Source organism: Gorilla gorilla, chromosome 6 (genome assembly GCF_029281585.2).
Source record: "Gorilla gorilla gorilla isolate KB3781 chromosome 6, NHGRI_mGorGor1-v2.1_pri, whole genome shotgun sequence".
In the NCBI taxonomy this organism is placed as follows: Eukaryota; Metazoa; Chordata; class Mammalia; order Primates; family Hominidae; genus Gorilla; species Gorilla gorilla.
In genome coordinates this window covers 4,626,197-4,698,285 of record NC_073230.2, presented here as the reverse complement: position 1 = coordinate 4,698,285, position 72,089 = coordinate 4,626,197, and positions in this window count along the sequence as shown.

Genomic DNA, 72,089 nt, shown 5'->3' with positions numbered 1-72,089 from the left:
ATAGCGGTGTAGATATTTTCATGTTTATACAGATAGCGGTGTAGATATTTCCATGTTCATCCAGATGGCTGTGTAGACATATCCATGTTCATACAGATGGCGGTGAAGATAATTCCATGTTCATACAGATAGCGGTGTAGATATTTCCATGTTCATACAGATAGTGGTGTAGATATTTCCATGTTAACACAGATAGAGGGGCTGATATTTCCATGTTCATACAGATAGCGGTGCTGATATTTCCATGTTTATACAGGTAGCGGTGTAGATATTTCCATGTTCATCCAGTTGGCTGTGTAGATATATCCATGTTCATACAGATAGCGGTGTAGATATTTCCATGTTCATACAGATAGTGCTGTAGATATTTCCATGTTCATACAGATAGCGGTGCAGCTATTTCCATGTTCATACAGATAGCGGTGTAGATATTTCCATGTTCGTACAGATAGCGGTGTAGATATTTCCATGTTCATACAGATAGCGGTGTAGTTATTTCCATGTGTAAAGAGATAGCTGTGTAGATATTTCCATGTATATGCAGATAGCTGTGAAGATATTTCCATTTCCATGATGATTGTGGTTTAGATATTTCTATGTTCAAACAGATTGCGGTGTAGATATTTCCATGTTCATACAGATAGCGGTGTAGATATTTCCATGTTTATACAGATAGCGGTGAAGTTGTATGCATGTTTACACAGATAGCGGTGTAGATATTTCCATGTTCATACAGATAGCGGTGTAGATATTTCCATGTTCATACAGATAGTTGTGTAGATATTTCCATGTTCACACAGATAGAGGGGCTGATATTTCCATGTTCATACAGATAGCGGTGCTGATATTTCCATGTTTATACAGGTAGCGGTGTATATATTTCCATGTTTATACAGATAGCGGTGTAGATATTTCCATGTTTATACAGATAGCGGTGTAGATATCTCCATCTAAATACAGATGGCAGTGTAGATATTTATAGGTTAATACAGATGGCCGTGCAGATATTTCCATGTTCATACAGATGGCGGTGTAGATATTTCCATGTTCATACAGATAGCGGTGTAGTTATTTCCATGTGCAAAGAGATAGCTGTGTAGATATTTCCATGTATATGCAGATAGCTGGGTAGATATTTCCATTTTCTTGCAGATAGCGGTTTAGATATTTCCATGTTCAAACAGATAGCGGTGTAGATATTTCCATGTTCATACAGATAGCGGTGCTGATATTTCCATGTTTATACAGATAGCGGTGAAGATGTATGCATGTTTACACAGATAGCGGTGTAGATATTTCCATGTTTATACAGATAGTGGTGTAGATATTTCCATGTTTATACAGATAGCGGTGTAGATTTCTCCATCTTAACACAGATGGCGGTGTAGATATTTATATGTTCATACAGATGGCCGTGCAGATATTTCCATGTTCATACAGATGGCGGTGTAGATATTTCCATGTTCATACAGATAGCGGTGTAGTTATTTCCTTGTGTAAAGAGATAGCTGTGTAGATATTTCCATGTATATGCAGATAGCAGTGAAGATATTTCCATTTTCATGCAGATTGCGGTTAAGATATTTCCATGTTCAAACAGATAGCGGTGTAGATATTTCCATGTTTATACAGAGAGCGGTGAAGATGTCTGCATCTTTACCCAGATAGCGGTGTAGATATTTCCATGTTCATACAGATAGCGGTGTAGATATTTCCATGTTCATCCAGATGGCTGTGTAGATATATCCATGTTCATACAGATAGCGGTGTAGCTATTTCCATGTTCATACAGATAGCGGTGTAGATATTTCCATGTTCAAACAGAAAGCGGTGTAGATATTTCCATGTTCATACAGATAGCGGTGCTTATATTTCCATGTTTATACAGGTAGCGGTGTAGATATTTCCATGATTATACAGATAGCGATGTAGATATTTCCATGTTTATACAGATAGCGGTGTAGGTATTTCCATGTTCATACAGATGGCTGTGTAGATATATCCATGTTCATACAGATGGCGGTGAAGTTATTTCCATGTTCATACTGATAGCGGTGTAGATATTTCCATGTTCATACAGATAGTGGTGTAGATATTTCCATGTTCATACAGATAGCAGTGTAGATATTTCCATGTTCATACAGAGAGTGGTGTAGATATTTCCATCTTCATACAGATAGAGGGGCTGATATTTCCATGTTCATACAGATAGCGGTGCTGATATTTCCATGTTTATACAGGTAGCGGTGTAGATATTTCCATGTTTATACAGATAGCGGTGTAGATATTTCCATGCTTATACAGATAGCGGTGTAGATATCTCCATCTTAATACAGATGGCAGTGTATATATTTATATGTTCATACAGATGGCCGTGCAGATATTTCCATGTTCATACAGATGGCGATGTAGATATTTCCATGTTCGTACAGATAGCGGTGTAGATATTTCCATGTTCATACAGATGGCTGTGTAGATATATCCATGTTCATACAGATGGCGGTGAAGTTATTTCCATGTTCATACAGATAGCGGTGTAGATATTTCCATGTTCATACAGATAGCGGTGTGGTTATTTCCATGTTCATACAGATAGTGGTGTAGATATTTCCATGTTTATACAGATAGCGGTGTGGATATTTCCATGTTTATTCAGGTAGCGGTGTAGATATTTCCAGGTTTATACAGATAGCGGTGTAGATATCTCCATCTTAATACAGATGGCGGTGTAGATATTTGTATATTCATACAGATGGCCGTGCAGATATTTCCATGTTCATACAGATAGCGGTGTAGATATTTCCATGTTCATACAGATAGCGGTGTAGTTATTTCCATGTGCAAAGAAATAGCTGTGTAGATATTTCCATGTATATGCAGATAGCTGTGTAGATATTTCCATTTTCATGCAGATAGCGGTTTAGATATTTCCATGTTCAAACAGATAGCGGTGTAGATATTTCCATGTTCATACAGATAGCGGTGTAGATATTTCCATGTTTATACAGATAGCGGTGAATATGTATGCATGTTTACACAGATAGCGGTGTAGATATTTCCATGTTCATACAGATAGCGGTGTAGATATTTCCATGTTCATCCAGATGGCTGTGTAGATATATCCATGTTCATACAGATAGCGGTGTAGATATTTCCATGTTCATACAGATAGTGGTGTAGATATTTCCATGTTCATACAGATAGCGGTGTAGATATTTCCATGTTCATACAGATAGCGGTGCTGATACTTCCATGTTTATACAGATATCGGTGTAGATTTCTCCATCTTAATACAGATGGCGGTGTAGATATTTACATGTTCATACAGATGGCCGTGCAGATATTTCCATGTTCATACAGATGGCGGTGTAGATATTTCCATGTTCATACAGATAGCGGTGTAGTTATTTCCATGTGTAAAGAGATAGCTGTGTAGATATTTCCATGTATATGCAGATACATGGGTAGATATTTCCATTTTCTTGCAGATAGCGGTTTAGATATTTCCATGTTCAAACAGATAGCGGTGTAGATATTTCCATGTTCATACAGATAGCGGTGCTGATATTTCCATGTTTATACAGATAGCGGTGAAGATGTATGCATGTTTAAACAGATAGCGGTGTAGATATTTCCATGTTCATCCAGTTGGCTGTGTAGATATATCCATGTTCATACAGATAGCGGTGTAGGTATTTCCATGTCCATACAGATAGTGCTGTAGATATTTCCATGTTCATACAGATAGCGGTGTAGCTATTTCCATGTTCATACAGATAGCGGTGTAGATATTTCCATGTTCGTACAGATAGCGGTGTAGATATTTCCATGTTCATACAGATAGCGGTGCTGATATTTCCATGTTTATACAGGTAGCGGTGCAGATATTTCCATGTTTATACAGATAGCGGTGTAGTTATTTCCATGTTTATACAGATAGCGGTGTAGGTATTTCCAGGTTTATACAGATGGCGGTGTAGATATTTGCATGTTCATACAGATGGCGTTATAGCTATTTCCATATTCATGGAGATAGCGGTGTAGATATTTCCATGTTAATCCAGATGGCTGTGTAGGGATATCCATGTTCATACAGATGGCGGTGAAGATATTTCCATGTTCATACAGATAGCGGTGTAGATATTTCCATGTTCATACAGATAGTGGTGTAGATATTTCCATGTTCATACAGATAGCTTTGTAGATATATCCATGTTTATACAGATAGTGGCGAAGATGTATGCATGTTTACACTGATAGCGGTGTAGATATTTCCATGTTTATACAGATAGCGGTGTAGATATTTCCATGTTCATCCAGATGGCTGTGTAGATATATCCATGTTCAAACAGATAGCGGTGTAGATATTTCCATGTTCATACAGATAGCGGTGTAGATATTTCCATGTTTATACAGATAGCGGTGAAGATGAATGCATGTTTCACAGATAGCGGTGTAGATATTTCCATGTTCATACAGATAGCGGTGTAGATATTTCCATGTTCATACAGATAGTGCTGTAGATATTTCCATGTTCATACAGATAGCGGTGTAGCTATTTCCATGTTCATACAGATAGCGGTGTAGATATTTCCATGTTTATACAGATAGCGGTGAATATGTATGCATGTTTACACAGATAGCGGTGTAGATATTTCCATGTTCATACAGATAGCGGTGTAGATATTTCCATGTTCATCCAGATGGCTGTGTAGATATATCCATGTTCATACAGATAGCGGTGTAGATATTTCCATGTTCATACAGATAGTGGTGTAGATATTTCCATGTTCATACAGATAGCGGTGTAGATATTTCCATGTTCATACAGATAGCGGTGCTGATACTTCCATGTTTATACAGATATCGGTGTAGATTTCTCCATCTTAATACAGATGGCGGTGTAGATATTTACATGTTCATACAGATGGCCGTGCAGATATTTCCATGTTCATACAGATGGCGGTGTAGATATTTCCATGTTCATACAGATAGCGGTGTAGTTATTTCCATGTGTAAAGAGATAGCTGTGTAGATATTTCCATGTATATGCAGATACATGGGTAGATATTTCCATTTTCTTGCAGATAGCGGTTTAGATATTTCCATGTTCAAACAGATAGCGGTGTAGATATTTCCATGTTCATACAGATAGCGGTGCTGATATTTCCATGTTTATACAGATAGCGGTGAAGATGTATGCATGTTTAAACAGATAGCGGTGTAGATATTTCCATGTTCATCCAGTTGGCTGTGTAGATATATCCATGTTCATACAGATAGCGGTGTAGGTATTTCCATGTCCATACAGATAGTGCTGTAGATATTTCCATGTTCATACAGATAGCGGTGTAGCTATTTCCATGTTCATACAGATAGCGGTGTAGATATTTCCATGTTCGTACAGATAGCGGTGTAGATATTTCCATGTTCATACAGATAGCGGTGCTGATATTTCCATGTTTATACAGGTAGCGGTGCAGATATTTCCATGTTTATACAGATAGCGGTGTAGTTATTTCCATGTTTATACAGATAGCGGTGTAGGTATTTCCAGGTTTATACAGATGGCGGTGTAGATATTTGCATGTTCATACAGATGGCGTTATAGCTATTTCCATATTCATGGAGATAGCGGTGTAGATATTTCCATGTTAATCCAGATGGCTGTGTAGGGATATCCATGTTCATACAGATGGCGGTGAAGATATTTCCATGTTCATACAGATAGCGGTGTAGATATTTCCATGTTCATACAGATAGTGGTGTAGATATTTCCATGTTCATACAGATAGCTTTGTAGATATATCCATGTTTATACAGATAGTGGCGAAGATGTATGCATGTTTACACTGATAGCGGTGTAGATATTTCCATGTTTATACAGATAGCGGTGTAGATATTTCCATGTTCATCCAGATGGCTGTGTAGATATATCCATGTTCAAACAGATAGCGGTGTAGATATTTCCATGTTCATACAGATAGCGGTGTAGATATTTCCATGTTTATACAGATAGCGGTGAAGATGAATGCATGTTTCACAGATAGCGGTGTAGATATTTCCATGTTCATACAGATAGCGGTGTAGATATTTCCATGTTCATACAGATAGTGCTGTAGATATTTCCATGTTCATACAGATAGCGGTGTAGCTATTTCCATGTTCATACAGATAGCGGTGTAGATATTTCCATGTTCGTACACATAGCGGTGTAGATATTTCCATGTTCATACAGATAGCGGTGTAGTTATTTCCATGTGTGAAGAGATAGCTGTGTAGATATTTCCATGTATATGCAGATAGCTGTGAAGATATTTCCATTTCCATGATGATTGTGGTTTAGATATTTCCATGTTCAAACAGATAGCGGTGTAGATATTTCCATGTTCATACAGATAGCGGTGTAGATATTTCCATGTTTATACAGATAGCGGTGAAGTTGTATGCATGTTTACACAGATAGCGGTGTAGATATTTCCATGTTCATACAGATAGCGGTGTAGATATTTCCATGTTCATCCAGTTGGCTGTGTAGATATATCCATGTTCACACAGATAGCGGTGTAGATATTTCCATGTTCATACAGATAGTGCTGTAGATATTTCCATGTTCATACAGATAGCGGTGTAGCTGTTTCCATGTTCATACAGATAGCGGTGCAGATATTTCCATGTTCGTACAGATAGCGGTGTAGATATTTCCATGTTCAAACAGATAGCGGTGTAGATATTTCCATGTTCATACAGATAGCGGTGCTTATATTTCCATGTTTATACAGGTAGCGGTGTAGATATTTCCATGTTTATACAGATAGCGGTGTAGATATTTCCATGTTTATACAGATAGCGGTGTAGATATTTCCATGTTCATCCAGATGGCTGTGTAGATATATCCATGTTCATACAGATGGCGGTGAAGATATTTCCATGTTCTTACAGATAGCGGTGTAGATATTTCCATGTTCATACAGATAGTGATGTAGATATTTCCATGTTCATACAGATAGCGGTGTAGCTATTTCCATGTTCATACAGATAGCGGTGTAGATATTTCCATGTTCATCCAGATGGCTGTGTAGACATATCCATGTTCATACAGATGGCGGTGAAGATAATTCCATGTTCATAAAGATAGCGGTGTAGATATTTCCATGTTCATACAGAAAGTGGTGTAGATATTTCCATGTTCATACAGATAGAGGGGCTGATATTTCCATGTTCATACAGATAGCGGTGCTGATATTTCCATGTTTATACAGGTAGCGGTGTAGATATTTCCATGTTTATACAGATAGCGGTGTAGATATTTCCACGTTTATACAGATAGCGGTGTAGATATCTCCATCTAAATACAGATGGCAGTATGGATATTTATATGTTCATACAGATGGCCGTACAGATATTTCCATGTACATACAGATGGCGGTGTAGATATTTCCATGTTCATGCAGATCGCGGTGTAGTTATTTCCATGTGCAAAGAGATAGCTGTGTAGATATTTCCATGTAAATGCAGATAGCTGGGTAGATATTTCCATTTTCATGCAGATAGCGGTTTAGATATTTCCATGTTCAAACAGATAGCGGTGTAGATATTTCCATGTTCATACAGATAGCGGTGTAGATATTTCCATGTTTATACAGATAGCGGTGTAGATATTTCCATGTTTATACAGATAGCGGTGTAGATTTCTCCATCTTAATACAGATGGCGTTGTAGATATTTATATGTTCATACAGATGGCCGTGCAGATATTTCCATGTTCATACAGATGGCGGTGTAGATATTTCCATGTTCATACAGATAGCGGTGTAGTTATTTCCATGTGTAAAGAGATAGCTGTGTAGATATTTCCATGTATATGCAGATAGCAGTGAAGATATTTCCATTTTCATGCAGATTGCGGTTAAGATATTTCCATGTTCAAACAGATAGCGGTGTAGATATTTCCATGTTCATACAGATAGCGGTGTAGATATTTCCATGTTTATACAGATAGCGGTGAAGATGTATGCATGTTTACACAGATAGCGGTGTAGACATTTCCATGTTCATACAGATAGCGGTGTAGATATTTCCATGTTCATCCAGTTGGCTGTGTAGATATATCCATGTTCATACAGATAGCGGTGTAGATATTTCCATGTTCATACAGATAGTGCTGTAGATATTTCCATGCTCATACAGATAGCGGTGTAGCTATTTCCATGTTCATACAGATAGCGGTGTAGATATTTCCATGTTCGTACAGATAGCGGTGTAGATATTTCCATGTTCATACAGATAGCGGTGCTGATATTTCCATGTTTATACAGGTAGCGGTGCAGATATTTCCATGTTTATACAGATAGCGGTGTAGATATTTCCATGTTTATACAGATAGCGGTGTAGATATTTCCAGGTTTATACAGAGAGCGGTGTAGATATCTCCATCTTAATACAGATGGCGGTGTAGTTATTTATATGTTCACACAGATTGCGGTGCAGATATTTCCATGTTCATACAGATGGCGGTGTAGATATTTGCATGTTCATACAGACGGCGGTATAGCAATTTACATATTCATGGAGATAGCGGTGTAGATATTTCCATGTTAATCCAGATGGCTGTGTAGAGATATCCATGTTCATACAGATGGCGGTGAAGATATTTCCATGTTCATCCAGATAGCGGTGTAGATATTTCCATGTTCATACAGATAGTGGTGTAGATATTTCCATGTTCATACAGATAGCTTTGTAGATATATCCATGTTTATACAGATAGTGGCGAAGATGTATGCATGTTTACACTGATAGCGGTGTAGATATTTCCATGTTCATACAGATAGCGGTGTAGATATTTCCATGTTCATCCAGATGGCTGTGAAGATATATCCATGTTCAAACAGATAGCCGTGTAGATATTTCCATGTTCATACAGATAGCGGTGTAGATATTTCCATGTTTATACAGATAGCGGTGAAGATGTATGCATGTTTCACAGATAGCGGTGTAGATATTTCCATGTTCATACAGATAGCGGTGTAGATATTTCCATGTTCATCCAGTTGGCTGTGTAGATATATCCATGTTCATACAGATAGCGGTGTAGATATTTCCATGTTCATACAGATAGTGCTGTAGATATTTCCATGTTCATACAGATAGCGGTGTAGCTATTTCCATGTTCATACAGATAGCGGTGTAGATATTTCCATGTTCGTACAGATAGCGGTGTAGATATTTCCATGTTCATACAGATAGCGGTGTAGTTATTTCCATGTGTAAAGAGATAGCTGTGTAGATATTTCCATGTATATGCATATAGCTGTGAAGGTATTTCCATTTCCATGATGATTGTGGTTTAGATATTTCCATGTTCAAACAGATAGCGGTGTAGATATTTCCATGTTCATACAGATAGCGGTGTAGATATTTCCATGTTTATACAGATAGCGGTGAAGTTGTATGCATGTTTACACAGATAGCGGTGTAGATATTTCCATGTTCATACAGATAGCGGTGTAGATATTTCCATGTTCATCCAGATGGCTGTGTAGATATATCCATGTTCATACAGATAGCGGTGTAGATATTTCCATGTTCATACAGATAGCGCTGTAGATATTTCCATGTTCATACAGATAGCGGTGTAGCTATTTCCATGTTCATACAGATAGCGGTGTAGATATTTCCATGTTCAAACAGATAGCGGTGTAGATATTTCCATGTTCATACAGATAGCGGTGCTTATATTTCCATGTTTATACAGGTAGCGGTGTAGATATTTCCATGTTTATACAGATAGCGGTGTAGATATTTCCATGTTTATACAGATAGCGGTGTAGATATTTCCATGTTCATCCAGATGGCTGTGTAGACATATCCATGTTCATACAGATGGCTGTGAAGATAATTCCATGTTCATACAGATAGCGGTGTAGATATTTCCATGTTCATACAGATAGTGGTGTAGATATTTCCATGTTCACACAGATAGAGGGGCTGATATTTCCATGTTCATACAGATAGCGGTGCTGATATTTCCATGTTTATACAGGTAGCGGTGTAGATATTTCCATGTTCATCCAGTTGGCCGTGTAGATATATCCATGTTCATACAGATAGCGGTGTAGATATTTCCATGTTCATACAGATAGTGCTGTAGATATTTCCATGTTCATACAGATAGGGGTGCAGCTATTTCCATGTTCATACAGATAGCGGTGTAGATGTTTCCATGTTCGTACAGATAGCGGTGTAGATATTTCCATGTTCATACAGATAGCGGTGTAGTTATTTCCATGTGTAAAGAGATATCTGTGTAGATATTTCCATGTATATGCAGATAGCTGTGAAGATATTTCCATTTCCATGATGATTGTGGTTTAGATATTTCCATGTTCAAACAGATAGCGGTGTAGATATTTCCATGTTCATACAGATAGCGGTGTAGATATTTCCATGTTTATACAGATAGCGGTGAAGTTGTATGCATGTTTACACAGATAGCGGTGTAGATATTTCCATGTTCATACAGATAGCGGTGTAGATATTTCCATGTTCATACAGATAGTTGTGTAGATATTTCCATGTTCACACAGATAGAGGGGCTGATATTTCCATGTTCATACACATAGCGGTGCTGATATTTCCATGTTTATACAGGTAGCGGTGTATATATTTCCATGTTTATACAGATAGCGGTGTAGATATTTCCATGTTTATACAGATAGCGGTGTAGATATCTCCATCTAAATACAGATGGCAGTGTAGATATTTATATGTTCATACAGATGGCCGTGCAGATATTTCCATGTTCATACAGATGGCGGTGTAGATATTTCCATGTTCATACAGATAGCGGTGTAGTTATTTCCATGTGCAAAGAGATAGCTGTGTAGATATTTCCATGTATATGCAGATAGCTGGGTAGATATTTCCATTTTCTTGCAGATAGCGGTTTAGATATTTCAATGTTCAAACAGATAGCGATGTAGATATTTCCATGTTCATACAGATTGCGGTGCTGATATTTCCATGTTTATACAGACAGCGGTGAAGATGTATGCATGTTTACACAGATAGCGGTGTAGATATTTCCATGTTTATACAGATAGCGGTGTAGATATTTCCATGTTTATACAGATAGCGGTGTAGATTTCTCCATCTTAATACAGATGGCGGTGTAGATATTTATATGTTCATACACATGGCCGTGCAGATATTTCCATGTTCATACAGATGGCGGTGTAGATATTTCCATGTTCATACAGATAGCGGTGTAGTTATTTCCATGTGTAAAGAGATAGCTGTGTAGATATTTCCATGTATATGCAGATAGCAGTGAAGATATTTCCATTTTCATGCAGATTGCGGTTAAGATATTTCCATGTTCAAACAGATAGCGGTGTAGGTATTTCCATGTTCATACAGATAGCGGTGTAGATATTTCCATGTTTATACAGATAGCGGTGAAGATGTATGCATATTTACACAGATAGCGGTGTAGATATTTCCATGTTCATACAGATAGCGGTGTAGATATTTCCATGTTCATCCAGTTGGCTGTGTAGATATATCCATGTTCATACAGATAGCGGTGTAGATATTTCCATGTTCATACAGATAGTGCTGTAGATATTTCCATGTTCATACAGATAGCGGTGTAGCTATTTCCATGTTCATACAGATATCGGTGTAGATATTTCCATGTTCGTACAGATAGCGGTGTAGATATTTCCATGTTCATACAGATAGCGGTGCTGATATTTCCAGGTTTATACAGGTAGCGGTGCAGATATTTCCATGTTTATACAGATAGCGGTGTAGATATTTCCATGTTTATACAGATAGCGGTGTAGATATTTCCAGGTTTATACAGAGAGCGGTGTATATATCTCCATCTTAATACAGATGGCCGTGTAGATATTTATATGTTCATACAGATTGCGGTGCAGATATTTCCATGTTCATACAGATGGCGGTGTAGATATTTGCATGTTCATACAGATGGCGGTATAGCTATTTCCATATTCATGGAGATAGCGGTGTAGATATTTCCATGTTAATCCAGATGGCTGTGTAGAGATATCCATGTTCATACAGATGGCGGTGAAGATATTTCCATGTTCATACAGATAGCGGTGTAGATATTTCCATGTTCATACAGATAGTGGTGTAGAGATTTCCATGTTCATACAGATAGCTTTGTAGATATATCCATGTTTATACAGATAGTGGCGAAGATGTATGCATGTTTACACTGATAGCGGTGTAGATATTTCCATGTTTATATAGATAGCGGTGTAGATATTTCCATGTTCATCCAGATGGCTGTGTAGATATATCCATGTTCATACAGATAGCGGTGTAGATATTTCCATGTTCATACAGATAGTGCTGTAGCTATTTCCATGTTCATACAGATAGCGGTGCAGCTATTTCCATGTTCATACAGATAGCGGTGTAGATATTTCCATGTTCGTACAGATAGCGGTGTAGATATTTCCATGTTCATACAGATAGCGGTGCTGATATTTCCATGTTTATACACATAGCGGTGTAGATATTTCCTTGTTTATACAGATAGCGGTGTAGATATTTCCATGTTTATACAGATAGCGGTGTAGATATTTCCAAGTTTATACAGATAGCGGTGTAGATATCTCCATCTTAATACAGATGGCGGTGTAGATATTTCCATGTTCATACAGATGGCGGTGTAGATATTTCCATGTTTATAGAGATAGTGGTGTAGTTATTTCCATGTGTAAAGAGATAGCTTTGTAGGTATTTCCATGTATATGCAGATAGCTGTGTAGATATTTCCATTTTCATGCATATAGCGGTGTAGATATTTCCATGTTCATCCAGATGGCTGTGTAGATATATCCATGTTCATCCAGATGGCGGTGAAGATATTTCCATGTTCATACAGATAGCGGTGTAGATATTTCCATGTTCATACAGATAGTGGTGTAGATATTTCCATGTTCATACAGATAGAGGGGCTGGTATTTCCCTGTTCATACAGATAGCTGTGCTGATATTTCCATGTTTATACAGGTAGCGGTGTAGATATTTCCAAGTTTGTACAGATAGCGGTGTAGACATTTCCATGTTTATACTGATAGCGGTGTAGATATTTCCATGTTTATACAGATAGCGGTGTAGATATCTCTATCTTAATACAGATGGCAGTTTAGATATTTATATGTTCATACAGATGGCCGTGCAGATATTTCCATGTTCATACAGATGGCGGTGTAGATATTTCCATGTTCATCCATATGTCTTTGTAGATATATCCATGTTCATACAGATGGCGGAGAAGATATTTCCATGTTCATACATATAGCGGTGTAGATATTTCCATGTTCATACAGATAGCGGTGTAGATATTTCCATGTTCATACAGATAGTGGTGTAGATATTTCCATGTTCATACAGGTGGCGGTGTAGATATTTCCATGTTCATACAGATAGCGGTGTAGTTATTTCCATGTGTAAAGAGATAGCTGTGTAGATATTTCCAGTATATGCAGATAGCTGTGAAGATATTTCATTTTTCATGCAGATTTTGGTTTAGACATTTCCATGTTCAAACAGATAGCGTTGTAGATATTTCCATGTTCATACAGATAGCGGTGTAGATATTTCCATGTTTATACAGAGAGCGGTGAAGATGTCTGCATCTTTACCCAGATAGCGGTGTAGATATTTCCATTTTCATACAGATAGCGGTGTAGATATTTCCATGTTCATCCAGATGGCTGTGTAGACATATCCATGTTCATACAGATGGCGGTGAAGATATTTCCATGTTCATACAGATAGCGGTGTAGATATTTCCATGTTCATACATATAGCGGTGTAGATATTTCCATGATCATACAGATCGCTGTGTAGATATATCCATGTTCATACTTTTGGCGGTGAAGTTATTTCCATGTTCATACAGATAGCGGTGTGGATATTTCCATGTTCATACAGATAGCGGTGTAGTTATTGCCATTGGTAAAGAGATAGCTGTGTAGATATTTCCATGTATATGCAGATAGCTCTGTAGATATTTCCATTTTCATGCAGATAGCGGTTTAGATATTTCCAAGTTCAAACAGAGGTGTAGATATTTCCATGTTCATACAGATAGCGGTGTAGATATTTCCATGTTTATACAGATAGCGGTGAAGATGTATGCATATCTACACAGATAGCGGTGTAGATATTTCCATGTTCATACAGATAGCGGTGTAGATATTTCCATGTCCATCCAGATGGCTGTGTAGATATATCCATGTTCATACAGATTGCGGTGTAGTTATTTCCATGTTCATACAGATAGTGGTGTAGATATTTCCATGTTCAGATAGCGGTGTAGCTATTTCCATGTTCATACACACAGCGGTGTATATATTTCCATGTTCGTAAAGATAGCGGTGTAGATATTTCCATGTTCATACAGAAAGCTGTGCTATTTCCATGTTTATACAGGTAGCGGTGTAGATATTTCCATGTTTATACAGATAGCGGGGTAGATATTTCCATGTTTATACAGATAGCGGTGTAGATATTTCCAGGTTTATACAGATAGCGGTGCAGATATCTCCTTCTTAATACAGATGGCGGTGTAGATATTTATATGTTCATACAGACGGTGGTGCAGATATTTCCATGTTCATACAGATGGCGGTGTAGATATTTCCATATTTTTAGAGATAGCGGTGTAGATATTTCCATGTGTAAAGAGATAGCTGTGTTGATATTTCCATGTATATACAGATTTCTGTGTAGGTATTTACATTTTCATGCAGACAGTGGTGTAGATATTTCCATGTTCAAACAGATAGCGGTGGAGATATTTCCATGTTCATACATATAGCGGTGTAGATATTTCCATGTTCATACAGATAGCGTTGTAGATATTTCAATGTTCATACAGATAGCGGTGTAGATATTTCCATGTTCATACAGATAGCGGTGCTGATATTTCCATGTTTATACAGGTAGTGGTGTAGATATTTCCATGTTTATACAGATAGTGGTGTAGATATTTCCATGTTTATACAGATAGCGGTGTAGATATTTCCATGTTTATAGAGATAGCGGTGTAGATATCTCCATATTAATACAGATGGCGGTGTAGATATTTATATGTTCATACAGATGGCGGTGCAGATATTTCCATGTTCATACAGATAGCGGAGTAGCTATTTCCATGTTCATACAGATAGCGGTGTAGATATTTCCATGTTCCTCCAGATGGCTGTGTAGACATATCCATGTTCACACAGATGGCTGTGAAGATAATTCCATGTTCATACATCTAGCGGTGTAGATATTTCCATGTTCATACAGATAGCGGTGTAGATATTTCCATGTTCATACAGATAGAGGGGCTGATATTTCCATGTTCATACAGATAGCGGTGCTGATATTTCCATGTTTATACAGGTAGCGGTGTAGATATTATCATGTTTATACAGATAGCGGTGTAGATATTTCCATGTTTATACAGATAGCGGTGTAGATATTTCCATGTTTATACAGATAGCGGTGTAGATATCTCCATCTTAATACAGATGGCGGTGTAGATATTTATATGTTCATACAGATGTCTGTGCAGATATTTCCATGTTCATACAGATGGCGGTGTAGTTATTTCCATGTGTAAAGAGATAGCTGTGCAGATATTTCCATGTATATGCAGATAGATGTGTAGATATTTCCATTTTCATGCAGATAGCGGTGTAGATATTTCCATGTTCATACAGATCGCGGTGTAGATATTTCCATGTTCATCTAGATGGCTGAGTAGACTTATCCATGTTCATACAGATGGCGGTGAAGGTATTTCCATATTCATACAGATAGCGGTGTAGATATTTCCATGTTCAAACCGATAGCGGTGTAGATACTTCCATGTTCATACAGATAGACGTGTAGATATTTCCATGTTCATACAGATAGCGGTGTAGATATTTCCATGTTCATACAGATAGCGGTGTAGATATTTTCATGTTCATACAGATAGCGGTGCTGATATTTCCATGTTTATACAGGCAGCGGTGAAGATATTTACATGTTTATACAGATAGCGGTTTAGATATCTCCTTAATACATATGGCGGTGTTGATATTTATATGTTCATACAGATGGCGGTGCAGATACTTCCATGTTCATACAGATGGCGGTGTAGATATTTCCATGTTTATAGATATAGCGGTGTAGTTATTTCCATGTGTAAAGAGATAGCTGTGTAGATATTTCCATGTATATGCAGATAGCTGTGTAGATATTTACATGTTCATATAGATGGCTGTGTAGACATACCCATGTTCATACAGATGGCTGTGTAGATATTTCCATGTATATGCAGATAGCTTTGTAGATATTTCCACTTTCATGCAGATAGCGGTGTAGATATTTACATGTTCAAACAGATAGCGGTGTAGATATTTCCATGTTCATCCAGATGGCTGTGTAGATATATCCATGTTCATAGAGATAGAGGTGTTGATATTTCCATGTTCATACAGGTAGTGGTGTAGATATTTCCATGTTCATTCAGATAGCGGTGTAGCTATTTCCATGTTCATACAGATAGTGGTGTAGATATTTCCATGTTCATAGAGATAGCGGTGTAGGAATTTCCATGTTCATACAGATAGCGGTGCTGATATTTAAATGTTTATACAGGTAGCGGTGTAGATATTTCCATGTTTATACAGATAGCCGTGTAGATATTTCCATGTTTATACAGATAGCGGTGTAGATATTTCCAAGTTTATACAGATAGCGGTGTAGATATCTCCATCTTAATATAGATGGCGGTGTAGATATTTCCATGTTCATACAGATGGTGGCGTATATATTTCCATGTTTATAGAGATAGCGCTGTAGTTATTTCCATGTGTAAAGATATAGCTTTGTAGATATTTCCATGTATAAGCAGATCGCTGTGTAGGTATTTCCATTTTCATGCAGATAGCGGTGTAGATATTTCCATGTTCAAACAGATAGCGGTGTAGATATTTCCATGTTCATGCAGATAGCAGTGTAGATATTTCCATGTTTTTACAGATAGCGGTGAAGATGTATGCATGTTTACACAGATAGCGGTGTAGATATTTCCATGTTCATACAGATAGCGGTGTAGATATTCCCATGTTCATCCAGATGGCTGTGTAGATATATCCATGTTCATACAGATGGCGGTGAAGATATTTCCATGTTCATACAGATAGCGGTGTAGTTATTTCCATTTGTAAAGAGACAGCTGTGTAGATATTTCCATGTATATGCAGATAGCTGTGTAGATATTTCCATTTTCATGCAGATAGCGGTTTAGATATTTCCATATTCAAACAGATAGTGGTGTAGATATTTCCATGTTCATAGAGATACCGGTGTAGATATTTCCATGTTCATACAGATAGAGGGGCTATTTCCATGTTCTTACAGATAGCGGTGGTGATATTTCCATGTTTATACAGGTAGCGGTGTAGATATTTCCATGTTTATACAGATAGCAGTGTAGATATTTCCATGTTTATACAGATAGCGGTGTAGATATTTCCATGTTTTTACAGATAGCGGTGTAGATATCTCCATCTTAATACAGATGGCGGAGTAGATATTTATATGTTCATACAGATGGCGGTGCAGATATTTCCATGTTCATACAGATGGCGGTGTAGATATTTCCATGTTCATACAGATAGCGGTGTAGTTATTTCCATGTGTAAAGAGATAGCTGTGTAGATATTTCCATGTATTTGCAGATAGCTGTGTAGAGATTTCCATTTTCATGCTGATAGCGGTTTAGATATTTAAATGTTCAAACAGATAGCGGTGTAGATATTTCCATATTCATACAGATAGCGGTGTAGATATTTCCATGCTTATACAGATTGCGAAGATGTATGCATATTTACACAGATAGCGGTGTAGATATTTCCATGTTCATGCAGATAGCGGTGTAGATATTTCCATGTTCATCCAGATGGCTGTGTAGATATATCCATGTTCATACAGATGGCGTTGAAGATATTTCCATGTTCATACAGATAGAGTGGCTGATATTTCCATGTTCATACAGATAGCGGTGCTGAGATTTCCATGTTTATACAGGTAGAGGTGTAGATATTTCCATGTTTATACAGGTAGCGGTGTAGATATTTCCATGTTTATACAGATAGCGGTGTAGATATTTCCATGTTTATACATATAGCGGTGTAGATATTTCCAAGTTTATACAGATAGCGGTGTAGATATCTCCATCTTAATACAGATGGCGGTGTACATATTTATATGCTCATACAGATGGCGGTGCAGATATTTCCATGTTCATACAGAGGGTGGAGTAGATATTTCCATGTTTATATAGATAGCGCTGTAGTTATTTCCATGTGTAAAGGTATAGCTGTGTAGATATTTCCATGTATATGCAGATCGCTTTGTAGATATTTCCATTTTCATGCAGATAGCGGTGTAGATAATTCCATGTTCAAACAGATAGCGGTGTAGATATTTCCATATTCATGCAGATAGCAGTGCAGATATTTCCATGTTTATACAGATAGCGGTGAAGATGTATGCATGTTTACACAGATAGCGGAGTAGATATTTCCAAGTTCATACAGATAGCGGTGTAGATATTCCCATGTTCATCCAGATGGCTGTGTAGATATATCCATGTTCATACAGATGGCGGTGAACATATTTCCATGTTCATACAGATAGCGGTGTAGTTATTTCCATTTGTGAAGAGATAGCTGTGTAGATATTTCCATGTATATGCAGATAGCTGTGTAGATATTTCCATTTTCATGCAGAGAGCGGTTTAGATATTTCCATGTTCTAACAGATAGCGGTGGAGATATTTCCATGTTCATAGAGATACCGGTGTAGATATTTCTATGTTCATAAAGATAGAGGGGTTATTTCCATGTTCTTACAAATAGCGGTGCTGATATTTCCATGTTTATACAGGTAGCGGTGTAGATATTTCCATGTTTAAACAGATAGCAGTGTAGATATTTCCATGTTTATACAGATAGCGGTGTAGATATTTCCATGTTTTTACAGATAGCGGTGTAGATATGTCCATCTTAATACAGATGGCGGAGTAGATATTTATATGTTCATACAGATGGCGGTGCAGATATTTCCATGTTCATACAGGTGGCGGTGTACATATTTCCATGTTCATACAGATAGCGGTGTAGTTATTTCCATGTGTAAAGAGATAGCTGTGTAGATATTTCCATCTATATGCAGATAGCTGTGTAGAGATTTCCATTTTCATGCTGATAGCGGTTTAGATATTTAAATGTTCAAACAGATAGCGGTGTAGATATTTCCATGTTCATACAGATAGCGGTGTAGATATTTCCATGCTTATACAGATTGCGGTGAAGATGTATGCATATTTACACAGATAGCGGTGTAGATATTTACATGTTCATACAGATAGCGGTGTAGATATTTCCATGTTTATACAGATTGCGGTGAAGGTGTATGCATATTTACACAGATAGCGGTGTAGATATTTCCATGTTCATACAGATAGCGTTGTAGATATTCCCATGTTCATCCAGATGGCTGTGTGGATATATCCATGTTCATACAGATAGCGGTGTAGATATTTCCATGTTCATACAGGTAGTGGTGTAAATATTTCCATGTTCATACAGATAGCCGTGTAGCTATTTCCATGTTCATACAGATAGCGGTGTAGATATTTCCATCTTCATAGAGATGGCGCTGTAGATGTTTCCATGTTCATACAGATAACGGTGCTGATATTTCCATGTTTATACAGGTAGCGGTGTAGATATTTCCCTGTTTATACAGATAGCGGTGTAGATATTTCCATGTTTATACATATAGCGGTGTAGATATTTCCAAGTTTATGCAGATAGCGGTGTAGATATCTCCATATTAATATAGATGGGGGTGTAGATATTTATATCTTCATACAGATGGCGGTGCAGATATTTCCATGTTCATACAGATGGCGGTGTAGATATTTGCATGTTTATAGAGATAGCGCTGTAGTTATTTCCATGTGTAAAGAGATAGCTTTGTAGATATTTCCATGTATATGCAGATCGCTGTGTAGATATTTCCATTTTCATGCACATAGCGGTGTAGATATTTCCAAATTCAGATAGCGGTGTAGATATTTCCATGTTCATGCAGATAGCAGTGTAGATATTTCCATGTTTATACAGATAGCTGTGAAGATGTATGCATGTTTACACAGATAGCGGTGTTGATATTTCCATGTTCATAGAGATAGCGGTGTAGATATCTCCATCTTAATACAGATGGCGGTGTAGATATTTATATGTTCATACAGATGGCGGTGCAGATATTTCCATGTTCATACAGATGGCGGTGTAGATATTTCCATGTTCATACAGATAGCGGTGTAGTTATTTCCATGTGTAAAGAGATAGCTGTGTAGATATTTCCATGTATATGCAGATTGCAGTGTAGATATTTCCATTTTCAAGCAGATAGCGGTGTAGATATTTCCATGTTCAAACAGATAGCGGTGTAGATATTTCCATGTTCATCAAGATAGCTGTGTAGATATATCCATGTTCATACAGATAGCGGTGTAGATATTTCCATGTTCATTCAGATAGCGGTGTAGATATTTCCATGTTCATACAGATAGCGGTGTAGATATTTCCATGTTCCTACAGATAGCGGTGTAGGTATTTCCATGTTCATACAGATAGCGGTGCTGATATTTCCATGTTTATACAGGCAGCGGTGTAGATATTTCCATGTTTATACAGATAGCGGTGTAGATATCTCCATCTTAATACAGATGGGGGTGTAGATATTTATATGTTCATACAGATGGCGTTGCGGATATTTCCATGTTCATACAGATGGCAGTGTAGATATTTCCATGTTTATAGATATAGCGGTGTAGTTATTTCCATGTGTAAAGAGATGGCTGTGTAGATATTTCCATGTATATGCAGATAGCTTTGTAGATATTTCCATTTTCATGCAGATAGCGGTGTAGATATTTACATGTTCAAACAGATAGCGGTGTAGAAATTTCCATGTTCATTCAGATAGCTTTGTAGATATTTCCATTTTCATGCAGATAGTGGTGTATATATTTCCATCTTCAAACATATAGCGGTGTATATATTTCCATGTTCATACAGATAGCGGTGTAGATATTTCCAAGTTTATACAGACAGCGGTGAAGATGTATGAATATTTCAACAGATTGCGTTGTGGAGATTTCCATGTTCATCCAGAGGGCTGTGTAGATATATCCATGTTCATACAGATAGCGGTGTAGATGTTTCCATGTTCATACAGATAGCGGTGTAGTTATTTCCATGTGCAAAGAGATAGCTGTGTAGATATTTACATGTATATGCAGATAGCTGTGTAGGTATTTCCATTTTCATGCAGATTGCTGTTTAGATATTTGCATGTTTATACAGATAGCGTTGTAGATATTTCCATGTTTATACAGATAGCGGTGTAGATATTTCCATGTTTATGCAGATAGCGGTGTAGATATCTCCATCTTAATACAGATGGCAGTGTAGATATTTATATGTTCATACAGATGGCGGTGCAGATATTTCCATGTTCATACAGATGGCGGTGTAGATATTTCCATGTTCATACAGATAGCGGTGTAGTTATTTCCATGTGTAAAGAGATAGCTGTGTAGATATTTCCATGTATATGCAGATAGCAGTGTAGATATTTCCATTTTCATCCAGATAGCGGTGTAGATATTTCCGTGTTCATACAGATAGCGGTGTAGATATTTCCATGTTCATACAGATAGCGGTGTAGATATTTCCATGTTTATACAGACTGCGGTGAAGATGTATGCATGTTTACACAGATAGCGGTGGAGATATTTCCATGTTCATCCAGTTGGCTGTGTAGATATGTCCATGTTCATACAGATAGCTGTGTAGATATATCCATGTTCATACAGATAGCGGTGTAGATATTTCCATGTTCATCCAGATGGCTGTGTAGATATATCCATGTTCATAAAGATAGCGGTGTAGATATTTCCATGTTCATACAGATAGCGGTGTAGATATTTCCATGTTCATACAGATAGCGGTGAAGATATTTCCATGTTCATGCAGATAGCGGTGCTGATATTTCCAAGTTTATACAGGTAGCGGTGTACATATTTCCATGTTTGTACAGATAGCGGTGTAGATATTTCCATGTTTATGCAGATAGTGGTGTAGATATTTCCATGTTTTTTCAGATAGCGGTGTAGATATCTCCATCTTAATACAGATGGCGGTGTAGATATTTACATGTTCATACAGATGGCGGTGCAGATATTTCCATGTTCATACAGATGGCGGTGTAGATATTTCCATGTTCATACAGATAGCGGTGTAGTTATTTCCATGTGTAAAGAGATAGCTGTGTAGATATTTCCATGTATATGCAGATAGCAGTGTAGATATTTCCATTTTCATCCACATAGCGGTGTAGATATTTCCGTGTTCATACAGATAGCGGTGTAGATATTTCCATGTCCATACAGATAGCGGTGTAGATATTTCCATGTTTATACAGACTGCGGTGAAGATGTATGCATGTTTACACAGATAGCGGTGGAGATATTTCCATGTTCATCCAGTTGGCTGTGTAGATATGTCCATGTTCATACAGATAGCTGTGTAGATATATCCATGTTCATACAGATAGCGGTGTAGATATTTCCATGTTCATCCAGATGGCTGTGTAGATATATCCATGTTCATAAAGATAGCGGTGTAGATATTTCCATGTTCATACAGATAGCGGTGTAGATATTTCCATGTTCATACAGATAGCGGTGTAGATATTTCCATGTTCATACAGATAGCGGTGCTGATATTTCCAAGTTTATACAGGTAGCGGTGTAGATATTTCCATGTTTGTACAGATAGCGGTGTAGATATTTCCATGTTTATGCAGATAGTGGTGTAGATATTTCCATGTTTTTTCAGATAGCGGTGTAGATATCTCCATCTTAATACAGATGGCGGTGTAGATATTTACATGTTCATACAGATGGCGGTGCAGATATTTCCATGTTCATACAGATGGCGCTGTAGATATTTCCATGTTCATACAGTTAGCGGTGTAGTTATTTCCATGAGTAAAGAGATAGCTGTGTAGATATTTCCATGTATATGCAGATAGCTGTGTAGATATTTCCATTTTCATGCAGATAGCGGTGTATATATTTCCATGTTCAAACAGATAGCGGTGCAGATATTTCCATGTTCATAGAGATAGCGGTGTAGATATTTCCATGTTTATACAGATCGCGGAGAAGATGTATGCATGTTTACACAGATAGCGGTGTGGATATTTCCAAGTTCATCCAGAGGGCTGTGTAGATATATCCATGTTCATACAGATAGCGGTGTAGATATTTCCATGTTCATACAGATAGCGGTGTAGATATTTCCATGTTCATCCAGATGGCTGTGTAGATATATCCATGTTCATACAGATGGCGGTGAAGAAATTTCCATGTTCATACAGATAGCGGTGTAGCTATTTCCATGTTCATACAGATAGCGGTTTATGTATTTCCATGTTCATACAGATAGCGGTGTAGATATTTCCATGTTCATACAGATAGCGGTGTAGATATTTCCATGTTCATCCAGATGGCTGTGTAGATATATCCATGTTCATACAGAGGGCGGTGTAGATATTTCCATGTTCATAGAGATAGCGGTGTAGATATTTCCATGTTCATACGGATAGAGGGGCTGATATTTCCATTTTCATACAGATAGCTGTGCTGATATTTCCGTGTTTGTACAGGTAGTGGTGTAGATATTTCCATGTTTATACAGGTAGCAGTGTATATATTTCCATGTTTATACAGATAGCGGTGTGGATATTTCCATGTTTATACAGATAGCGGTGTGGATATTTCCATGTTTATACTGATAGCGGTGTAGATATCTCCATCTTAATACAGATGGCGGTGTAGATATTTATATGTTCATTCAGATGGCGGTGCAGATATTTCCATGTTCATACAGATGGCGGTGTAGATATTTCCATGTTCATACAGATAGCAGTGTAGTTATTTCCATGTGTAAAGAGATAGCTGTGTAGATATTTCCATGTATATGCAGATAGCTGTGTAGATATTTCTATTTTCATGCTGATAGTGGTTTAGATATTTCCATGTTCAAACAGATAGCGGTGTAGATATTTCCATGTTCATACAGATAGCGTTGTAGATATTTCCATGCTTATACAGATTGCAGTGAAGATGTATGCATGTTTACACAGATAGCGGTGTAGATATTTCCATGTTCATGCAGATAGCGGTGTAGATATTTCCATGTTCATCCAGATGGCTGTGTAGACATATCCAAGTTCATACAGATAGCGGTGTAGATATTTCCATGTTCATACAGATAGAGGTGTAGATATTTCCATGTTCATACAGATAGCGGTGTAGCTATTTCCATGTTCATGCAGATAGCGGTGTAGATATTTCCATGTTCATAGAGATAGCGGTGTAGATATTTCCATGTTCATACAGATAGCGGTGCTGATATTTCCATGTTTATACAGGTAGCGGTGTAGATATTTCCATGTTTATACAGATAGCGGTGTAGATATTTCCAGGTTTATAGAGATAGCGGTGTAGATATTTCCAAGTTTATACAGATAGCGGTGAAGATATCTCCATCTTAATACAGATGGCGGTGTAGATATTTATATGTTCATACAGATGGCAGTGCAGATATTTCCATGTTCATTCAGATGGCGGTGTAGATATTTCCATGTTTATAGAGATAGCGGTGTAGTTATTTCCATGTGTAAAGAGATAGGTTTGTAGATATTTCCATGTATATGCAGATAGCTGTGTAGATATTTCTATTTTCATGCAGATAGCGGTTTAGATATTTCCATGTTCAAACAGATAGCGGTGTAGATATTTCCATGTTCATACAGATAGCGGTGTAGATATTTCCATGTTCATACAGATAGCGGTGTAGATATTTCCATGTTCATACAGATAGCGGCATAGATATTTCCATGTTCATACAGTTAGCGGTGTAGGTATTTTCATGTTCATACAGATGGCGGTGTAGATATTTCCATGTTCATACAGATAGTGGTGTAGATATTTCCATGTTCATCCAGATGGCTGTGTAGATATATCCATGTTCATACAGATGGCGGTGAAGAAATTTCCATGTGCATACAGATAGCGGTGTAGCTATTTCCATGTTCATACAGATAGCGGTGTATGTATTTCCATGTTCATACAGATATCGGTGTAGATATTTCCATGTTCATACATATAGCGGTGTAGGTATTTCCATGTTCATCCAGATGGCTGTGTAGATATATCCATGTTCATACAGATAGAGGGGTTGATAGTTCCATGTTCATACAGATAGCGGTGCTGATATTTCCATGTTTATAAAGGTAGTGGTGAAGATATTTCCATGTTTATACAGGTAGCAGTGTAGATATTTCCGTGTTTATACAGATAGCGGTGTGGATATTTCCATGTTTATACAGATAGCGGTGTAGATATCTCCATCTTAATACAGATGGCGGTGTAGATATTTATATGTTCTTTCAGATGGCGGTGCAGATATTTCCATGTTCATACAGATGGCGGTGTAGATATTTCCATGTTAATACAGATAGCGGTGTAGTTATTTCCATGTGTAAAGAGATAGCGGTGTAGATATTTCCATGTATATGCAGATAGCTGTGTACATATTTCTATTTTAATGCTGATAGCGGTTTAGATATTTCCATGTTCAAACAGATAGCGGTGTAGATATTTCCATGTTCATACAGATAGAAGTGTAGATATTTCCATGTTCGTACAGATAGTGGTGTAGCTATTTCCATGTTCATGCAGATAGCGGTGTAGATATTTCCATGTTCTTACAGATAGCGGTGCTGATATTTCCATATTTATACAGGTAGCGGTGTAGATATTTCCATGTTTATACAGATAGCGGTGTAGATATTTCCAGGTTTATAAAGATAGCGGTGTAGAAATTTCCAAGTTTATACAGATAGCGGTGAAGATATCTCCATCTTAATACAGATGGCGGTGTAGATATTTATATGTTCATACAGATGGCAGTGCAGATATTTCCATGTTCATACAGATGGCGGTGTAGATATTTCCATGTTTATAGAGATAGCGGTGTAGTAATTTCCATGTGTAAAGAGATAGGTTTGTAGATATTTCCATGTATATGCAGATAGCTGTGTAGATATTTCTATTTTCATGCAGATAGCGGTTTAGATATTTCCATGTTCAAACAGATAGCGGTGTAGATATTTCCATGTTCATACAGATAGCGGTGTAGATATTTCCATGTTTATACAGATAGCGGTGAAACGTATGCAAGTTTACACAGATAGCGGTGTAGATATTTCCATGTTCATACAGATCGCGGTGTAGATATTTCCATGTTCATCCAGATGGCTGTGTAGACATATCCATGTTCATTCAGATGGCGGTGAAGATATTTCCATGTTCATACAGATAGCGGTGTAGATATTTCCATGTTCATACAGATAGCGGTGTAGATATTTCCATGTTCATACAGATGGCTGTGTAGATATATCCATGTTCATACAGATGGCGGTGAATATATTTCCATGTTCATACAGATAGCGGTGTAGATATTTCCATGTTCATACAGGTAGCGGTGCAGATATTTCCATGTTCATACAGATAGCGGTGCTGATATTTCCATGTTTATACAGATAGCGTTGTAGATATTTCCATGTTTATACAGATAGCGGTGTAGATATCTCCTTCTTAATACAGATGGCGGTGTACATATTTATATGTTCATACAGATGGCTGTGAAGATATTTCCATGTTCATACAGATGGCGGTGTAGATATTTCCATGTTTATAGAGATAGCGGTGTAGTTATTTCCATGTGTAAAGAGATAGCTGTGTAGATATTTCCATGTATATGCAGATAGCTGTGTAGATATTTCCATTTTCATGCAGACAGCGGTGTAGATATTTCCATGTTCAAACAGATAGCGGTGTAGATATTTCCATGTTCATACAGATTGCGGTGTATATATGTCAATGTTCATACAGATAGCGGTGTAGATATTTCCATGTTAATACAGATTGCGGTGTAGATATTTCCATATTCATACAGATAGCGGTGCTGATATTTCCAAGTTTATACAGGTAGCGGTGTAGATATTTCCATGTTTATACAGATAGCGGTGTAGATATTTCCATGTTTATACAGATAGCGGTGTAGATATCTCCTTCTTAATACAGATGGCGGGGTACATATTTATATGTTCATACAGATGGCGGAGTAGATATTTCTATGTACATGCAGATGGCGGTGCAGATATTTCCATGTTCATACAGATAGCGGTGTAGTTATTTCCATGTGTAAAGAGATAGCTGTGTAGATATTTCCATGTATATGCAGATAGCTGTGTAGATATTTCCATTTTCATGCAGATAGCGGTTTAGATATTTCCATGTTCAAACAGATATCGGTGTAGATATTTCCATGTTCATACAGATAGCGGTGTAGATATTTCCATGTTTATACAGGTAGCGCTGAAGATGTATGCATGTTTACACAGTTAGCGGTGTAGATATATCCATGTTCATCCAGATGGCTGTGTAGATATATCCATGTTCATACAGATAGCGGTGTAGTTATTTCCATATTCATACAGATAGTGGTGTAGATATTTCCATGTTCATTCAGATAGCGGTGTAGCTATTTCCATGTTCATACAGATAGCGGTGTAGATATTTCCATGTTCGTACAGATAGCGGTGTACATATTTCCATGTTCATACAGATAGCTGTGCTGATATTTCCATGTTTATACAGATAGCGGTGTAGCTATTTCCATGTTCATACAGATAGCGGTGTAGATATTTCCATGTTCATCCAGATGGCTGTGTAGACATATCCGTGTTCATACAGATGGCAGTGAAGATAATTCCATGTTTATACATCTAGCGGTGTAGATATTTCCATGTTCATACAGATAGCGGTGTAGGTATTTCCATGTTCATACAGATAGAGGGGCTGATATTTCCATGTTCATACAGATAGCGGTGCTGATATTTCCATGTTTATACAGGTAGCGGTGTAGATATTTCCATGTTTATACAGATAGCGGTGTAGTTATTTCCATGTTTATACAGATAGCGGTGTAGATATTTCCATGTTTATACTGATAGCGGTGTAGATATCTCCATCTTAATAGAGATGGCCGTGTAGATATGTATATGTTCATCCAGATGGCTGTGTTGATATATCCATGTTCATACAGATGTCGGTGTAGATATTTCCATGTTCATACAGATAGCGGTGTAGTTATTTCCATGTGTAAAGAGATAGCTGTGTAGATATTTCCATGTATATGCAGATAGCTCTGTAGATATTTCCATTTTCATGCAGATAGCGGTGTAGATATTTCCATGTTCAAACAGATAGCGGTGTAGACATTTCGATGTTCATTCAGATAGCGGTGAAGATATTTCCATGTTTATACAGATTGCGGTGAAGATGTATGCATATTTACACAGATAGCGGTGTAGATATTTCCATGTTCATACAGATAGCGGTGTAGATATTTCCATGTTCATCCAGATGGCTGTGTAGATATATCCATGTTCATACAGATAGCGGTGTAGTTATTTCCATGTTCATACAGGTAGTGGTGTAGATCTTTCCATGTTCATACAGATAGCGGTGTAGCTATTTCCATGTTCATACAGATAGCGGTGTAGATATTTCCATGTTCATAGAGATAGCGGTGCAGATATTTCCGTGTTCATACAGATAGCGGTGCTGATATTTCCATGTTTATACAGGTAGCGGTGTAGATATTTCCATGTTTATACAGATAGCGGTGTAGATATTTCCATATGTATACAGATAGCGGTGTAGATATTTCCATGTTTATACATAAAGCGGTGTAGATATCTCCATCTTAGTATAGATTGGGGTGTAGATATTTATATCTTCATACAGATGTTGGTGCAGATATTTCCATGTTCATACAGATGGCAGTGTAGATATTTGCATGTATATAGAGATAGCGCTGTAGTTATTTCCATGTGTAAAGAGATAGCTTTGTAGATATTTCCATGTATATGCAGATCGCTGTGTAGATATTTCCATTTTCATGCAGATACCGGTGTAGATATTTCCATGTTCAGATAGCGGTGTAGATATTTCCATGTTCATGCAGATAGCAGTGTAGATATTTCCATGTTTATACAGATAGCGGTGAAGATGTATGCATGTTTATACAGATAGCGGTGTAGATAATTCCATGTTCATCCAGATGGCTGTGTTGATATATCCATGTTCATACAGATGGCGGTGAAGATATTTCCATGTTCATACAGATAGCGGTGTAGTTATTTCCGTGTGTAAAGAGATAGCTGTGTAGATATTTCCATGTATATGCAGATAGCTGTGTAGATATTTCCATTTTCATGCAGATAGCGTTTTAGATATTTCCATGTTCAAACAGATAGCGGTGTAGATATTTCCATGTTCATAGAGAGCGCGGTGTAGATATTTCCATGTTCATACAGATAGCGGTGTAGATATTTCCATGTTTATACAGATAGTGGTGAAGATGTACGCATGTTTACACAGATAGCGGTGTAGACAATTCCATGTTCATTCAGATAGCGGAGTAGATATTTCCATGTTCATCCAGATGGCTGTGTAGACAAATCCATGTTCATATAGATGGCGGTGAAGTTATTTCCATATTCATACAGATAGTGGTGTAGATATTTCCATGTTCATCCAGATGGCTGTGTAGTTAAATCCATGTTCATAGAGATAGCGGTGTAGATATTTCCATGTTCATACAGATAGCGGTGTAGATATTTCCTTGTTCATACAGATAACGGTGTAGATATTTCCATGTTCATACAGATAGCGGTGTAGATATTTCCATGTTCATACAGGTAGCAGTGTAGATATTTCCATGTTCATACAGATAGCGGTGCTGATATTTCCATGTTTATACAGGCCGCGGTGTAGATATTTCCATGTTTATACAGATAGCGGTGTAGATATCTCTTTCTTAATACAGATGGCGGTGTAGATATTTATATGTTCATACAGATGGCGGTGCAGATATTTCCATGTTCATACAGATGGTGGTGTAGATATTTCCATGTTTATAGATATAGCGGTGTAGTTATTTCCATGTGTAAAGAGATAGCTGTGTATATATTTCCATGTATATGCAGATAGCTTTGTAGATATTTCCATTTTCATGCAGTTAGCGGTGTAGATATTTACATGTTCAAACAGATAGCGGTGTAGGTATTTCCATGTTCATTCAGATAGCTTTGTAGATATTTCCATGTTCATACAGATAGCGGTGTAGATATTTCCATGTTCATACAGATAGCGGTGTAGATATTTCCATGTTCATACAGATAGCGGTGCTGATATTTCCATGTTTATACAGGTAGCGGTGTAGATATTTCCATGTTTATACAGACTGCGGTGAAGATGTATGCATGTTTACACAGATAGCGGTGTAGATATTTCCATGTTCATCCAGTTGGCTGTGTAGATATGTCCATGTTCATACAGATTGCTGTGTAGATATTTCCATGTGCATACAGATAGCGGTGTAGATATTTCATGTTCATCCAGATGGCTGTGTAGATATATCCATGTTCATACAGATAGCGGTGTAGATATTTCCATGTTCATACAGATAGCGGTGTAGATATTTCCATGTTCATACAGGCAGCGGTGTAGATATTTCCATGTTCATACAGATAGCGGTGCTGATATTTCCATGTTTATACAGGCAGCGGTGTAGATATTTCCATGTTCATACAGATAGCGGTGTAGATATCTCCATCTTAATACAGATGGCGGTGTAGATATTTATATGTTCATACAGATGGCGTTGCGGATATTTCCATGTTCATACAGATGGCAGTGTAGATATTTCCATGTTTATAGATATAGCGGTGTAGTTATTTCCATGTATAAAGAGATGGCTGTGTAGATATTTCCATGTATATGCAGATAGCTTTTTAGATATTTCCATTTTCATGCAGATAGCGGTGTAGATATTTCCATGTTCAAACAGATAGCGGTGTAGAAATTTCCATGTTCATTCAGATAGCTTTGTAGATATTTCCATGTTCATACAGATAGCGGAGTAGATATTTCCATGTTCATACAGATAGCGGTGTAGATATTTCCATGTTCATACAGATAGCGGTGCTGATATTTCCAAGTTTATACAGGTAGCGGTGTAGATATTTCCATGTTTATACAGATAGCGGTGTAGATATTTCCATGTTTATAAAGATAGTGGTGTAGATATTTCCATGTTTTTTCAGATAGCGGTGTAGATATCTCCATCTTAATACAGATGGCGGTGTAGATATTTACATGTTCATACCGATGGCGGTGCAGATATTTCCATGTTCATACAGATGGCGGTGTAGATATTTCCATGTTCATACAGTTAGCGGTGTAGTTATTTCCATGAGTAAAGAGATAGCTGTGTAGATATTAACATGTATATGCAGATAGCTGTGTAGATATTTCCATTTTCATGCAGATAGCGGTTTAGATATTTCCATGTTCAAACAGATATCGGTGTAGATATTTCCATGTTCATACAGATAGCGGTGTAGATATTTCCATGTTTATACAGGTAGCGCTGAAGATGTATGCATGTTTACACAGTTAGCGGTGTAGATATATCCATGTTCATCCAGATGGCTGTGTAGATATATCCATGTTCATACAGATAGCGGTGTAGTTATTTCCATATTCATACAGATAGTGGTGTAGATATTTCCATGTTCATACAGATAGCGGTGTAGCTATTTCCATGTTCATACAGATAGCGGTGTAGATATTTCCATGTTCGTACAGATAGCGGTGTAGATATTTCCATGTTCATACAGATAGCTGTGCTGATATTTCCATGTTTATACAGATAGCGGTGTAGCTATTTCCATGTTCATACAGATAGCGGTGTAGATATTTCCATGTTCATCCAGATGGCTGTGTAGACATATCCGAGTTCATACAGATGGCAGTGAAGATAATTCCATGTTTATACATCTAGCGGTGTAGATATTTCCATGTTCATACAGATAGCGGTGTAGGTATATCCATCTTCATACAGATAGAGGGGCTGATATTTCCATGTTCATACAGATAGCGGTGCTGATATTTCCATGTTTATACAGGTAGCGGTGTAGATATTTCCATGTTTATACAGATAGCGGTGTAGTTATTTCCATGTTTATACAGATAGCGGTGTAGATATTTCCATGTTTATACTGATAGCGGTGTAGATATCTCCATCTTAATAGAGATGGCCGTGTAGATATGTATATGTTCATACAGATGGCGGTGCAGATATTTCCATGTTCATACAGATGGCGGTGTAGATATTTCCATGTTCATACAGATAGCGGTGTAGTTATTTCCATGTGTAAAGAGATAGCTGTGTAGATATTTCCATGTATATGCAGATAGCTCTGTAGATATTTCCATTTTCATGCAGATAGCGGTGTAGATATTTCCATGTTCAAACAGATAGCGGTGTAGACATTTCGATGTTCATTCAGATAGCGGTGAAGATATTTCCATGTTTATACAGATTGCGGTGAAGATGTATGCATATTTACACAGATAGCGGTGTAGATATTTCCATGTTCATACAGATAGCGGTGTAGATATTTCCATGTTCATCCAGATGGCTGTGTAGGTATATCCATGTTCATACAGATAGCGGTGTAGTTATTTCCATGTTCATACAGGTAGTGGTGTAGATATTTCCATGTTCATACAGATAGCGGTGTAGCTATTTCCATGTTCATACAGATAGCGGTGTAGATATTTCCATGTTCATAGAGATAGCGGTGCAGATATTTCCGTGTTCATACAGATAGCGGTGCTGATATTTCCATGTTTATACAGGTAGCGGTGTAGATATTTCCATGTTTATACAGATAGCGGTGTAGATATTTCCATATGTATACAGATAGCGGTGTAGATATTTCCATGTTTATACATAAAGCGGTGTAGATATCTCCATCTTAGAATAGATTGGGGTGTAGATATTTATATCTTCATACAGATGTTGGTGCAGATATTTCCATGTTCATACAGATTGCAGTGTAGATATTTGCATGTATATAGAGATAGCGCTGTAGTTATTTCCATGTGTAAAGAGATAGCTTTGTAGATATTTCCATGTATATGCAGATCGCTGTGTAGATATTTCCATTTTCATGCAGATACCGGTGTAGATATTTCCATGTTCAGATAGCGGTGTAGATATTTCCATGTTCATGCAGATAGCAGTGTAGATATTTCCATGTTTATACAGATAGCGGTGAAGATGTATGCATGTTTATACAGATAGCGGTGTAGATAATTCCATGTTCATCCAGATGGCTGTGTTGATATATCCATGTTCATACAGATGGCGGTGAAGATATTTCCATGTTCATACAGATAGCGGTGTAGTTATTTCCGTGTGTAAAGAGATAGCTGTGTAGATATTTCCATGTATATGCAGATAGCTGTGTAGATATTTCCATTTTCATGCAGATAGCGTTTTAGATATTTCCATGTTCAAACAGATAGCGGTGTAGATATTTCCATGTTCATAGAGAGCGCGGTGTAGATATTTCCATGTTCATACAGATAGCGGTGTAGATATTTCCATGTTTATACAGATAGTGGTGAAGATGTACGCATGTTTACACAGATAGCGGTGTAGATAATTCCATGTTCATTCAGATAGCGGTGTAGATATTTCCATGTTCATCCAGATGGCTGTGTAGACAAATCCATGTTCATACAGATGGCGGTGAAGTTATTTCCATATTCATACAGATAGTGGTGTAGATATTTCCATGTTCATCCAGATGGCTGTGTAGTTATATCCATGTTCATAGAGATAGCGGTGTAGATATTTCCATGTTCATACAGATAGCGGTGTAGATATTTCCATGTTCATACAGATAACGGTGTAGATATTTCCATGTTCATACAGATAGCGGTGTAGATATTTCCATGTTCATACAGGTAGCAGTGTAGATATTTCCATGTTCATACAGATAACGGTGTAGATATTTCCATGTTTATACAGATAGCGGTGTAGATATCTCCTTCTTAATACAGATGGCGGTGTAGATATTTATATGTTCATACAGATGGCGGTGCAGATATTTCCATGTTCATACAGATGGTGGTGTAGATATTTCCATGTTTATAGATATAGCGGTGTAGTTATTTCCATGTGTAAAGAGATAGCTGTGTATATATTTCCATGTATATGCAGATAGCTTTGTAGATATTTCCATTTTCATGCAGTTAGCGGTGTAGATATTTACATGTTCAAACAGATAGCGGTGTAGGTATTTCCATGTTCATTCAGATAGCTTTGTAGATATTTCCATGTTCATACAGACAGCGGTGTAGATATTTCCATGTTCATACAGATAGCGGTGTAGATATTTCCATGTTCATACAGATAGCGTTGCTGATATTTCCATGTTTATACAGGTAGCGGTGTAGATATTTCCATGTTTATACAGACTGCGGTGAAGATGTATGCATGTTTACACAGATAGCGGTGTAGATATTTCCATGTTCATCCAGTTGGCTGTGTAGATATGTCCATGTTCATACAGATTGCTGTGTAGATATTTCTATGTGCATACAGATAGCGGTGTAGATATTTCATGTTCATCCAGATGGCTGTGTAGATATATCCAGGTTCATACAGATAGCGGTGTAGATATTTCCATGTTCATACAGATAACGGTGTAGATATTTCCATGTTCATACAGGCAGCGGTGTAGATATTTCCATGTTCATACAGATAGCGGTGCTGATATTTCCATGTTTATACAGGCAGCGGTGTAGATATTTCCATGTTCATACAGATAGCGGTGTAGATATCTCCATCTTAATACAGATGGCGGTGTAGATATTTATATGTTCATACAGATGGCGTTGCGGATATTTCCATGTTCATACAGATGGCAGTGTAGATATTTCCATGTTTATAGATATAGCGGTGTAGTTATTTCCATGTATAAAGAGATGGCTGTGTAGATATTTCCATGTATATGCAGATAGCTTTTTAGATATTTCCATTTTCATGCAGATAGCGGTGTAGATATTTCCATGTTCAAACAAATAGCGGTGTAGAAATTTCCATGTTCATTCAGATAGCTTTGTAGATATTTCCATGTTCATACAGATAGCGGTGTAGATATTTCCATGTTCATACAGATAGCGGTGTAGATATTTCCATGTTCATACAGATAGCGGTGCTGATATTTCCAAGTTTATACAGGTAGCGGTGTAGATATTTCCATGTTTATACAGATAGCGGTGTAGATATTTCCATGTTTATAAAGATAGTGGTGTAGATATTTCCATGTATTTTCAGATAGCGGTGTAGATATCTCCATCTTAATACAGATGGCGGTGTAGATATTTACATGTTCATACCGATGGCGGTGCAGATATTTCCATGTTCATACATATGGCGGTGTAGATATTTCCATGTTCATACAGTTAGCGGTGTAGTTATTTCCATGAGTAAAGAGATAGCTGTTTAGATATTAACATGTATATGCAGATAGCTGTGTAGATATTTCCATTTTCATGCAGATAGCGGTGTATATATTTCCATATTCAAACAGATAGCGGTGTAGATATTTCCATGTTCATACAGATAGCGGTGTAGATATTTCCATGTTTATACAGATCGCGGTGAAGATGTATGCATGTTTACACAGATAGCGGTGTGGATATTTCCAAGTTCATCCAGAGGGCTGTGTAGATATATCCACGTTCATACAGATAGCGGTGTAGATATTTCCATGTTCATACAGATAGCGGTGTAGATATTTCCATGTTCATCCAGATGGCTATGTAGATATATCCATGTTCATACAGAGGGCGGTGTAGATATTTCCGTGTTCATAGAGATAGCGGTGTAGATATTTCCATGTTCATACAGATAGAGGGGCTGATATTTCCATTTTCATACAGATAGCGGTGCTGATATTTCCATGTTTGTACAGGTAGTGGTGTAGATATTTCCATGTTTATACAGGTAGCAGTGTAGATATTTCCATGTTTATACAGATAGCGGTGTGGATATTTCCATGTTTATACTGATAGCGGTGTAGATATCTCCATCTTAATACAGATGGCGGTGTAGATATTTATATGTTCATTCAGATGTCGGTGCAGATATTTCCATGTTCTTACAGATGGCGGTGTAGATATTTCCATGTTCATACAGATAGCGGTGTAGTTATTTCCATGTGTAAAGAGATAGCTGTGTAGATATTTCCATGTATATGCAGATAGCTGTGTAGATATTTCTATTTTCATGCTGATAGCCGTTTAGATATTTCCATGTTCAAACAGATAGCGGTGTAAATATTTCCATGTTCATACAGACAGCGTTGTAGATATTTCCATGCTTATACAGATTGCGGTGAAGATGTATGCATGTTTACACAGATAGCGGTGTAGATATTTCCATGTTCATGCAGATAGCGGTGTAGATATTTCCATGTTCATCCAGATGGCTGTGTAGACATATCCATGTTCATACAGATAGCGGTGTAGGTATTTCCATGTTCATACAGATAGAGGTGTAGATATTTCCATGTTCGTACAGATAGCGGTGTAGCTATTTCCATGTTCATGCAGATAGCGGTGTAGATATTTCCATGTTCATAGAGATAGCGGTGTAGATATTTCCATGTTCATACAGATAGCGGTGCTGATATTTCCATGTTTATACAGGTAGCGGTGTAGATATTTCCATGTTTATACAGATAGCGGTGTAGATATTTCCAGGTTTATAGAGATAGCGGTGTAGATATTTCCAAGTTTATACGGATAGCATTGAAGATATCTCCATCTTAATACAGATGGCGGTGTAGATATTTATATGTTCACACAGATGGCGGTGCAGATATTTCCATGTTCATTCAGATGGCTGTGTAGATATTTCCATGTTTATAGAGATAGCGGTGTAGATATTTCCATGTGTAAAGAGATAGGTTTGTAGATATTTCCATGTATATGCAGATAGCTGTGTAGATATTTCTATTTTCATGCAGATAGCGGTTTAGATATTTCCATGTTCAAACAGATAGCGGTGTAGATATTTCCATGTTCATACAGACAGCGGTGCAGATATTTCCATGTTTATACAGATAGCGGTGAAACGTATGCATGTTTACACAGATAGCGGTGTAGATATTTCCATGTTCATACAGATCGCGGTGTAGATATTTCCATGTTCATCCAGATGGCTGTGTAGACATATCCATGTTCATACAGATGGCGGTGAAGGTATTTCCATGTTCATACAGATAGCGGTGTAGATATATCCATGTTCATACAGATAGCGGTGTAGATATTTCCATGTTCATCCAGATGGCTGTGTAGATATATGCATGTTCATACAGATGGCGGTGAAGAAATTTCCATGTGCATACAGATAGCGGTGTAGCTATTTCCATGTTCATACAGATAGCGGTGTATGTATTTCCATGTTCATACAGATAGCGGTGTAGATATTTCCATGTTCATACATATAGCGGTGTAGATATTTCCATGTTCATACAGATGGCTGTGTAGATATATCCATGTTCATACAGATGGCGGTGTAGATATTTCCATGTTAATAGAGATAGCGTTGTAGATATTTCCATGTTCATACAGATAGAGGGAATGATATTTCCATATTCATACAGATAGCGGCGCTGATATTTCCATGTTTATACAGGTAGTGGTGTAGATATTTCCATGTTTATACAGGTAGCAGTGTAGATATTTCCATGTTTATACAGATAGCGGTGTGGATATTTCCATGTTTATACAGATAGCGGTGTAGATATCTCCATCTTAATACAGATGGCGGGGTAGATATTTATATGTTCATTCAGATGGCGGTGCAGATATTTCCATGTTCATACAGATGGCGGTGTAGATATTTCCATGTTCATGCAGATAGCGGTGTAGTTATTTCCATGTGTAAAGAGATAGCTGTGTAGATATTTCCATGTATATGCAGATAGCTGTGTAGATATTTCTATTTTCATGCTGATAGCGGTTTAGATATTTCCATGTTCAAACAGATAGCGGTGTAGATATTTCCATGTTCATTCAGATAGCGTTGTAGATATTTCCATGCTTATACAGATTGCAGTGAAGATGTATGCATGTTTACACAGATAGCGGTGTAGATATTTCCATGTTCATGCAGATAGCGGTGTAGATATTTCCATGTTCATCCAGATGGCTGTGTAGATATATCCATGTTCATACAGATAGCGGTGTAGATATTTCCATGTTCATACAGATAGTGGTGTAGATATTTCCATGTTCGTACAGATAGCGGTGTAGCTATTTCCATGTTCATGGAGATAGCGGTGTAGATATTTCCATGTTCATAGAGATAGCGGTGTAGATATTTCCATGTTCATACAGATAGCGGTGCTGATATTTCCATGTTTACAGGTAGCGGTGTATATATTTCCATGTTTATACAGATAGAGGTGTAGATATTTCCAGGTTTATAAAGACAGCGGTGAAGATATTTCCAAGTTTATACAGATAAAGTTGAAGATATCTCCATCTTAATACAGATGGCGGTGTAGATATTTATAAGTTCATACAGATGGCAGTGCAGATATTTCAATGTTCATACAGATTGCGGTGTAGATATTTCCATGTTTATAGAGATAGCGGTTTAGTTATTTCCATGTGTAAAGAGATAGGTTTGTAGATATTTCCATGTATATGCAGATAGCTGTGTAGATATTTCTATTTTCATGCAGATAGCGGTTTAGAAATTTCCATGTTCAAACAGATAGCGGTGTAGATATTTCCATGTTCATACAGATAGCGGTGTAGATATTTCCATGTTTATACAGATAGCGGTGAAACGTATGCAAGTTTACACAGATAGCGGTGTAGATATTTCAATGTTCATACAGATATCTGTGTAGATATTTCCATGTTCATCCAGATGGCTGTGTAGACATATCCATGTTGATACAGATGGCGGTGAAGAGATTTCCATGTTCATACAGATAGCGGTGTAGATATTTCCATGTTCATACAGATAGCGGTGTAAATATTTCCATGTTAATACAGTTGGCTGTGTAGATATATCCATGTTCATACAGATGGCGGTGAATATATTTCCATGTTCATATAGATAGCGGTGTAGATATTTCCTTTTTCATACAGATAGCGGTGCAGATATTTCCATGTTCATACAGATAGCGGTGCTGATATTTCCATGTTTATACAGATAGCGTTGTAGATATTTCCATGTTTATACAGGAAGCGGTGTAGATATCTCCTTCTTAATACAGATGGCGGTGTACATATATATATGTTCATACAGATGGCTGTGAAGATATTTCCATGTTCATACAGATGGCGGTGTAGATATTTCCATGTTTATAGAGATAGCGGTGTAGTTATTTCCATGTGTAAAGAGATAGCTTTGTAGATATTTCCATGTATATGCAGATAGCTGTGTAGATATTTCCATTTTCATGCAGACAGCGGTGTAGATAATTCCATGTTCAGATAGCGGTGTAGATATTTCCATGTTGATACAGATAGCGGTGTATATATATCCATGTTCATACAGATAGCGGTGTAGGTATTTCCATGTTCATACAGATAGAGGGGCTGATATTTCCATGTTCATACAGATAGCGGTGCTGATATTTCCATGTTTATACAGATAGCGGTGTAGATATTTCCATGTTCATACAGATAGCGGTGTAGGTATTTCCATGTTCATACAGATAGAGGGGCTGATATTTCCATGTTCATACAGATAGCGGTGCTGATATTTCCATGTTTATACAGATAGCGGTGTAGATATTTCCATGTTTATACTGATAGCGATGTAGATATCTCCATCTTAATACAGATGGCCGTGTAGATATTTATATGTTCATACAGATGGCGGTGCAGATATTTCCATGTTCATACAGATGGCGGTGTAGATATTTCCATGTTCATACAGATAGCGGTGTAGTTATTTCCATGTGTAAAGAGATAGCAGTTTAGATATTTCTATGTATATGCAGATAGCTCTGTAGATATTTACATTTTCATGCAGATACCGGTGTAGATATTTCCATGTTCAAACAGATAGCGGTGTAGATATTTCCATGTTCACACAGATAGCGGTGTAGATATTTCCATGTTTATGCAGATTGCGGTGAAGATGTATGCATATTTACACAGATAGCGGTGTAGATATTTCCATGTTCATACAGATAGTGGTGTAGATATTTCCATGTTCATCCAGATGGCTGTGTAGATATATCCATGTTCATACAGATAGCGGTGTAGATATTTCCATGTTTATACAGATAGCGGTGTAGATATTTCCATGTTTATACATATAGCGGTGTAGATATTTCCAAGTTTATACAGATAGCGGTGTAGATATCTCCATCTTAATATAGATGGGGGTGTAGATATTTATATCTTCATATAGATGGCGGTGCAGATATTTCCATGTTCATACAAATGGCACTGTAGATATTTCCATGTTTATAGAGATAGCGGTGTAGTTATTTTCATGTGTATAGAGATAGCTTTGTAGATATTTCCATGTATATGCAGATAGCTGTGTAGATATTTCTATTTTCATGCAGATAGCGGTTTAGATATTTAGATGTTCAAACAGATAGCGGTGTAGATATTTCCATGTTCATACAGATAGCGGTGTAGATATTTCCATGTTTATACAGATAGCGGTGAAGATGTATGCATGTTTACACAGATAGCGGTGTAGGTATTTCCATGTTCATACAGATCGCGGTGTAGATATTTCCATGTTCATCCAGATGGCTGTGTAGACATATCCATGTTCAAACAGATGGCGGTGAAGATATTTCCATGTTTACACAGATAGCGGTGTAGATATTTCCATGTTCATACAGATAGCGGTGTAGATGTTTCCATGTTTATACAGATAGCGGTGTAGATATTTCCATGTTTATACAGATAGCGTTGTAGATATCTCCTTCTTAATACAGATGGCGGTGTAGATGTTTATATGTTCATACAGATGGCGGTGCAGATATTTCCATGTTCATACAGATGGCTGTGTAGATATTTCCATGTTTATATAGGGGTGTAGTTATTTCCATGTGTAAAGAGATAGCTGTGTTGATATTTCCATGTATATGCAGATAGCTGTGTAGATATTTCCATTTTCATGCAGACAGCTGTGTAGATATTTCCATGTTCAAAGAGATAGCGGTGTAGATATTTCCATGATCATACAGATGGCTGTGTAGATATATCCATGTTCATACTGATGGCGGTGAAGTTATTTCCATGTTCATACAGATAGCGGTGTAGATATTTCCATGTCCATACAGATAGCGGTGTAGATATTTCCATGTTCATACAGAAAGCGGTGTAGCTATTTCCATGTTCATACAGATAGCGGTGTATGTATTTCCATGTTCATACAGATAGCAGTGCAGATATTTCCATGTTCATACAGATAGCAGTGTAGATATTTCAATGTTCATCCAGGAGGCTGTGAAGATATATCCATGTTCATACAGATGGCGGTGAAGATATTTCCATGTTCATACAGACAGCGGTGTAGTTATTTCCATGTGTAAAGAGATAGCTGTGTAGATATTTCCATGTATATGCAGATAGCTGTGTGGATATTTCCATTTTCATGCAGATAGCGGTTTAGAGATTTTCATGTTCAAACAGATAGCGGTGTAGATATTTCCATGTTCATAGAGATAGCGGTGTAGATATTTCCATATTCATACAGATAGAGGGGCTGATATTTCCATGTTCATACAGATAGCGGTGCTGATATTTCCATGTTTATACAGGTAGCGGTTTAGATATTTCCATGTTTATACAGGTAGCAGTGTAGATATTTCCATGTTTATACAGAGAGCGGTGTAGATATATCCATGTTTATACTGATAGCGTTGTAGATATCTCCTTTTTAATACAGATGGCGGTGTATATATTTATAAGTTCATACAGATGGCGGTGCAGATATTTCCGTGTTCATACAGATGGCTGTTTAGATATTTCCATGTTCATACAGATAGCGGTGTAGTTATTTCCATGTGTAAAGAGATAGCTGTGTAGATATTTCCATGTATATGCAGATAGCGGTGTAGATATTTCCATTTTCATTCTGATAGCGGTTTAGATATTTCCATGTTTATACAGGTAGCGGTGCTGATATTTCCAAGTTTATACAGGTAGCGGTGTAGATATTTCCATGTTTATACAAATAGCGGTGTAGATATCTCCATCTTAATACAGATGGCGGAGTAGATATTTCTATGTACATGCAGATGGCGGTGCAGATATTTCCATGTTCATACAGATAGCGGTGTAGTTATTTCCATGTGTAAAGAGATAGCTGTGTAGATATTTCCATGTATATGCAGATAGCTGTGTAGATATTTCCATTTTCATTCAGACAGAGGTGTAGATATCTCCATGTTCAAACAGATAGCGGTGTAGATATTTCCATGTTCATACATATAGCGGTGTAGATATATCCATGTTCATACAGATTGCGGTGTAGATATTTCCATGTTCATACAGATAGCGGTGCTGTTATTTCCATGTTTATACAGGTAGCGGTGTAGATATTTCCATGTTTATACAGATAGCGGTGTAGATATTTCCATGTTTATACAGATAGCGGTGTAGATATTTCCATGTTTATACAGATAGCGGTGTACATATCTCCATGTTAATACAGATGGCGGTGTAGATATTTATATGTTCATACAGCTGGCGGTGCAGATATTTCCATATTCATACAGATAGCGGTGTAGCTATTTCCATGTTCATACAGATAGCGGTGTAGATATTTCCATGTTCATCCAGATGGCTGTGTAGACATATCCATGTTCATACAGATGGCAGTGAAGATAATTCCATGTTTATACATCTAGCGGTGTAGATATTTCCATGTTCATACAGATAGCGGTGTAGGTATTTCCATGTTCATACAGATAGAGGGGCTGATATTTCCATGTTCATACAGATAGCGGTGCTGATATTTCCATGTTTATACAGATAGCGGTGTAGATATTTCCATGTTTATACTGATAGCGGTGTAGATATCTCCATCTTAATACAGATGGCCGTGTAGATATTTATAAGTTCATACAGATGGCGGTGCAGATATTTCCATGTTCATACAGATGGCGGTGTAGATATTTCCATGTTCATACAGATAGCGGTGTAGTTATTTCCCTGTGTAAAGAGGTAGCTGTGTAGATATTTCCATGTATATGCAGATAGCTGTGTGGATATTTCCATTTTCATGCAGATAGCGGTTTAGAGATTTTCATGTTCAAACAGATAGCGGTGTAGATATTTCCATGTTCATAGAGATAGCGGTGTAGATATTTCCATGTTCATACAGATAGAGGGGCTATTTCCATTTTCATACAGATAGCGGTGCTGATATTTCCATGTTTATACAGGTAGCGGATTCGATATTTCCATGTTTATACAGGTAGCAGTGTAGATATTTCCATGTTTATACAGAGAGCGATGTAGATATATCCATGTTTATACAGATAGCCGTGTAGATATCTCCTTCTTAATACAGATGGCGGTGTAGATATTTATATGTTCATACAGATGGCGGTGCAGATATTTCCGTCTTCATACAGATGGCTGTTTAGATATTTTCATGTTCATACAGATAGCGGTGTAGTTATTTCCATGTGTAAAGAGATAGCTGTGTAGATATTTCCATGTATATGCAGATAGCGGTGTAGATATTTCCATTTTCATGCTGATAGCGGTTTAGATATTTCCATGATCAAACAGATAGCGTTGTAGATATTTCCATGTTCATTCAGATAGCGGTGTAGCTATTTCCATGCTTTTGCAGATTGCGGTGAAGATGTATGCATGTTTACACAAATAGCGGTGTAGATATTTCCATGTTCATGCAGATAGCGGTGTAGATATTTCCATGTTCATCCAGATGGCTGTGTAGATATATCCATGTTCATACAGATAGCGGTGTAGATATTTCCATGTTCATTGATATAGCGGTGTAGATATTTCCAGTTTCATACAGATAGCAGTGCTGATATTTCCATGTTTATACAGGTAGCGGTGTAGGTATTTCCATGTTTATACAGATAGCGGTGTAGATATTTCCAAGTTTATACAGATAGCGGTGAAGATATCTCCATGTTAATACAGATGGCGGTGTAGATATTTATATGTTCATACAGATGGCAGTGCAGATATTTCCATGTTCATACAGATCCCGGTGTAGATATTTCCATGTTCATCCAGATGGCTGTGTAGACATATCCATGTTCATACAGATGGTGGTGAAGATGTTTCCATGTTCATACAGATAGCGGTGTAGATATTTCCATGTTCATACATATAGCGGTGTAGATATTTCCATGATCATACAGATGGCTGTGTAGATATATCCATGTTCATACTTTTGGCGGTGAAGTTATTTCCATGTTCATACAGATAGCCTTTTAGATATTTCCATGTTCATACAGATAGCGGTGTAGATATTTCCATGTTCATACTGATAGCGGTGCTGATATTTCCATGTTTATACACGTAGCGGTGTAGATATTTCCATGTTTATAAAGATAGCGGTGTAGATATTTCCATGTTTATACAGATAGCAGTGTAGATATTTCGATGTTTATACAGATAGCGGTGTAGATATCTCCTTCTTAATAGAGATGGCGGTGCAGATATTTATATGTTCATACACATGGCAGTGCAGATATTTCCATGTTCATACAGATGGCGGTGTAGATATTTCCATGTTCATAAAGATAGCGGTGTAGATATCTCCATGTTCACACAGATAGCGGTGTAGATATTTCCATGTTCATACAGATGGCGGTGCAGATATTTCCATGTTCATACTGATAGCGGTGCTGATATTTCCATTTTTATACAGATAGCGGTGTAGATATTTCCATGTTTATACAGATAGCGGTGTAGATATTTCCATGTTTATACAGATAGCGGTGTAGATATCTCCTTAATACAGATGGTGGTGTAGATATTTATATGTTCATACAGATGGCAGTGAAGATATTTCCATGTTCACACAGATGGCGGTGTAGATATTTCCATGTTTTTAGAGATAGCGGTGTAGTTATTTCCATGTGTAAAGAGATAGCTGTGTAGATATTTCCATGTATATGCAGATAGCTGTGTAGATATTTCCATTTTCATGCAGACAGCGGTGTAGATATTTCCATGTTCAAACAGATAGCGGTGTAGATATTTCCATGTTCATACAGATAGCGGTGTATATATTTCCATGTTCATACAGATAGCGGTGTAGATATTTCCATGTTCATACAGATAGCGGTGTAGATATTTCCATGTTCATACAGATAGCGGTGTATATATTTCCATGTTCATACAGATAGCGGTGTAGATATTTCCATGTTCATCCAGATGGCTGTGTAGTCATATCCATGTTCATACAGATAGCGGTGTAGATATCCCCATCTTAATACAGATGGCGGTGTAGATATTTATATGTTCATGCAGATGGCGGTGCAGATATTTCCATGTTCATACAGATAGCGGAGTAGCTATTTCCATGTTCATACAGATAGCGGTGTAGATATTTCCATGTTCCTCCAGATGGCTGTGTAGACATATCCATGTTCACACAGATGGCGGTGAAGATAATTCCATGTTCATACATCTAGCGGTGTAGATATTTCCATGTTCATACAGATAGCGGTGTAGATATTTCCATGTTCATACAGATAGAGGGGCTGATATTTCCATGTTCATACAGATAGCGGTGCTGATATTTCCATGTTTATACAGATAGCGGTGTAGACATTTCCAAGTTTATACAGATAGCGGTGTAGATATCTCCATCTTAATACAGATGGCGGTGTAGATGTTTATATGTTCATACAGATGGCTGTGCAGATATTTCCATGTTCATACAGATAGCGGTGTAGTTATTTCCATGTGTAAAGAGATAGCTGTGCAGATATTTCCAGGTATATGCAGATAGCTGTGTAGATATTTCCATTTTCATGCAGATAGCGGTTTAGATATTTCCATGTTCAAACAGATAGCGGTGTAGCTATTTCCACGTTCATACAGATAGCGGTGTAGATATTTCCATGTTCATCCAGATGGTTGTGTAGATATATCCATGTTCATACAGATAGCGGTGTAGATATTTCCATGTTCATACAGATAGCAGTGTATATATTTCCCTGTTCATACAGATAGCGGTGTAGATATTTCCATGTTCATCCAGATGGCTGTGTAGATATGTCCATGTTCATACAGATGGCGGTGAAGATAATTCCATGTTCATACAGATAGCCGTGTAGATATTTCCATGTTCATACAGATAGTGGTGTAGATATTTCCATGTTCATACAGATAGCGGTGCTGATATTTCCATGTTTATACAGGTAGCGGGGTAGATATTTCCATGTTTATACAGATAGCGGTGTAAATATTTCCATGTTTATACAAATAGCGGTGTAGATATCTCCATCTTAATACAGATGGCCGTGTAGATATTTATATGTTCATACAGATGGCGGTGCAGATATTTCCATGTTCATACAGATGGCGGTGTAGATATTTCCATGTTCATACAGATAGCGGTGTAGTTATTTCCATGTGTAAAGAGATAGCAGTTTAGATATTTCTATGTATATGCAGATAGCTCTGTAGATATTTCTATTTTCATGCAGATAGCGGTTTAGATATTTAGATGTTCAAACAGATAGTGGTGTAGATATTTCCATGTTCATACAGATAGCGGTCTAGATATTTCCATGTTTATACAGATAGCGGTGAAGATGTATGCATGTTTACACAGATAGCGATGTAGGTATTTCCATGTTCATACAGATCGCAGTGTAGATATTTCCATGTTCATCCAGATGGCTGTGTAGACATATCCATGTTCAAACAGATGGCGGTGAAGATATTTCCATGTTTACACAGATAGCGGTGTAGATATTTCCATGTTCATACAGATAGCGGTGTAGATATTTCCATGTTCATACAAATAGTGGTGCTGATATTTCCATGTTTATACAGGTAGCGGTGTAGATATTTCCATGTTTATACAGATAGCGGTGTAGATGTTTCCATGTTTATACAGATAGCGGTGTAGATATTTCCATGTTTATACAGATAGCGTTGTAGATATCTCCTTTTTAATACAGATGGCGGTGTAGATATTTATATCTTCATACAGATGGCGGTGCAGATATTTCCATGTTCATACAGATGGCGGTGTAGATATTTCCATGTTTATATAGGGGTGTAGTTATTTCCATGTGTAAAGAGATAGCTGTGTTGATATTTCCATGTATATGCAGATAGCTGTGTAGATATTTCCATTTTCATGCAGACAGCGGTGTAGATATTTCCATGTTAAAACAGATAGCGGTGTAGATATTTCCATGATCATACAGATGGCTGTGTAGATATATCCATGTTCATACTGATGGCGGTGAAGTTATTTCCATGTTCATACAGATAGCGGTGTAGATATTTCCATGTCCATACAGATAGTGGTGTAGATATTTCCATGTTCATACAGAAAGCTGTGTAGCTATTTCCATGTTCATACAGATAGCGGTGCATGTATTTCCATGTTCATGCAGATAGCTGTGCAGATATTTCCATGTTCATACAGATAGCAGTGTAGATATTTCCATGTTCATCCAGGAGGCTGTGAAGATATATCCATGTTCATACAGATGGCGGTGAAGATATTTCCATGTTCATACAGATAGCGGTGTAGTTATTTCCATGTGTAAAGAGATAGCTGTGTAGATATTTCCATGTATATGCAGATAGCTGTGTGGATATTTCCATTTTCATGCAGATAGCGGTTTAGAGATTTTCATGTTCAAACAGATAGCGGTGTAGATATTTCCATGTTCATAGAGATAGCGGTGTAGATATTTCCATGTTCATACAGATAGAGGGGCTGATATTTCCATGTTCATACAGATAGCGGTGCTGATATTTCCATGTTTATACAGGTAGCGGTTTAGATATTTCCATGTTTATACAGGTAGCAGTGTAGATATTTCCATGTTTATACAGAGAGCGGTGTAGATATATCCATGTTTATACAGATAGCGGTGTAGATATCTCCTTCTTAATACAGATGGCAGTGTAGATATTTATATGTTCATACAGATGGCGGTGCAGATAATTCCGTGTTCATACAGATGGCTGTTTAGATATTTCCATGTTCATACAGATAGCGGTGTAGTTATTTCCATGTGTAAAGAGATAGCTGTGTAGATATTTCCATGTATATGCAGATAGCGGTGTAGATATTTCCATTTTCATGCTGATAGCGGTTTAGATATTTCCATGATGAAACAGATAGCGTTGTAGATATTTCCATGTTCATACAGATAGCGGTGTAGTTATTGCCATTGGTAAAGAGATAGCTGTGTAGATATTTCCATGTATATGCAGATAGCTCTGTAGATATTTCCATTTTCATGCAGATAGCGGTTTAGATATTTCCAAGTTCAAACAGAGGTGTAGATATTTCCATGTTCATACAGATAGCGGTGTAGATATTTCCATGTTTATACAGATAGCGGTGAAGGTGTATGCATGTTTACACAGATAGCGGTGTAGATATTTCCATGTTCATACAGATAGCGGTGTAGATATTTCCATGTCCATCCAGATGGCTGTGTAGATATATCCATGTTCATACAGATAGCGGTGTAGTTAATTCCATGTTCATACAGATAGTGGTGTAGATATTTCCATGTTCAGATAGCGGTGTAGCTATTTCCATGTTCATACAGACAGCGGTGTATATATTTCCATGTTCGTACAGATAGCGGTGTAGATATTTCCATGTTCATACAGATAGCTGTGCTATTTCCATGTTTATACAGGTAGCGGTGTAGATATTTCCATGTTTATACAGATAGCGGGGTAGATATTTCCATGTTTATACAGATAGCGGTGTAGATATTTCCAGGTTTATACAGATAGCGGTGCAGATATCTCCTTCTTAATACAGATGGCGGTGTAGATATTTATATGTTCGTACAGATGGCGGTGCAGATATTTCCATGTTCATACTGATGGCGGTGTAGATATCACCATGTTTTTAGAGATAGCGGTGTAGTTATTTCCATGTGTAAAGAGATAGCTGTGTAGATATTTCCATGTATATACAGATTTCTGTGTAGATATATACATTTTCATGCAGACAGTGGTGTAGATATTTCCATGTTCAAACAGATAGCGGTGTAGATATTTCCATGTTCATACATATAGCGGTGTAGACATTTCCATGTTCATACAGATAGCGGTGTAGATATTTCAATGTTCATACAGATAGCGGTGTAGATATTTCCATGTTCATACAAATAGCGGTGCTGATATTTCCATGTTTATACAGGTAGCGGTGTAGATATTTCCATGTTCATACAGATAGCGGTGTAGATATTTCCATGTTCATCCAGATGGCTGTGTAGTCATATCCATGTTCATACAGATAGCGGTGTAGATATCTCCATCTTAATACAGATGGCGGTGTAGATATTTATATGTTCATACAGATGGCGGTGCAGATATTTCCATGTTCATACAGATAGCGGTGTAGTTATTGCCATTGGTAAAGAGATAGCTGTGTAGATATTTCCATGTATATGCAGATAGCGGTGTAGATATTTCCATTTTCATGCTGATAGCGGTTTAGATATTTCCATGATGAAACAGATAGCGTTGTAGATATTTCCATGTTCATACAGATAGCGGTGTAGTTATTGCCATTGGTAAAGAGATAGCTGTGTAGATATTTCCATGTATATGCAGATAGCTCTGTAGATATTTCCATTTTCATGCAGATAGCGGTTTAGATATTTCCAAGTTCAAACAGAGGTGTAGATATTTCCATGTTCATACAGATAGCGGTGTAGATATTTCCATGTTTATACAGATAGCGGTGAAGGTGTATGCATGTTTACACAGATAGCGGTGTAGATATTTCCATGTTCATACAGATAGCGGTGTAGATATTTCCATGTCCATCCAGATGGCTGTGTAGATATATCCATGTTCATACAGATAGCGGTGTAGTTAATTCCATGTTCATACAGATAGTGGTGTAGATATTTCCATGTTCAGATAGCGGTGTAGCTATTTCCATGTTCATACAGACAGCGGTGTATATATTTCCATGTTCGTACAGATAGCGGTGTAGATATTTCCATGTTCATACAGATAGCTGTGCTATTTCCATGTTTATACAGGTAGCGGTGTAGATATTTCCATGTTTATACAGATAGCGGGGTAGATATTTCCATGTTCATCCAGATGGCTGTGTAGATATATCCATGTTCATACAGATAGCGGTGTAGATATTTCCATGTTCATACAGATAGCGGTGTGGATATTTCCATGTTTATACAGGTAGCGGTGTAGATATTTCCATGTTTATACAGATAGCGGTGTAGATATCTCCTTCTTAATACAGATGGCGGTGTAGATGTTTATATGTTCATACAGATGGCGGTGCAGATATTTCCATGTTCATACAGATGGCGGTGTAGATATTTCCATGTTTATATAGGGGTGTAGTTATTTCCATGTGTAAAGAGATAGCTGTGTTGATATTTCCATGTATATGCAGATAGCTGTGTAGATATTTCCATTTTCATGCAGACAGCGGTTTAGATATTTCCATGTTCAAACAGATAGCGGTGTAGATATTTCCATGATCATACAAATGGCTGTGTAGATATATCCATGTTCATACTGATGGCGGTGAAGTTATTTCCATGTTCATACAGATAGCGGTGTAGATATTTCCATGTCCATACAGATAGCGGTGTAGATATTTCCATGTTCATACAGAAAGCGGTGTAGCTATTTCCATATTCATACAGATAGCGGTGTATGTATTTCCATGTTCATACAGATAGCAGTGCAGATATTTCCATGTTCATACAGATAGCAGTGTAGATATTTCCATGTTCATCCAGGAGGCTGTGAAGATATATCCATGTTCATACAGATGGCGGTGAAGATATTTCCATGTTCATACAGATAGCGGTGTAGATATTTCCATATTCATACAGATAGCGGTGTAGCTATTTCCATGTTCATACAGATAGCGGTGTAGATATTTCCATGTTCATCCAGATGGCTGTGTAGACATATCCATGTTCATACAGATGGCAGTGAAGATAATTCCATGTTTATACATCTAGCGGTGTAGATATTTCCATGTTCATACAGATAGCGGTGTAGGTATTTCCATGTTCATACAGATAGCGGTGCTGATATTTCCATGTTTATACAGATAGCGGTGTAGATATTTCCATGTTTATACTGATAGCGGTGTAGATATCTCCATCTTAATACAGATGGCCGTGTAGATATTTATATGTTCATACAGATGGCGGTGCAGATATTTCCATGTTCATACAGATGGCTGTGTAGATATTTCCATGTTCATACAGATAGCGGTGTAGTTCTTTCCATGTGTAAAGAGGTAGCTGTGTAGATATTTCCATGTATATGCAGATAGCTGTGTGGATATTTCCATTTTCATGCAGATAGCGGTTTAGAGATTTTCATGTTCAAACAGATAGCGGTGTAGATATTTCCATGTTCATAGAGATAGCAGTGTAGATATTTCCATGTTCATACAGGTAGAGGGGCTGATATTTCCATGTTCATACAGATAGCGGTGCTGATATTTCCATGTTTATACAGGTAGCGGATTAGATATTTCCATGTTTATACAGGTAGCAGTGTAGATATTTCCATGTTTATACAGAGAGCGGTGTAGATATATCCATGTTTATACAGATAGCGGTGTAGATATCTCCTTCTTAATACAGATGGCGGTGTAGATATTTATATGTTCATACAGATGGCGGTGCAGATATTTCCGTGTTCATACAGATGGCTGTTTAGATATTTCCATGTTCATACAGATAGCGGTGTAGTTATTTCTATGTGTAAAGAGATAGCTGTGTAGATATTTCCATGTATATGCAGATAGCGGTGTAGATATTTCCATTTTCTTGCTGATAGCGGTTTAGATATTTCCATGATCAAACAGATAGCGTTGTAGATATTTCCATGTTCATTCAGATAGCGGTGTAGCTATTTCCATGCTTTTGCAGATTGCGGTGAAGATGTATGCATGTTTACACAAATAGCGGTGTAGATATTTCCATGTTCATGCAGATAGCGGTGTAGATATTTCCATGTTCATCCAGATGGCTGTGTAGATATATCCATGTTCATACAGATAGCGGTGTAGATATTTCCATGTTCATTGATATAGCGGTGTAGATATTTCCAGGTTCATACAGATAGCAGTGCTGATATTTCCATGTTTATACAGGTAGCGGTGTAGGTATTTCCATGTTTATACAGATAGCGGTGTAGATATTTCCAAGTTTATACAGATAGCGGTGAAGATATCTCCATCTTAATACAGATGGCGGTGTAGATATTTATATGTTCATACAGATGGCAGTGCAGATATTTCCATGTTCATACAGATCGCGGTGTAGATATTTCCATGTTCATCCAGATGGCTATGTAGACATATCCATGTTCATACAGATGGCGGTGAAGATATTTCCATGTTCATACAGATAGCGGTGTAGATATTTCCATGTTCATACATATAGCTGTGTAGATATTTCCATGATCATCCAGATGGCTGTGTAGATATATCCATGTTCATACTTTTGGCGGTGAAGTTATTTCCATGTTCATACAGATAGCGGTGTAGATATTTCCATGTTCATACAGATAGCGGTGTAGATATTTCCATGTTCATACTGATAGCGGTGCTGATATTTCCATGTTTATACACGTAGCGGTGTAGATATTTCCATGTTTATGCAGATAGCGGTGTAGATATTTCCATGTTTATACAGATAGCAGTGTAGATATTTCGATGTTTATACAGATAGCGGTGTAGATATCTCCTTCTTAATACAGATGGCGGTGCAGATATTTATATGTTCATACACATGGCGGTGCAGATATTTCCATGTTCATACAGATGGCGGTGTAGATATTTCCATGTTCATACAGATAGTGGTGTAGATATCTCCATGTTCACACAGATAGCGGTGTAGATATTTCCATGTTCATACAGATAGCTGTGCTATTTCCATGTTTATACAGGTAGCGGTGTAGATATTTCCATGTTTATACATATAGCGGGGTAGATATTTCCAGGTTTATACAGATAGCGGTGCAGATATCTCCTTCTTAATACAGATGGCGGTGTAGATATTTATATGTTCATACAGATGGCGGTGCAGATATTTCCATGTTCATACAGATGGCGGTGTAGATATTTCCATGTTTTTAGAGATAGCGGTGTAGCTATTTCCATGTGTAAAGAGATAGCTGTGTAGATATTTCCATGTATATACAGATTTCTGTGTAGATATTTACATTTTCATGCAGACAGTTGTGTAGATATTTCCATGTTCAAACAGATAGCGGTGTAGATATTTCCATGTTCATACATATAGCGGTGTAGATATTTCCATGTTCATACAGATAGCGGTGTAGATATTTCAATGTTCATACAGATAGCGGTGTAGATATTTCCATGTTCATACAGATAGCGGTGCTGATATTTCCATGTTTATACAGGTAGCGGTGTAGATATTTCCATGTTTATACAGATAGCGGTGTAGATATTTCCAGGTTTATAGAGATAGCGGTGTAGAGATTTCCACGTTTATACAGATAGCAGTGAAGATATCTCCATCTTACTACAGATGGTGGTGTAGATATTTATATGTTCACACAGATGGCAGTGCAGATATTTCCATGTTCATTCAGATGGCGGTGTAGATATTTCCATGTTTATAGAGATAGCGGTGTAGTTATTTCCATGTGTAAAGAGATAGGTTTGTAGATATTTCCATGTATATGCAGATAGCTGTGTAGATATTTCTATTTTCATGCAGATAGCGGTTTAGATATTTCCATGTTCAAACAGATAGCGGTGTAGATATTTCCATGTTCATACAGGCAGTGGTGTAGATATTTCCATGTTTATACAGATAGCGGTGAAGATGTATGCATGTTTACCCAGATAGCGGTGTAGATATTTCCATGTCCATACAGATCGCGGTGTAGATATTTCCATGTTCATCCAGATGTCTGTGTAGACATATCCATGTTCATACAGATGGCGGTGAAGGTATTTCCATGTTCATACAGATAGCGGTGTAGATATTTCCACGTTCATACAGATAGCGGTGTACATATTTCCATGTTCATCCAGATGGCTGTGTAGATATATCCATGTTCATACAGATGGAGGTGAAGAAATTTCCATGTGCATACAGATAGCGGTGTAGCTATTTCCATGTTCATAGAGATAGCGGTGTATGTATTTCCATGTTCATACAGGTAGCGGTGTAGATATTTCCATTTTCATACAGATAGCGGGGTAGATATTTCCATATTCATCCAGATGGCTGTGTAGATATATCCATGTTCATACAGATGGCGGTGTAGTTATTTCCATGTTCATAGAGATAGCGGTGTAGATATTTCCATGTTCATACAGATAGAGGGGCTGATATTTCCATGTTCATACAGATAGCGGCGCTGATATTTCCATGTTTATACAGGTAGTGGTGTAGATATTTCCATGTTTATACAGGTAGCAGTGTAGATATTTCCATGTTTATACAGATAGCGGTGTGGATATTTCCATGTTTATACAGATAGCGGTGTAGATATCTCCATCTTAATACAGATGGCGGGGTAGATATTTATATGTTCATTCATATGGCTGTGCAGATATTTCCATGTTCATACAGATGGCGGTGTAGATATTTCCATGTTCATGCAGATAGCGGTGTAGTTATTTCCATGTGTAAAGAGATATCTGTGTAGATATTTCCATGTATATGCAGAGAGCTGTGTAGATATTTCTATTTTCATGCTGATAGCGGTTTAGATATTTCCATGTTCAAACAGATAGCGGTGTAGATATTTCCATGTTCATGCAGATAGCGTTGTAGATATTTCCATGCTTATACAGATTGCAGTGAAGATGTATGCATGTTTACACAGATAGCGGTGTAGATATTTCCATGTTCATGCAGATAGCGGTGTAGATATTTCCATGTTCATCCAGATGGCTGTGTAGATATATCCATGTTCATACAGATAGCGGTGTAGATATTTCCATGTTCATACAGATAGAAGTGTAGATATTTCCATGTTCGTAGAGATAGCGGTGTAGCTATTTCCATGTTCATGCAGATAGCGGTGTAGATACTTCCATGTTCATAGAGATAGCGGTGTAGATATTTCCATGTTCATACAGATAGCTGTGCTGATATTTCCATGTTTACAGGTAGCGGTGTATATATTTCCATGTTTATACAGATAGAGGTGTAGATATTTCCAGGTTTATAAAGACAGCAGTGTAGATATTTCCAAGTTTATACAGATAACGGTGAAGATATCTCCGTCTTAATACAGATGGCGGTGTAGATATTTATATGTTCATACAGATGGCAGTGCAGATATTTCCATGTTCATACAGATGGCGGTGTAGATATTTCCATGTTTATAGAGATAGCGGTTTAGTTATTTCCATGTGTAAAGAGATAAGTTTGTAGATATTTCCATGTATATGCAGATAGCTGTGTAGATATTTCTATTTTCATGCAGATAGCGGTTTAGATATTTCCATGTTCAAACAGATAGCGGTGTAGATATTTCCATGTTCATACAGATAGCGGTGTAGATATTTCCATGTTTATACAGATAGCGGTGAAACGTATGCAAGTTTACACAGATAGCGGTGTAGATATTTCAATGTTCATACAGATATCTGTGTAGATATTTCCATGTTCATCCAGATGGCTGTGTAGACATATCCATGTTCATACAGATGGCGGTGAAGATATTTCCATGTTCATACAGATAGCGGTGTAGATATTTCCATGTTCATACAGATAGCGGTGTAAATATTTCCATGTTCATACAGTTGGCTGTGTAGATATATCCATGTTCATACAGATGGCGGTGAATATATTTCCATGTTCATACAGATGGCGGTGAATATATTTCCATGTTCATACAGATAGCGGTGTAGATATTTCCATGTTCATACAGATTGCGGTGCAGATATTTCCATGTTCATACAGATAGCGGTGTTGATATTTCCATGTTTATACAGATAGCGTTGTAGATATTTCCATGTTTATACAGATAGCGGTGTAGATATCTCCTTCTTAATACAGATGGCGGTGTACATATATATATGTTCATACAGATGGCTGTGAAGATATTTCCATGTTCATACAGATGGCGGTGTAGATATTTCCATGTTTATAGAGATAGGGGTGTAGTTATTTCCATGTGTAAAGAGATAGCTTTGTAGATATTTCCATGTATATGCAGATAGCTGTGTAGATATTTCCATTTTCATGCAGACAGCGGTGTAGATATTTCCATGTTCAAACAGATAGCGGTGTAGATATTTCCATGTTCATACAGATAGCGGTGTATATATATCCATGTTCATACAGTTAGCGGTGTAGATATTTCCATGGTAATACAGATTGCGGTGTAGATATTTCCATGTTCATACAGATAGCGGTGCTGATATTTCCAAGTTTATACAGGTAGCGGTGTAGATATTTCCAGGTTTATACAAATAGCGGTGTAGATATCTCCATCTTAATACAGATGGCGGAGTAGATATTTCTATGTACATGCAGATGGCGGTGCAGATATTTCCATGTTCATACAGATAGCGGTGTAGTTATTTCCATGTGTAAAGAGATAGCTGTGTAGATATTTCCATGTATATGCAGATAGCTGTGTAGATATTTCCATTTTCATTCAGACAGCGGTGTAGATATTTCCATGTTCAAACAGATAGCGGTGTAGATATTTCCATGTTCATACATATAGCGGTGTAGATATATCCATGTTCATACAGATAGCGGTGTAGATATTTCCATGTTCATACAGGTAGCGGTGTAGATATTTCCATGTTCATACAGATAGCGGTGTATATATTTCCATGTTCATACAGATAGCGGTGTAGATATTTCCATGTTCATCCAGATGGCTGTGTAGTCATATCCATGTTCATACAGATAGCGGTGTAGATATCTCCATCTTAATACAGATGGCGGTGTAGATATTTATATGTTCATACAGATGGCGGTGCAGATATTTCCATGTTCATACAGATAGCGGAGTAGCTATTTCCATGTTCATACAGATAGCGGTGTAGATATTTCCATGTTCCTCCAGATGGCTGTGTAGACATATCCATGTTCACACAGATGGCGGTGAAGATAATTCCATGTTCATACATCTAGCGGTGTAGATATTTCCATGTTCATACAGATAGCGGTGTAGATATTTCCATGTTCATACAGATAGAGGGGCTGATATTTCCATGTTCATACAGATAGCGGTGCTGATATTTCCATGTTTATACAGATAGCGGTGTAGACATTTCCATGTTTATACAGATAGCGGTGTAGATATCTCCATCTTAATACAGATGGCGGTGTAGATGTTTATATTTTCATACAGATGGCTGTGCAGATATTTCCATGTTCATACAGATAGCGGTGTAGTTATTTCCATGTGTAAAGAGATAGCTGTGCAGATATTTCCAGGTATATGCAGATAGCTGTGTAGATATTTCCATTTTCATGCAGAAAGCGGTTTAGATATTTCCATGTTCAAACAGATAGCGGTGTAGCTATTTCCACGTTCATACAGATAGCGGTGTAGATATTTCCATGTTCATCCAGATGGTTGTGTAGATATATCCATGTTCATACAGATAGCGGTGTAGATATTCCCATGTTCATACAGATAGCAGTGTAGATATTTCCCTGTTCATACAGATAGCGGTGTAGATATTTCCATGTTCATACAGATAGCTGTGTAGCTATTTCCATGTTCATACAGATAGCGGTGTAAATATTTCCATGTTCATCCAGATGGCTGTGTAGATATATCCATGTTCATACAGATGGCGGTGAAGATAATTCCATGTTCATACAGATAGCCGTGTAGATATTTCCATGTTCATACAGATAGTGGTGTAGATATTTCCATGTTCATACAGATAGCGGTGCTGATATTTGCATGTTTATACAGGTAGCGGGGTAGATATTTCCATGTTTATACAGATAGCAGTGTAGATATTTCCATGTTTATACAAATAGCGGTGTAGATATCTCCATCTTAATACAGATGGCCGTGTAGATATTTATATGTTCATACAGATGGCGGTGCAGATATTTCCATGTTCATACAGATGGCGGTGTAGATATTTCCATGTTCATACAGATAGCGGTGTAGTTATTTCCATGTGTAAAGAGATAGCAGTTTAGATATTTCTATGTATATGCAGATAGCTCTGTAGATATTTCCATTTTCATGCAGATACCGGTGTAGATATTTCCATGTTCAAACAGATAGCGGTGTAGATATTTCCATGTTCACACAGATAGCGGTGTAGATATTTCCATGTTTATACAGATTGCGGTGAAGATGTATGCATATTTACACAGATAGCTGTGTAGATATTTCCATGTTCATACAGATAGCGGTGTAGATATTTCCATGTTCATCCAGATGGCTGTGTAGATATATCCATGTTCATACAGATAGCGGTGTAGATATTTCCATGTTTATACAGATAGCGGTGTAGATATTTCCATGTTTATACATATAGCGGTGTAGATATTTCCAAGTTTATACAGATAGCGGTGTAGATATCTCCATCTTAATATAGATGGGGGTGTAGATATTTATATCTTCATACAGATGGCGGTGCAGATATTTCCATGTTCATACAGATGGCACTGTAGATATTTCCATGTTTATAGAGATAGCGGTGTAGTTATTTCCATGTGTATAGAGATAGCTTTGTAGATATTTCCAAGTATATGCAGATAGCTGTGTAGATATTTCTATTTTCATGCAGATAGCGGTTTAGATATTTAGATGTTCAAACAGATAGCGGTGTAGATATTTCCATGTTCATACAGATAGCGGTGTAGATATTTCCATGTTTATACAGATAGCGGTGAAGATGTATGCATGTTTACACAGATAGCGATGTAGGTATTTCCATGTTCATACAGATCGCAGTGTAGATATTTCCATGTTCACCCAGATGGCTGTGTAGACATATACATGTTCAAACAGATGGCGGTGAAGATATTTCCATGTTTACACAGATAGCGGTGTAGATATTTCCATGTTTATACAGATAGCGGTGTAGATATTTCGATGTTTATACAGATAGCGGTGTAGATATCTCCTTCTTAATACAGATGGCGGTGCAGATATTTATATGTTCATACACATGGCGGTGCAGATATTTCCATGTTCATACAGATAGCAGTGTAGATATTTCCCTGTTCATACAGATAGCGGTGTAGACATATACATGTTCAAACAGATGGCGGTGAAGATATTTCCATGTTTACACAGATAGCGGTGTAGATATTTCCATGTTCATACAGATAGCGGTGTAGATATTTCCATGTTCATACCGATAGCGGTGCTGATATTTCCAAGTTTATACAGGTAGCGGTGTAGATATTTCCATGTTTATACAGATAGCGGTGTAGATGTTTCCATGTTTATACAGATAGCGGTGTAGATATTTCCATGTTTATACAGATAGCGTTGTAGATATCTCCTTCTTAATACAGATGGCGGTGTAGATGTTTATATGTTCATACAGATGGCGGTGCAGATATTTCCATGTTCATACAGATGGCGGTGTAGATATTTCCATGTTTATATAGGGGTGTAGTAATTTCCATGTGTAAAGAGATAGCTGTGTTGATATTTCCATGTATATGCAGATAGCTGTATAGATATTCCCATTTCCATGCAGACAGCGGTGTAGATATTTCCATGTTAAAACAGATAGCGGTGTAGATATTTCCATGATCATACAGTTGGCTGTGTAGATATATCCATGTTCATACTGATGGCGGTGAAGTTATTTACATGTTCATACAGATAGCGGTGTAGATATTTCCATGTCCATACAGATAGTGATGTAGATATTTCCATGTTCATACAGAAAGCGGTGTAGCTATTTCCATGTTCATACAGATAGCGGTGTATGTATTTCCTTGTTCATACAGATAGCGGTGTAGATATTTCCATGTTCATCCAGATGGCTGTGTAGATATATCCATGTTCATACAGATGGCGGTGAAGATAATTCCATGTTCATACAGATAGCCGTGTAGATATTTCCATGTTCATACAGATAGCGGTGTAGATATTTCCATGTTCATACAGATAGCGGTGTAGATATTTCCATGTTCATACAGATAGCGGTGTAGATATTTCCATGTTCATACAGATAGCGGTGCTGTTATTTCCCTGTTTATACAGGTAGCGGTGTAGATATTTCCATGTTTATACAGATAGAGGTGTAGATATGTCCATGTTTATACAGATAGCGGTGTAGATATTTCCATGTTTATACAGGTAGCGGGGTAGATATTTCCATGTTCATACAGATAGCGGTGTAGTTATTTCCATGTGTAAAGAGATAGCAGTTTAGATATTTCTATGTATATGCAGATAGCTCTGTAGATATTTCCATTTTCATGCAGATACCGGTGTAGATATTTCCAAGTTCAAACAGATAGCAGTTTAGATATTTCTATGTATATGCAGATAGCTCTGTAGATATTTCCATTTTCATGCAGATACCGGTGTAGATATTTCCATGTTCAAACAGATAGCGGTGTAGATATTTCCATGTTCACACAGATAGCGGTGTAGATATTTCCATGTTTATACAGATTGCGGTGAAGATGTATGCATATTTACACAGATAGCGGTGTAGATATTTCCATGTTCATACAGATAGCGGTGTTGATATTTCCAAGTTTATACAGGTAGCGGTGTAGATATTTCCATGTTTATACAGATAGTGGTGTAGATATTTCCATGTTTATACGGATAGTAGTGTAGACATTTATATGTTTTTTCAGATAGCGGTGTAGATATCTCCATCTTAATACAGATGGCGGTGTAGATATTTATATGTTCATACAGATGGCGGTGCAGATATTTCCATGTTCATACAGATAGCGGTGTAGATATTTCAATGTTTATAAAGATAGCGGTGAGGTTATATCCATGTGTAAAGAGATAGCTGTGTAGATATTTCCATGTATATGCAGATAGCTGTTTAGATATTTCCATTTTCATGCAGACAGCGGTGTAGATATTTCGATGTTCAAACAGATAGCGGTGTAGATATTTCCATGTTCATACATATAGCGGTGTAGATATTTCCATGTTCATACAGATAGCGGTGTAGATATTTCCATGTTCATACAGATAGCGGTGTAGATATTTCCATGTTCATACAGATAGCGGTGCTGTTATTTCCCTGTTTATACAGGTAGCGGTGTAGATATTTCCATGTTTATACAGATAGAGGTGTAGATATGTCCATGTTTATACAGATAGCGGTGTAGATATTTCCATGTTTATACAGATAGCGGTGTAGAAATCTCCATGTTAATACAGATGGCGGAGTAGATATTTATATGTTTATACAGATGGCGGTGCAGATATTTCCATGTTCATACAGATAGCGGTGTAGCTATTTCCATGTTCATACAGATAGCGGTGTAGATATTTCCATGTTCATCCAGATGGCTGCGTAGACATATCCATGTTCATACAGATGGCAGTGAAGATAATTCCACGTTTATACATCTAGCGGTGTAGCTATTTCCATGTTCATACAGATAGTGGTGTAGATATATCCATGTTCATACAGATAGTGGTGCTGATATTTCCATGTTTATACAGGTAGCGGTGCTGTTATTTCCATGTTTATACAGATAGCGGTGTAGATATTTCCATGTTTCTACAGATAGCGGTGTAGATATTTCCATGTTTATACAGATAGCGCTGTAGATATTTCCATGTTTATACAGATAGCGGTGTAGATATCTCCATCTTAATACAGATGGCGGTGGAGATATTTATATGTTCATACAGATTGCCGTGCAGATATTTCCATGTTCATACAGATAGCGGTGTAGTTATTTCCATGTGTAAAGGGATAGCTGTGTAGATATTTCCATGTATATGCAGATAGCTGTGTAGATATTTCCATTTTCATGCAGATAGCGGTTTAGATATTTCCATGTTCAAACAGATAGCGGTGTAGATATTTCCATGTTTATACAGATAGCGGTGAAGATGTACGCATGTTTACACACATAGTGGTGTAGATATTTCCATGTTCATACAGATAGCGGAGTAGATATTTCCATGTTCATCCAGATGGCTGTGTAGATATATCCATGTTCATACAGATAGCGGTGTAGTTATTTCCATGTTCATACAGATAGTGGTGTAGCTATTTCCATGTTGATACAGATAGCGGTGTAGATATTTCCATCTTCGTACACATAGCGGTGTAGATATTTCCATGTTCATACAGATAGCTGTGCTGATATTTCCATGTTTATACAGGTAGCGGTGTAGATATTTCCATCTTCATACAGATAGCTGTGTAGCTATTTCCATGTTCATACAGATAGCGGTGTAGATATTTCCATGTTCATCCAGATGGCTGTACAGATATATCCATGTTCATACAGATGGCGGTGAAGATAATTCCATGTTCATACAGATAGCGGTGTAGATATTTCCATGTTCATACAGATAGTGGTGTAGATATTTCCATGTTCATACAGATAGCGGTATAGCTATTTCCATGTTCATACAGATAGCGGTGTAGATATTTCCATGTTCATCCAGATGGCTGTGTAGATATATCCACGTTCAAACAGATGGCGTTGTAGATATTTCCATGTTCATACGGATAGCGGTGTAGATATGTCCAGGTTCATACAGATAGCGGTGTAGGTATTTCCTTGTTCATACAGATAGAGGGGCTGATATTTCCATGTTCATACAGATAGCGGTGGTGATATTTCCATGTTTATACAGGTAGCGGTGTAGATATTTCCATGTTTATACAGATAGCGGTGTAGTTATTTCCATGTTTATACAGATAGCGGTGTAGATATTTCCATGTTTATACTGATAGCGGTGTAGATATCTCCATCTTAATACAGATGGCCGTGTAGATATTTATATGTTCATAAAGATGGCGGTGCAGATATTTCCATGTTCATACAGATGGCGGTGTAGATATTTCCATGTTCATACAGATAGCGGTGTAGTTATTTCCATGTGTAAAGAGATAGCTGTGTAGATATTTCCATGTATATGCAGATAGCTCTGTAGATATTTCCATTTTCACGCAGATAGCGGTGTAGATATTTCCATGTTCAAACAGATAGCGGTGTAGATATTTCCATGTTCATACAGATAGCGGTGAAGATGTATGCATGTTTACACACATAGTGGTGTAGATATTTCCATGTTCATACAGATAGCGGTGTAGATATTTCCATGTTCATCCAGATGGCTGTGTAGATATATCCATGTTCATACAGGTAGCGGTGTAGATATTTCCATGTTCATACAGATAGTGGTGTAGATATTTCCATGTTCATACAGATAGCGGTGTAGCTATTTCCATGTTCATACAGATAGCGGTGTAGATATTTCCATCTTCGTACACATAGCGGTGTAGATATTTCCATGTTCATACAGATAGCGGTGTAGATATTTGCATGTTCATACAGATGGCTGTGTAGATATATCCATGTTCATACAGATGGCGGTGAGTATATTTCCATGTTCATACAGATAGCGGTGTAGATATTTCCATGTTCATACAGATAGCGGTGCAGATATTTCCATGTTCATACAGATAGCGGTGCTGATATTTCCATGTTTATACAGATAGCGATGTAGATATTTCCATGTTTATACAGATAGCGGTGTAGATATCTCCTTCTTAATACAGATGGCGGTGTACATATTTATATGTTCATACAGATGGCTGTGAAGATATTTCCATGTTCATTCAGATGGCGGTGTAGATATTTCAATGTTTATAGAGATAGCGGTGTAGTTATTTCCATGTGTAAAGAGATAGCTGTGTAGATATTTCCATGTATATGCAGATAGCTGTGTAGATATTTCCATTTTCATGCAGACAGCGGTGTAGATATTTCCATGTTCAAACAGATAGCGGTGTAGATATTTCCATGTTCATACAGATTGTGGTGTATATATATCCATGTTCATACAGATAGCGGTGTAGATATTTCCATGTTAATACAGATTGCGGTGTAGATATTTCCATGTTCATACAGAAAGCGGTGCTGATATTTCCAAGTTTATACAGGTAGCGGTGTAGATATTTCCATGTTTATACAAATAGCGGTGTAGATATTTCCATGTTTATACAGATAGCGTTGTAGATATGTCCATGTTTATACAGATAGCGGTGTAGATATCTCCATCTTAATACAGATGGCGGAGTAGATATTTCTATGTACTTACAGATGGCGGTGCAGATATTTCCATGTTCATACAGATAGCGGTGTAGTTATTTCCATGTGTAAAGAGATAGCTGTGTAGATATTTCCATGTATATGCAGATAGCTGTGTAGATATTTCCATTTTCATGCAGATAGCGGTTTAGATATTTCCATGTTCAAACAGATATCGGTGTAGATATTTCCATGTTCATACAGATAGCGGTGTAGATATTTCCATGTTTATACAGGTAGCGCTGAAGATGTATGCATGTTTACACAGATAGCGGTGTAGATATTTCCATGTTCATACAGATAGCGGGGTAGATATTTCCATGTTCATCCAGATGGCTGTGTAGATATATCCATGTTCATACAGATAGCGGTGTAGTTATTTCCATATTCGTACAGATAGTGGTGTAGATATTTCCATGTTCATACAGATAGCGGTGTAGCTATTTCCATGTTCATACAGATAGCAGTGTAGATATTTCCATGTTCGTACAGATAGCGGTGTATATATTTCCATGTTCATACAGATAGCTGTGCTGATATTTCCATGTTTATACAGGTAGCGGTGTAGATATTTCCATCTTTATACAGATAGCGGTGTAGATATTTCCATGTTTATACAGATAGCGGTGTAGATATTTCCAGGTTTATACAGATAGAGGTGTAGATATCTGCTTCTTAATACAGATGGCGGTGTAGATATTTATATGTTCATACAGATGGCGGGGCAGATATTTCCATGTTCATACTGATAGCGGTGTAGATATTTCCATGTTTATAGAGATAGCGGTGAGGTTATATCCATGTGTAAAGAGATAGCTGTGTAGATATTTCCATGTATATGCAGATAGCTGTGTAGATATTTCCATTTTCATGCAGACAGCGATGTAGATATTTCCATGTTCATACAGATGGCGGTGAAGATATTTCCATGTTTATAGAGATAGCGGTGTAGATACTTCCATGTTTACACAGATAGCGGTGTAGATATTTCCATGTTTACACAGATAGCGGTGTAGATATTTCCATGTTTATACAGATAGCGGTGTAGATATTTCAATGTTTATAGAGTTGGCGGTGTAGATATTTTCATGTTCAGATGGCGGTGTAGATATTTCCATGTTTATATCGATGGTAGTGTAGATATTTCCAAGTTCATACAGATGACGGTGAAGATATTTCCATGTTTATACACATAACGGTGAAGATATTTCCAAGTTTTAAGAGATGGCGGTGTAGATATTTCCATGTTTATACAGATATCGGTGTAGGTATCTCCATCTTAATACAGATGGCGGTGTAGATATTTAAATGTTCATACAGATGGCGGTGAAGATATTTCCATGTTCATACAGATAGAGGTGTACTTATTTCCATGTGTAAAGAGATAGCTGTGTAGATATTTCCATGTATATGCAGATAGCTGTGTAGAGATTTCCATTTTCATGCTGATAGCGGTTTAGATATTTAAATATTCAAACATATAGCGGTGTAGATATTTCCATGTTCATACGATAGCGGTGTAGATATCTCCATGCTTATACAGATTGCGAAGATGTATGCATATTTACACAGATAGCGGTGTAGATATTTCCATGTTCATGCAGGTAGCGGTGTAGATATTTCCATGTTCATCCAGATGGCTGTGTAGATATATCCATGTTCATACAGATGGCGGTCTAGATATTTACATGTTCATACAGATAGTGGTGTAGATATTTCCATGTTCATACAGATAGCGTTGTAGCTATTTCCATGTTCATACAGATAGCGGTGTAGATATTTCCATGTTCATAGAGATAGCGGTGTAGATATTTCCATGTTCATACAGATAGCGGTGCTGATATTTCCAGGTTTATACAGGTAGCGGTGTAGATATTTCCATGTTCATGCAGATAGCGGAGTAGATATTTCCATGTTCATCCAGATGGCTGTGTAGATATATCCATGTTCATACAGATGGCGGTGAAGATATTTCCATGTTCATATAGATAGAGGGGCAGATATTTCCATGTTCATACAGATAGCGGTGCTGATATTTCCATGTTTATACAGGTAGCGGTGTATATATTTCCATGTTTATACAGGTAGCGGTGTAGATATTTCCATGTTTATACAGACAGCGGTGTAGATATTTCAATGTTTATACAGATAGCGGTGTAGATATTTCTACCTTAATACAGATGGCCGTGTAGTTATTTATATGTTCATACAGATGGCGGTGCAGATATTTCCATGTTCATACAGATGGCGGTGTAGATATTTCCATGTTCATACAGATAGCGGTGTAGTTATTTCCATGTGTAAAGAGATAGATGTGTAGGTATTTCCATGTATATGCAGATAGCTCTGTAGATATTTCCATTTTCATGCAGATAACGGTTTAGATATTTCCATGTTCAAACAGATAGCGGTGTAGATATTTCCATGTTCATACAGATAGCGGTGTAGATATTTCCATGTTTATACAGATAGCGGTGATGATGTATGCATGTTTAAAGAGATAGCGGTGTAGATATTTCCATATTCATACAGATCGCGGTGTAGATATTTCCATGTTCATCTAGATGGCTGAGTAGACATATCCATGTTCATACAGAGGGCGGTGAAGGTATTTCCATGTTCATACAGATAGCGGTGTAGATATTTCCATGTTCAAACCGATAGCGGTGTAGATATTTCCATGTTCATTCAGATAGAGGAGTAGATATTTCCATGTTCATACAGATAGCGGTGTAGATATTTCCATGTTCATACAGATAGCGGTGTAGATATTTCCAAGTTTATACAGACAGCGGTGAAGATGTATGAATATTTCAACAGATAGCGTTGTGGAGATTTCCAAGTTCATCCAGAGGGCTGTGTAGATATATCCATGTTCATACAGATAGCGGTGTAGATGTTTCCATGTTCATACAGATAGCGGTGTAGTTATTTCCATGTGCAAAGAGATAGCTGTGTAGATATTTACATGTATATGCAGATAGCTGTGTAGATATTTCCATTGTCATGCAGATAGCTGTTTAGATATTTCCATGTTTATACAGATAGCGGTGAAGATATTTCATTGTTTATACAGATAGCGGTGTAGATATTTCCATGTTTATGCAGATAGCGGTGTAGATATCTCCATCTCAATACAGATGGCGGTGTAGATTTTTATATGTTCATACAGATGGCAGTGCAGATATTTCCATGTTCATACAGATGGCGGTGTAGATATTTCCATGTTCTTACAGATAGCGGTGTAGTTATTTCCATGTGTAAAGAGATAGCTGTGTAGATATTTCCATGTATATGCAGATAGCTGTGTAGATATTTCCATTTTCATGCAGATAGCGGTTTAGATATTTCCATGTTCAAGCAGATATCGGTGTAGATATTTCCATGTTCATACAGATAGCGGTGTAGATATTTCCATGTTTATACAGGTAGCACTGAAGATGTATGCATGTTTACACAGATAGCGGTGTAGATATTTCCATGTTCATACAGATAGCGGGGTAGATATTTCCATGTTCATCCAGATGGCTGTGTAGATATATCCATGTTCATACAGATAGCGGTGTAGTTATTTCCATATTCGTACAGATAGTGGTGTAGATATTTCCATGTTCATACAGATAGCGGTGTAGCTATTTCCATGTTCATACAGATAGCAGTGTAGATATTTCCATGTTCGTACAGATAGCGGTGTATATATTTCCATGTTCATACAGATAGCTGTGCTGATATTTCCATGTTTATACAGGTAGCGGTGTAGATATTTCCATCTTTATACAGATAGCGGTGTAGATATTTCCATGTTTATACAGATAGCGGTGTAGATATTTCCAGGTTTATACAGATAGAGGTGTAGATATCTGCTTCTTAATACAGATGGCGGTGTAGATATTTATATGTTCATACAGATGGCGGGGCAGATATTTCCATGTTCATACAGATAGCGGTGTAGATATTTCCATGTTTATAGAGATAGCGGTGAGGTTATATCCATGTGTAAAGAGATAGCTGTGTAGATATTTCCATGTATATGCAGATAGCTGTGTAGATATTTCCATTTTCATGCAGACAGCGATGTAGATATTTCCATGTTCATACAGATGGCGGTGAAGATATTTCCATGTTTATAGAGATAGCGGTGTAGATACTTCCATGTTTACACAGATAGCGGTGTAGATATTTCCATGTTTACACAGATAGCGGTGTAGATATTTCCATGTTTATACAGATAGCGGTGTAGATATTTCAATGTATATAGAGTTGGCGGTGTAGATATTTTCATGTTCAGATGGCGGTGTAGATATTTCCATGTTTATATCGATGGTAGTGTAGATATTTCCAAGTTCATACAGATGACGGTGAAGATATTTCCATGTTTATACACATAACGGTGAAGATATTTCCAAGTTTTAAGAGATGGCGGTGTAGATATTTCCATGTTTATACAGATAGCGGTGTAGGTATCTCCATCTTAATACAGATGGCGGTGTAGATATTTAAATGTTCATACAGATGGCGGTGAAGATATTTCCATGTTCATACAGATAGAGGTGTACTTATTTCCATGTGTAAAGAGATAGCTGTGTAGATATTTCCATGTATATGCAGATAGCTGTGTAGAGATTTCCATTTTCATGCTGATAGCGGTTTAGATATTTAAATGTTCAAACATATAGCGGTGTAGATATTTCCATGATCATACGATAGCGGTGTAGATATCTCCATGCTTATACAGATTGCGAAGATGTATGCATATTTACACAGATAGCGGTGTAGATATTTCCATGTTCATGCAGGTAGCGGTGTAGATATTTCCATGTTCATCCAGATGGCTGTGTAGATATATCCATGTTCATACAGATGGCGGTCTAGATATTTACATGTTCATACAGATAGTGGTGTAGATATTTCCATGTTCATACAGATAGCGTTGTAGCTATTTCCATGTTCATACAGATAGCGGTGTAGATATTTCCATGTTCATAGAGATAGCGGTGTAGATATTTCCATGTTCATACAGATAGCGGTGCTGATATTTCCAGGTTTATACAGGTAGCGGTGTAGATATTTCCATGTTCATGCAGATAGCGGAGTAGATATTTCCATGTTCATCCAGATGGCTGTGTAGATATATCCATGTTCATACAGATGGCGGTGAAGATATTTCCATGTTCATATAGATAGAGGGGCAGATATTTCCATGTTCATACAGATAGCGGTGCTGATATTTCCATGTTTATACAGGTAGCGGTGTATATATTTCCATGTTTATACAGGTAGCGGTGTAGATATTTCCATGTTTATACAGACAGCGGTGTAGATATTTCAATGTTTATACAGATAGCGGTGTAGATATTTCTACCTTAATACAGATGGCCGTGTAGTTATTTATATGTTCATACAGATTGCGGTGCAGATATTTCCATGTTCATACAGATGGCGGTGTAGATATTTCCATGTTCATACAGATAGCGGTGTAGTTATTTCCATGTGTAAAGAGATAGATGTGTAGGTATTTCCATGTATATGCAGATAGCTCTGTAGATATTTCCATTTTCATGCAGATAACGGTTTAGATATTTCCATGTTCAAACAGATAGCGGTGTAGATATTTCCATGTTCATACAGATAGCGGTGTAGATATTTCCATGTTTATACAGATAGCGGTGATGATGTATGCATGTTTAAAGAGATAGCGGTGTAGATATTTCCATATTCATACAGATCGCGGTGTAGATATTTCCATGTTCATCTAGATGGCTGAGTAGACATATCCATGTTCATACAGAGGGCGGTGAAGGTATTTCCATGTTCATACAGATAGCGGTGTAGATATTTCCATGTTCAAACCGATAGCGGTGTAGATATTTCCATATTCATTCAGATAGAGGAGTAGATATTTCCATGTTCATACAGATAGCGGTGTAGATATTTCCATGTTCATACAGATAGCGGTGTAGATATTTCCAAGTTTATACAGACAGCGGTGAAGATGTATGAATATTTCAACAGATAGCGTTGTGGAGATTTCCAAGTTCATCCAGAGGGCTGTGTAGATATATCCATGTTCATACAGATAGCGGTGTAGATGTTTCCATGTTCATACAGATAGCGGTGTAGTTATTTCCATGTGCAAAGAGATAGCTGTGTAGATATTTACATGTATATGCAGATAGCTGTGTAGATATTTCCATTGTCATGCAGATAGCTGTTTAGATATTTCCATGTTTATACAGATAGCGGTGAAGATATTTCCTTGTTTATACAGATAGCGGTGTAGATATTTCCATGTTTATGCAGATAGCGGTGTAGATATCTCCATCTCAATACAGATGGCGGTGTAGATTTTTATATGTTCATACAGATGGCGGTGCAGATATTTCCATGTTCATACAGATGGCGGTGTAGATATTTCCATGTTCTTACAGATAGCGGTGTAGTTATTTCCATGTGTAAAGAGATAGCTGTGTAGATATTTCCATGTATATGCAGATAGCAGTGTAGATAATTCCATTTTCAAGCAGATAGCGGTGTAGATACTTCCATGTTCAAACAGATAGCGGTGTAGATATTTCCATGTTCATACAGATAGCGGTATAGATATCTCCATGTTCATACAGATAGCGGTGTAGATATTTCCATGTTTATACAGACTGCGGTGAAGATGTATGCATGTTTACCCAGATAGCGGTGTAGATATTTCCATGTTCATACAGGTAGCGGTGAAGATATTTCCATGTTCATACAGATAGCGGTGCTGATATTTCCATGTTTATACAGGCAGCGGTGTAGATATTTCCATGTTTATACAGATAGCGGTGTAGATATCTCCATCTTAATTCAGATGGCGGTGTAGATATTTATATGTTCATACATATGGCGTTGCGGATATTTCCATGTTCATACAGATGGCAGTGTAGATATTTCCATGTTTATAGATATAGCGGTGTAGTTATTTCCATGTGTAAAGAGATGGCTGTGTAGATATTTCCATGTATATGCAGATAGCTTTGTAGATATTTCCATTTTCATGCAGATAGCGTTGTAGATATTTACATGTTCAAACAGATAGCGGTGTAGAAATTTCCATGTTCATTCAGATATCTTTGTAGATATTTCCATGTTCATACAGATAGCGGTGTAGATATTTCCATGTTCATACAGATAGCGGTGTAGATATTTCCATGTTCATACAGATAGCGGTGTTGATATTTCCAAGTTTATACAGGTAGCGGTGTAGATATTTCCATGTTTATACAGATAGTGGTGTAGATATTTCCATGTTTATACGGATAGTAGTGTAGACATTTCTATGTTTTTTCAGATAGCGGTGTAGATATCTCCATCTTAATACAGATGGCGGTGTAGATATTTATATGTTCATACAGATGGCGGTGCAGATATTTCCATGTTCATACAGATAGCGGTGTAGA